This window comes from Achroia grisella, unplaced genomic scaffold (assembly GCF_030625045.1).
Source record: "Achroia grisella isolate CSIRO2021 unplaced genomic scaffold, CSIRO_AGI_Agris_v1 utg780, whole genome shotgun sequence".
NCBI lineage: Eukaryota > Metazoa > Arthropoda > Insecta > Lepidoptera > Pyralidae > Achroia > Achroia grisella.
The window spans coordinates 7,535,119-7,607,207 of record NW_026713020.1 but is presented as its reverse complement, the minus strand read 5'-3'; the positions used below and the strand labels follow the sequence as shown (position 1 = coordinate 7,607,207).

Below are 72,089 nucleotides of genomic sequence, written 5' to 3'. Positions count from 1 at the left end.
TTTTTAATTTAAACCCAAGTAAATATTCATCGTGCATACCTTCGTTCGAATAAACGAATAAGTGAAACTTTGAAATATTATTACTGCATACACAAAATCAAATACCAAACTACCAACAAACAGCACTCGGTGAATATTTAAACGAGCTCGATATTTGTTTAACGAAACCTGATTTATTGACATATTTGTGAAGAAATATGAAGTAAAAAACAGTTTAATAATGTAGATATACTGGACTGTACTCTTATACATCCACTTACAATCATCCCAACATTATATAACTACAAATAGAATAGAATAGAAAATCCTTTATTCAAATAAACATAATTTAAGCACTTTCGAATAGTCATAACAAATTTTTTAATCTACCGCTCATTCGGAAAGCTGACTCATCACAAGAAGAACAAGCAAGAAACTTGTGTGTTGCTCTTTTAAATAATCGTTGTAAGTTTACATTTTTCAACTTGAAACGTGTGAATACAAACTTACCAGCACTAATTTACTAGGGTCAAATATAAATACACAATAAGATTAAATTAGTCATAGTGATTAGAGCAGACCAGTCCCTGCAAGCAGCACTCGTTCACGAGTATGACATATAAGTCAGCCTTCATTGGGCTCGACCATATTTTAGGGAGACAATTGACCCGGCCCACCACGCCGCTACATGTCTGGACATTTTAGTGAGCAGGACTACTTATTCCATTCGACCACGTCATAGCTACTTAAAAATATGTTGGCTATATACAAGTAGATTATAGAATAGAATAGATCCTTTATTGAAATAAACTTAATTTAAGCACTTTTAAATAGTTTGTAATACTTAAAAGTTGAACTCAAAATTTACTCGTTTGTTAATCTAGATTCAATAATTGATACAATATTCATAGAAAACACCCACAAACAATCATACTCATGAATATAAATGTTTGCACCGTGCGAGGAATCGAACCCGCGACTATCGGAAGTAAACCGGTGTGCTAAACCGCTAGACCACCGAGGCCGACTAGGGACTAAGATATCATGTAATAAACGCTACTCCAAAAGCGGTCAAATAGCAGATATATTCTCATATATGAGCAGTGGCGTAGTTAGGTAACAAAGGGCCCTGGGTCAAATAAAAAAATGGGGCCCCTATGCTCAGCAGTGCGGCGCTACATTACAGTTTTATTAAAACGCACATATTGCTATCCGTCAAATTGAAAATACTGCCAATCCACAGAAAGAATTTAGGGGAATTTCGAAGGTATAACTGTCGAATTTCTCTCAACTGATGAACTGCCATGATTACAGTTACAAACTGTCATATTTATTTTTAAAATGGGAGAAATTTTGGAAAGTTCGGTTCGATCGAGATTTTCTAGTAAGAATTCGAGGGCCCCCGAGCTTGAGGGCCCCGGCGCACTGCCCCGCCTAGTCCCTATGGAGCTACGGCACTGTATATGAGTAGATATATAATGCTTTTGTGTGAATTAGGTGTGAAGCATATTGGTAATCATTTTCCGACTCAATGAGCCGTGTCAATAAAGCTTTCAGAGTCGTAAATGTAGCCTTATATAATCCGTACATAACAATAATGGATGTGAGGACAGATTCCCTAGTTACTGGTAGCTTGACCAGTTAATTTTTCTGAACTATTCTTGTTAGGATATTTGCATACGTAATTTTAGTTTATTTCGTCGTTCGCACAACTACATTGTGAAATCACCTTCCAGCAATGTTATTTCCGAACCGATACGATATTGAAACCTTCAAGAAAAGAGCTTATTCCTTTTTAAAAGGCCGACAACGTACTTGCAATTCCCCTGGTATTGCGGGTGCTCATGGGCGGAGGTAATCACTTACCATCAGGTAAGCCGCAAGCTAGTTTGTCCCCTGTGCTGTAAAAAAAAATCATCAACATCGGATCAATGGGCTCCCTAAAATATAGTCCAACGCAGTGATGGCTGGCTCATATGTCATACTAGTGAACGAGTGCTGCTTGTAGGAACTGGTCTGCTCTTATCACTACGACTTATTTAATCTTATGTGTATTTATATTTGACCCTAATAAATTTGTGCTGGTTGGTAGTTTGTATTCACACGTTTCAACAAGGATTATTTAAAAGAGCAACACACAATTTTCTTGCTCGTTCTTCTTGTTATGAGACAGCTTTCCGAATGAGCGGTAAATTAAAAAAAAGATAACTGTAACTATTCAAAAATGCTTAAATTTAAGTTTATTTGAATACATGATTTCTATCTTATTCAAATGAAGTTAATATAAGCACTTTTAGACGGCCACTTTTTTTATTATAGCACTCGTTTCACACAGACTCATCACAAAAAGATTGAGCACGAAACTTGAGTTTTGCTCTTATGAAATTAAATGTGTATTTATTTAAAAAATAAATATTGTTTTAAATAAATATACATTAGCAAGCAGGAAGCATATGTCTCATGACAAAAAGATCGAGCCAGAGACTTGCGTGTTGTTTTTTGAATAATCGTTTTTCAAAAAACAACACGCAAAAAAATCTTTACTTTTTTAATTAGAAATGTGTGAATACAAACTACCAACTAGCACTAATTCATTACAGTGAAAATATTAAGTACACAGTCTGTTGAATACATATTATTTCGATTTCTTTTTCCAATATTGTGAATATTAAGTAAAAAACTTTTATTTGATTTTTCGTAAACAACTATACTCAACTGAAATAAACACCCGTATATAACTTTTCACCCTCAAAACTTTACACGTAGTAGGTGGCTATTGTTATAGTTTAGGGAGGGCTCAACTTTCAAGGAGTTTATCTACAGCCGGTTTCCCATTTGGAGGTCAATCCGAATGAAAACATCCTGTATATTCTTCGGTAGAGGATAGATTTTTTTTCATTCAAATAAACTTCAATTTAAGAACTATTGAATAGTTGTATTTAGTTTTTTGGATCTACCGATCTACCTGCACAATTTAAAGTTTGTACCTTGTTTAACATAGGTACGGTAGGTAGGTCCATATTTCATTTATGTCACATATTTGTAGAGAGGAATGAGATCAACAGTGGAGAGGAGTGAGACATCGTGTTTAGTTAATTTTAAACTTTCGTGTTTAATATACATTATTTAAATTATTAACCGGGTTTTAATACGAATAATTTTATGGCAAATAAAGGTATTTACCTCTCTCGACGTTTCGACTAGGTTGCACTAGCCGTGGTCACGAGCTGACTGGAGTAACAGCGATGTCAATGTAGATAGGTGACAGCAGTTTCTTCATCTACCGTCACTAGATTGTTTAACGAAAGTTCGCAACACACAGCACTCACGGTAGTAAAAGTACCTTTATCTATACATATAAATAAAATTGGAGTGTCTGTTTGTAATATTGTATAGAAATGGGCATAATGTAATAATTATGGTACTTAAAATGTTTTTGTTAGCAACCAAATACATTCTATTAATAGTTAATTTAAACTTTCGTGTTTAATATACATTATTTATATAATTAACCGGGTCTTAACACGAATAATTTTATGGCAAATAAAGGTATTTACCTCTCTCGACGTTTCGACTAGGTTGCACTAGCCGTGGTCACGAGCTGACTGGAGTAACAGCGATGTCAATGTAGATAGGTGACAGCAGTTTCTTCATCTACCGTCACTAGATTGTTTAACGAAAGTTCGCGACACACAGCACTCACGGTATCCGTTCATACCTTTATTTGCCATAAAATTATTCGTGTTAGGACCCAGTTAATAATTATAAATAATTGTAAATATTGAGACATCGTGTGTCTAAAAGAGGAGTGGTGAATGAGACATGTGAAGAATATGGTGACAATGTAAGAAGCTCACATCTCATTAATATTATAAACGCGAAAGTTTATGAGTGTGGACGGCAATCTGTCCTACAAGCTATGTGCCCTGCCCATTGCCACTTCAGTTTTGCAATTCTTCGGGCTATGTCCGTCACTCTGGTTCTTCTGCGGATCTCCTCATTTCTGATTCGATCACGCAGAGTAACTCCGAGCATAGTCCTCTCCATCGCCCTCTGAATGACTTTGAGCTTATTCATGAGGCCCATAGTTGGCGACCACGTCTCTGTGTCGTAAGTCATCACTGGCAGCACATCTTGGTCGTAAACCTTCGTCTTGAGACTGCGGTAATCTGGACGAAAAGTTATATCGGAGCTATAGGGACACAATATCAACAAATATTTACAAATTGGACTGTAAATTACGTTCTGACGGTCAATGATGGGTTTTTTAAAAGCAAAGAAAGTTCATTTAATTAATTAATTTAATTCTAACTTACAATTAAGGAATCGCGATTGATTTGTCTTATACTAAAATTAACCTATTCGTGTTCGCGACTAAAACTTGAGTGACCGTCCACCTGCCTTCCTTTTGTTTTTATATTTGAGCCTAAATAAATTAGTGCTGGTTGGTAGTTTGTATTCACACGTTTCGACTTGTAAAATGTGAACTTACAAGGATTGTTTAAAAGAGCAACACACAAGTTTCTTGCTTATTCTTCTTGTGACTCATCACAAGAAGAATAAGCAAGAAACGTGTGAAAAATAGTCAACATTTTTTTAAATCTACCGCTTATTCGGAAAGCTGTCTCAAGCTTTCCGAATAAGCGGTAGATTTAAAAAAATGTTGACTATTAAAGAAGTAACATAAATATTAAATAAATTAAACTACATTATTACTCGGTATCGTTAAACTAGTTGTGTATAACCTCCACTCATATCTTCTCTGTATAAAAAGAGGGTTTTTGGAAGCCACGGCACCCCTCCGATCGAAACACGAGTTTCTCTTGTGATGAGACAGCTTTCCGAACGAGCGGTAGATAAAAAAAAATATTATGACTATTCAACAGTGCTTAAATTAAGTTTATTTGAATAAATGATTTTCTATTCTATTCTATTCTATTCTTTGTTCTCGTACTTGTTGGATGCCGCTCATGTGAGACAGCAACTGTTAGTAAGTATTGGGACATACTTTCCAAGAACAATCGCTGTATCGATGCTGATTGTGTAACTACAGGTAGATAGTTATATGGACTTAGGAGGTTTGTACTCGTAACATGTAACTAAACAAAAATACTCGTACCCATGTAACCGTATTGGAAGAAAGGTCCATCTGACGATCTTCTTGTTAAAAAACCCAATTTCAAGGACTATTGTATCCACTAATCAGATAAATTAAGGAAAACCCGATGGATAAATAAGTCTAGTAGATACTAGATGTAATTCGCTAAGAAGTTATGCAGTACTACATTTGTTTTAAATGAAATAGTTTTGTTATTTTTTTCAGTTTCCATATGTATGCTTAAATCTTTAAAACTACGCAACGGATTTTGAAGCGGTTTTTTTAAATAGATAGAGTGATTCTAGAGGAAGGTTCATATATATAGTACATGTACACCTGTGCGATGCCGGGGCGAGTAGATAGTTGCAAATAAATGAGAGGTTATATTAAGTTTACTCAAAACTTAGATCTATAACTGCTGTGCTTTTGGTCATTTTGATAACTAAAACATTTTGCAGGTGTTTTCTATGTGTAATACACATAGAAAACTGTATGTATTTACAAAAAATATAATCTATACCTACATATAAATAAAATTGGAGTGTCTGTTTCTAATATTGAAATAATCGTTTTTTACTACATGCATATGAATATAAATACGGTACATACACAAAAATAACATTATTCACAGTTTTTCTCCGTCTGTTTGTTCCGGCTAATCTCTGAAACGACTGGACTGATTTTGATGGGACTTTTATTGGCAGGTACTGATAGGCTACTTTTATTTTACAAAAGGATCTTTTATTTTAGAAAAATAAAGTTATATATATGTATAGCGCTGTGTGAATTGTCTTGAGATTATTATTATTGTAATCTACCCATTCGATATTGCTATGCGGCAATCACGTTCCAGTCGTAACACCCTTATTACCACACTAATTGAGTTAAGGAGTACGCAATGTGATGGCCCAGATCCTAATCGCATAATAAAGTAAGTGGGAAGGAATAACAAACAATCATGGCAAGATTATTTCTATTTCTATTACAGTTATCCGTAATAGAAATAGAAATAATCTTCATTCAAAATAATAATAAATCAATCTAAATATATATAACTCAAAGGTGACTGACGAAGTGGTCTATCAACGCATAGCCCAAACCAAACGGTACGGCCTGAAATTTGGCATGCAGGTAGATGTTATGACTTTGGCATCCGTTAAGGATTTTGATTAATTCTACCCCCAAGGGGATGAAACTTTGCCAATTTTGAACCGATCGGGCTGAGACTTTACATGCATATAGCTACTATAACATAGGCATCTCCTAAAAAAGGATTTTGATAAATTCCACCACAAAGGGGTTAATTAACGCGAGCAAAACCGCGGGCAAAAGCTGGTAGATAGCTATAATGCTTGCAGGGACTGGTCTGCTCTTATCTCTACGACTTTTAATCCTATTGAGTAGTACCTGAAGCATTGGTGCTAGTTGGTGGTTTGTATTCGTATGTTCAATTGGAAATGTAAAATTACAATGAAATAGAAATAGAAATAATCTTTATTCAAATAAACTCATTACAAGCACTTTTGAATAGTCATATTTTGATTCTACCACTCATTCGGAATGCAGATTCATCACAAGATGAATGAGCAAGAAACTTGTATGTTGCTCTTTTTAATAGATGTTTTTTATATAAATAATTACAGTATAACAAGTAAGAGGCATGCGATATATATAACATAGAAATCGCTACGCACTAATTATTAGTGTAATCAGATAATATTGTCAGTGCTATGGATTTAAAGTTTTTCTATAAAAACATTATTATCGTTAACGAATTCTTCAATTTTATAGTAAGCTTTTTTGCAAAGGGACTGTTTTATTTGACATTTAAATATTTTTCTGGCAGATTAATAATACACTCTGGTATTTTATTTAAAAGAGCAACACGCAAGTTTTTTGTTCGTTCTTCTTGTGATGAGACAGCTTTCCGAATGAGCGGTAGATTAAAAGAAATAAAAACTATGACTATTCAAGAGTGCTTAAATTAAGTTTATTTGAATAAATGATTTTGACCAATATCATACTAATGAACACAAAATTTTATGCCACCGAGGAACCGAACTTGCGACTAACGGAAGTAAAGCGGCGTGGGAATTCGCTAGACCACCGAGGCTGACATTGCTAGTAATGGAACACATACTTTTATCTTTCGTCTCGCCTCTCAACCCCTTACAACCCTTTTTCTTCCCCTTTTTTTTTAAACTTAAAACGTATACTTTGGACTGTTAATTAATAACAAATAAATATGACAACATAAATATAACAAAGTTTGTAAAATAAGTTAAAATAAACTGTGGATGGAAGTTTGTATAGAAAGTCGTTATTTTTTAAGCTAGAAATATGAAACTTTTTTCATCGGTTATTTGGGTTAGATTATTGAATATTTCTTCTTAATTTGGTCAAAGTACAAAATGCGGACAAAGTCGCGCGGTCACAGCTAGTGGTAAATATCGTGAATTAGTTATTTTCGCATATCACTAGCTACTCGCCCCGGCTTCGCACGGGTGTACATGTATTATACATATAAAACTTCCTATTGAATCATTCTATCAATTAAAAAAACCGCTTCAAAATCCACTGCGTAGTTTTAAAGATTTAAGCATACATAGGGACATGTAATGATAATGAAGTAAGGTTAAGTAACTGCCAAAGGTCACCACACACAAATCACAACCCTTCTCACGTTTTAACATTACTATTCGATAGACACTACAAGTATTGATCAGTCATGAATTTCAATTAGGTCGCTGCTACAGACGGTCATTCAATTCAAGTAAATTAGGATAGATTTTAGCCTTTAGATTAAGGTTTTCTTATCGTGTTTATTCGCTCAAATGAACTGCGCAATTCGAGGTTACATACACTTGTTTTAATGAGTATTACTGTTTTGTCTGGTTGTATGACTGCCTCGGTGATCTAGGGGTTTAGTAGATTTTAATTGTGATTCTTTTAGTCGCGGGTTTGGTTCCTCGCACGGCGTAAACATTTGTATTCATGAGTATCATAGCTTGTAGTGATCTTTGTGTTTTATTATCAATTTATCATATATTGCAACATTTTAATTTTTACCTATTTGTCGCTGGAAGAAGGTAGTATCTATGATACAGGCTCGGCCTAGTATAGATGCTACTGGTAAATTATATGTATGATGTGTATTTAACAAAAATGTAATAGTTTATAAGGAGAATAAAAAAAAAATATCAGCTGTCTAATATCCATAACGAAAGCTCTGCTTACCTTGGAAATGAATGCTGTCTATAGCTAGAGTTATTATAGTTATTATGTGTATTATTTATATACAATATATTTACAAATATAAAAATTGTATATTTGTATTAATTGTTAAATTTAGCAAAATTTAGCAGCAGTTAGCACACTAAAAGTTACCGACAGCCTTCATAAGAAGGATTTGACTAAATGTAACCTATAGACATTTTTTACTAACGCTGATGTACAGCTTGCAGTGATAGTGTATGCTGACAGGATTTAGCCCAAAATACGTAATAGATAGTTGATTTCATATTCACACACGACACTGTTCTCATCGGTGAGGACATTAACCTGAACCACACTGTCCAGCGCACTATACATGATGCTTAACGTAACTATGTAGTATTATCTTATCTGTGGCTTAACCAAGGCATTCTATTGGAGGATTCCTCGTTTCATTTCAATAAGAAACAAAATCTAGTTTGGGCAGAGTTTTGCACCCCTTGTTGAAGGCACTTTATACTAAAGTAATAATTGACCTGTAACTTTTTCCCGTGGATTTGAAGTCCCCTCTGTACTCATTTCTATTTTCGTTCGGTTAAGCTATAAAAAAACTGATAATTCACTGCCCTCACTTACCGTTCAAACAAGAAAATGGCAAAGCAAATAAATTCACGGCGCATGTTGGCTATAACATCAGAAGTTTTATATCCGGGGACAATTCACGCGGGTGGATCGGGTATCTGAAACCTGTCAAACACATTCTCTCTGCAATGGCTGCTGAAAACATGGGATAATTCGATTTCATTGTATTGACAAATTTCATTATCTTCGGATTTGCAACGGTTGACCTAACATTTTGTGGTGCTCTCCAATAGCTTGTTGAATGTTGCTCTCGTGTTTTTAAAAAATAGGCCTGTTTTTCGGACATACTGCATATATACGAATATATTTGCAGTTAGTGAATCTCGTTGCCTAATTGGGTATCGATTTTCTACCCTAATTTAGGCCCAGTAATGCCTTTAACTAAATTTCGAGTCGGTGTTCCGTGATAAAATTTTATTGAAGTGCCTTATGGACTAGTATTTTTGCTTAACGCCTTAACCACAAAGATCGGGAGTTCGATTCTTAGTCAGATCAAAAAACTGTATATCTGATTCTCCAGTAGTGGAAACTTAAAAATAAATATAAATGAGTCTGAGACAATAATGGACGCTTGCATCACTTCTACCGAACATGTTAAGTGCTGCGTTGGAACTATTTGCAAGATGGGGTGGGATGGGATTTTCAAGAAGGGTATATTAAGGTTTCTTAAGGGTCGGCAACGCGCACGTGATACCCCTGGTATTTTAGGCGTTCATAGGCTACGGTAACCATTTACCGTCAGATGGGCCGTATGCTAAATTGAAAAAAAAAACGACAATAATTGTGATAGCCCCATTTGGAATATTAGACGTGAAGGTATATTATAATAATGATTAAACAGTTAAAGAGTTGACAAAAACAACAATGCAAGTGATATTTTAGATACCAATAAAGCTTTTCGGCATTCGAAGATAAAAGACATTATTTGGAATTTGATTGTGAAACGACAATAAATTTTTGCTTATTTTCTAAAATTAGAACATACTTTGATCAAGTTGAAAGTGACTCCCACTCACCATGAATACTGTCTCAAGCTGTAATTCAGCACTGATTTTCAGTCCTCCCGATTTGATTATCGCTAATCTTTCGCCGTTAAGACTACCCAACTTTGGACTGAAATACCTCTTGACATCAAGACCGCTACGACAAATTTCTTTAAAATATTACGGAAGTATTTTCTACCTAATTGTATCATTTTTTTTAAATTTTCTCTTCTTTCATAGTATTTGATTACATTCATACATATATTTGAAATAGATTATTACATCCTTTGTACCTATATAATTTGCGTTCTGTTTATATTTTGTTGTATTATCTTCCATTTCATAAATATTTATTTTCAACAAATATTCTGTGCACACTTGTATCAAGTCCGCCAAATGTACTACCTACCTTATGGATTTGTTTGCAATAAAGTTAAGTTAATAAAAAAATGTGACGTTCGTGTCAATGGGAGTCACTTCTCATCCGAATGGTAGCCGGATGTGAAGTGGCTCTTAGTACTGCCTTTCTCTCTTGGGAGAAGATGTCTTACCACACACAGTTCTGAGAAGACTTTCTAATTGGACTATAGGCGCTCTGCCTAATGTCGGAGGTTCACTAAGGAGGTTGATATACGTTAAACTCCCTAGTTCAGCGCCCCGACAACGCCGATTGTTATTAGGTGAGGCAGCATTCTCCCGATCCTCAATCGTCTTCTTAAACTGCATAACACACTCGCTAAAATTAAGTACCCTAGATCATAAGAAACCTAACTAAAATAATTCAAGCGAGCTTGAAAATTCCACTTTAATAAGAACAAATTGTAATTTTTTCATCCTAAGTTAGTAGTTTGTAGAATCGACAATTTTTTCAACAAATGCGATGAACCTTTTATTTGTTATGCTGGACCTTTTCTAGCGTAATCCTTCCAAATACAATAAGATTGAATACGCCAACTGAAAAGGTCCTGGACTCATTGCTTTGCACGTTTTGATTTCGTGGGAAGAATGAAGTTCATAGGGGATTGCCAAAAAGGTCTGCTCGATAAATTGAGATTTGATCCTAATAATATTTACATATACTATATTGGATCTTTATGTATCTACGTTACTTTATCAGCGGTTTCGATTTGTTTTCATTGTTAGGTTAGTGTTTTGTTTTGATGATTTCTATGTTATATACCTATTATATTATTTTACCATTTTTCATCTCAAAAATATGTATATGCAGTAGTTTCGTAATTAGTCTTATTTCCATGTAAAATATTCAATAATAAAATGAATATTTAGATTTATTTCATCACGATGGTGCAAACCGGTCCATCTGATGCCAAATGGTTACCGTATCCTGAAACACCAGGGGAGTCACGGGTGCGTTGCGGACCCTTAAGGAAGCTTAATATACCCTTCTTGAAAAACCTTATGCTGTAGTCCCTAGAGAAAACTCGGCAGGTAGTTCATTCCACAAACTAAACGTACTCGGGAGTAAGCTCTTCTAAAACCACGTATGTTCCAACGTGTGGGGATGAAGTCCCTATCGATGATGAACGGTGCGATGGTGAGAGGTAATATCAATATGTTATAAATTTACCATGATGGCATTACGATCCTTAATACTCCTTGTAACATATTCTTACATATCGAGCCGAGCCTCTACTCGCCCCTTTTATGGATGACAAAGTTAATAAGATATCAAACAGCTTCTATTACAGATAAGAACCTATAATACATGTCACAGATATAGCTGAACAGCATACCCACGTAAACGACTTTATCACAAAGTCTCCACTTAATAAAGATATCTCAAGTAGAATTATTTGCAAGCACTTGAATAACGTAACCCAATTCAATTGAGCCTGAGATAATCCCGTTCATTGTTATTTTAGGGAAGCTGCATTTCGACTAGGAATGTTCGTAATTGCATTCAGGTGTTGGTCCAGACAGGCTGCTACGATGTGATAAGCAGTTGATCTAAATCCACTACTATTACTAACGTTATCCACAGTAATACTGCAAATATAATCAGTGTCTGTTTATTACTTTTTCATGATTAAAAGGCTGAATCTATTTGAAATTGTATATGAAAATGGAGTACGATGACAATGGATCGCTATTTTTTAATCTATATGTATGTAACTCAAAGGTGACTGACGTAATGATCTATCAACGCACAGCCCAAACCACTGGACGGATCGGGCTGAAATTTGGCTTGCAGGTAGATGTTATGACGTAGGCCTCATCTAAGAAAGAATTTTGATTAATTCTACCCCCAAAGGGGATAAAATAGGGGTGAAAGTTTGTATGTAACTTAAATTTTAAACCGATCGGGCTGAGACTTTTCATGCATAAAGTTACTATGACGGAAACATCCTTAAGAAAGGATTTTGATAAATTCCACCCCTAAGGGGATAAATTAACGCGAAAAACCGCGGGCAAAAGCTGGTTGTAGTAATAAAAATAAGGCATATCCACACCACATCCCATTTGCAGGAAAAGCTGTGAAGGTATTATTATCAATGTAAAATAGTAAAGTTTTTTTTTTAATGTATAATAAAAAAACTACATTAATCTTTAAAAAAACATTACACACACTACCATGTATTTGACACATACACGCATAAAAGATAGTCGGGTTCAACACAAATAACTTTATGGCAAATAAAAATATTTACCTCTCTCGACGCTTCGACTATGATTCACTAACAGTAAACACGTGTTGTGTATTAAACGCAAAAGTTTTAAAATAACTAACTATATACAAAACCATATTGAATATCAGATCGAAATTAAACCGTCGATTTAAACCGCTACATGTACAACTGTTAAAAAATTACAATGCGCACCGGAACTTAATAATAATTTCTCAAGTGAATGAACAAACGGCTAATAGCCCGAACGTTTGGATCATTTGCTAAATTATTCAATGTTTGCGAGCTCGGGCAACTTTTGACTAATGACCAGGACTTAGTACAACTCCCAAATTGAATTTATGGCGGTAACTTATTACAATGAATGAAAATCGAGTCTCCGATGTTCAAGTTTGCAACGATGGGTCGAGAGGTGATGCGAAAGGTAAGGTGATGAGATCGTTATCTTTTATTTCAACATTTATATAATTTGGATCGCATTCAAACGAAATCAAGTCATATCAAAAGAAAAGATCTTTTGATTCAGGTAGGTTTATTACAGACTCCGAACTGACGATAGATTTGATATATCATTCAAATTTATCATCAGTTCGGGAGTTCTTTCGAGCTTAGACTGACAAGGAACTTAAGTCTTATTCTTTTTATACGAGCTTGTACATAATTACAAATTTATAATTTAATTTTTAAATTCAATTACAGAATACCGAAGTTAAGTATTATCGTGTTTCGAATGGTGAATCAAGATTCAGTCTCCAATTCTCCTTTCTTAATTCCTTCTTCTTCACACTGGCAAGTCAACTAAAATTTCCTTGGCTTCGTTGGTGCTCCTAGACAGTAGTAATCATTACCATCAGGAGAGTCACAAATCGTTTGATTTGAAAAAAAATTCTAGCAATTCTTCTTAGTTCTTATAATTTATGTAATTACTTTCCGAACAGACGGTAGATTTCATTTTTATTGCTCTAATAAAATTGTATAATTGGCGAGCTAATGCCATTTTCTACCAGCTAAAAATGATGTAAGAACAGAAAGGTTATTGGATAGTGGTGGAAAAGTACAAACCTAAAATTTTGCCTTATATAGGTAAATACGTCTTCAGGAAAACTTGGTTTTATTATAATAATGCCTGTATTAAACCTTATTGTATCTAGGTAAATTAATTAATTAGTTAACCGAAAATGTGGATTATTAATTTGTATTTAAATTTATAGTTCCTTTATGTTTCAATTCTGTCTTCTTAATCGTTTCCCCAATATATATCTCCGTTTCTACGCATTAATCATCATCGCAGCCCGGAAGACGTCCACTGCTGGACATAGGCCTCCCCCAAAGATCTCCACGACGATCGGTCCTGCGCTGCTCGCATCCAATACCTTCCAGCGATCTTGACCAGATCGTCGGTCCACCTTGCTGGAGGCCTTCCCACGCTGCGTCTTCCGGTCCGTGGTCGCCACGCATTAATCAATCGAACGTTAATTAATCGGCCAATCGCGGGTAACTTGCGAATGAGCAAGAGGCGGATGGATGGGTGACCGTTGAGTCATTCCAATTAAACAAACAGATTCGACGTCACGTAGCCTGTTGTTTTCATAATTTAAAATATCAATGTCATACTTCTATTCGCATAATAAATTATTTTTTTATAATCTTTAAAATACAAAATTCATTGAAGAGCACATAAAATTCCTGTGGAACCTGACCAGAGCAAACATTACAAACACTCCATATACTAAGTTTTTTCTATAGTTTTCCTTTTACACATATAAAATAAACTACCAGAAAGCTACATTTAACATTAACATTATAAATGCGAAATTTTCTAAGTATGGATGTTTATTACTCTTTCACGCAGAAACTACTGAACGGATTTTGAAGAAACTTTACAGTAATATAGCTTATACATCTGAATACCACAGTGTTCAGCGCGGTTGTACTATATGGGGCCCAAAATAGTGTTTTTATATAGCAACACTGCATCGTCGGGTTTCAGTGGGCCAGAGACAAAATTACGACGGTTACAGTTTAACATTTGATATCTATCCACGATGGCATACGCAACAACTGTAAACCATTTCAAGTAAATTAAAAACTAGCTTAAAATTTTTAAGAGCTCGGTAAATCCCATTACTTCTCCACTTAAACTTTCCTGTATTCTTTCTTGCTATGTGTCTTGTTCCTTTCCATATGACATTAGTGTTTTGTACTTTCACTTTTGTGTATTTATATATTTATATATGTATGTATGTGTATATTTTATATTGTAGGGACTGGTCTGCTCTAATCACTATGATTGATTTCCTCTTATTAATTATTTAACCAGTTGGTTATATATTCAGTAATTTTTCTATTTGAGTATTTAATTGAATTAGTGCTAATTGGTGGTTTGTATTCACACACTTAAACTTAAAATGTAAAGTAATAATAAAATTATTTAAAAGAGCAACACGCAAGTTTCTTGCTCGTTCTTCTTGTGATGAGAAAGGTTTCCGAAAGAGCGGTACATTAAAAAAATGTGATGACTATTCAAAACTGCTTCAATGTAAGATTATTTCAATAAATGATTTTCTATTCTATTCTAATTGTGTTATTTTCTAATATTTATTGGTATTATTATCCTATCCCTATTATTACCTTTATATATATATTCTTCCATGCTATTCATGCGCCACCTACCACTTTTGTTGAATTTTCTCTACCTAAAGGTTGTCTGGAAGAGTTTACTTCTTGCGATAACACCGTATTTTGTACATCTATATCTCTTTTCTGTATAATTATTATATATTAATCTATTGGTGCAATAAAGAGTTTATAAATAAATAAATAACATCTCCGGCTTCAATTACACCATCAGAATCTCTTTTCACTAAAACGCGCTAACATATATGTTATCGTTAAATTTATATTGAAATTTAACGCCGTTGAAACTGCGGCCACAGCAATTTGATTTGTAATACTCAGTCATTTATTTCTATTTTCCAACCAAAGCTGCGAAGCGAACGCATAGTATGGGGCAGAGATTGAAACTCCATTGAATTTCAAATGCGGGTCGTTATTGGTTGTGTGCCAACGCCGATCTCTGGTTGTATGTCGCCAAATACGATAATTGGACTCGATTATTCACAATCGTTTCTCGATTCTCAATCCCTTTTATGCGTGTAAACGATTTTTGAATCGAGTGCTCATTTTTTTCAACGACTTCCACAAAAAATTGATTTGCTGCTTGATTGCATTATTCTGTTTAAATATAGCTTATCTACTTTTTCTTAGAAGCCTTATATTGAAAATAGAAGACTTTGTTAATAATAAATCTCAAATTATAATAATAATAATAATAATCTCAGGACAATTCACACAGCGCCGTCTAGACCCAAGGTAAGTTAGCTAAAACTTGAGTTATGGAGACTAGATAACTGATACAAATACATAGATATTTTTTTTGTAAATACATACATATTATATATAGAAAACAGCCAGACCGATACAAACAATCATACTCATGAATACAAATGTTTGTGCCGTGCGAGGAATCGAACCCGCGACCATCGGTCGTAAAGCGGTGTGCTTGACCGCTAGACCACCGAGGTCGTCAAAAAAAAATTGTTAATTGATTATTATTGTTTGCCTTTATTTGTCTAAAATCATATCTTAATTTTAATAATATTACAAATGCGGAAGTCTGTAAGTGTGGATGTTTTGTTACTTTTTCACTTAAAAACTACTGAACGGATTTTGATGAAACTTTACAGTAATATAGCTTCATCAGAGTAACATATAGGCTATATTTTTTATTGAAATTTAACGCGAGTTAAACCACGCACCTAGTGTAATAATAATAATAACTTTATTCAGATATTGTGTCAGTTTTTACATTTATATTTTATACTATCTTACTATATGTATATATATATATGTATTTAAATCTGATTGCTAATGAACATAGACCTGCTGCTCCTCTGCTCTGAACTGTATTTGTTAGTTTTTTGACCAAATACCTATGTCTATAGTCAGATTAAAAGATAAATTAATTATGATCGAATTTCGATCATTGGGGGTGCCCAAAAATTTAATTCGATCAGACTGATACACAATAATTATAGTAGTTTTAACTAACCAATTAATTATATTCGAATTTCGATCATTGAGCACCCCCAATGATCGAAATTCGATCATAATTAATTGGTTAGTTAAAACTGTTGTAGTAATAAAAAAAAAAGACTTGGTAAAGCGGAGAAAATATATTAATATAGACTACTGACAATTAGAAATAGAAAGAAGGAATTGAAGTATCAAAAACAAGAATGTAATATAAAAGAACTATAAAATCGAATACAAATTTAGAATATAAAATACATATCTGATTAGCCAGTTACAACAAAAACTACTATAATTATATGGCGGAAAGGAATTGTTAGCAATGTGAACCAACTATACCATTGCTAGCAATGTACCAGTCAGGTTGTCCTCCACACAATTCAGGGTTCCTTGGAAACCATCGTGATAAATTCCATTGAATTTGTTACGATGGTGCAACTGATCTGACTTTATGCTCAACTTATGCTCCACCACTAGTGCCCCGCCAGCGTAAACCGTTAGCGGGTGCACCATCACATTATCATAGCTAAAAAAACTACTATTATTTATCAGACTACAGTTGCAATTGAGAAGAACAATAACCGATAGAATAACAGTATTCTATCGGTTACGTCAAAACGCTATCATTATTGGAATAGACCATTATTTGTACTGGTCCGCAATCTAGATCAATGGTGCCTGCAGATATTGGGATATGTCATCTGCAAGCTTACATTTGACTGCGTCTGTGGAGGCTCTATTGTTCCTAAATGTATTGGCATCGACCCGGCTTTAGATCTTAATTATATAGTGGGTTCCATCCAAAGGCTGGATCCACCAAAGATACTGATCGCGTTTAGTTCGAACTGAACGCGATTAAAACGTTTAAACGTGTTTAAAGCTTCATTTTGAATTTCACAATTACAATCTGAACGAGTTTTCGCTAAATTCAACAACGTTTACATATTCTGTACGCCCGATTTCCTACGGTTAACTCCTTAAACGTGTTTAAAGTAGCTGTCACTTTTCAAATAGTTACCAATAAAATTTATATAACGGAAATAAAAAAGAAATTGCCAGTAGTGTAAAAAAATCCTCAATAGAATAATGTCTTACCTTATTTATAGTTAAAGGTTGTTATATATTCTTACAGTACAGTACAGTAACAGTACTTATTAAATTAAAAACTAAAAAACTTATCCTAATTATCACATCCCCTAGGGCTCCCTAAAATATGGTCGAGCGCAGTGATGGTTGGCTCATCCGTCATACTCGTGAACGAGTGCTGCTTGTAGGGACTGGTCTGCACTTATCACTACGGCTGATTTAATCTTATTGTGTTTTTATATTTAAGCCTAAAACAATAGTGCTGGTTGGTAGTTTATATTCACACATTTCGACTTGTAAAATGTGAACTTACAAGGATTGTTTAAAAGAGCAACACACAAGTTTCTTGCTTATTCTTCTTGTGATGAGACAGCTTTCCGAATAAACGGTATATTTAAAAAAAATGTTGTCTAATCAAAAGAGCTTAAATTAAGTTTATTTGAATAAATGATTTTCTATTCTATTATATTCTATACTACATGATTGAATTACAAATATTTCTTAAAATTATTTTAGTTAAATTACCCATTGCATGAAATATCATTTTGTGAGCGTGTAACTCTGAACGAATGAAAATCTAAACTACATTTTGGTAAACGCGATCTGTATAATGTTGGTAAATTTCATTTAAAGTAAAACGAGATCAACGTCGATCTTTTTTTCGAGTTTACGCAAAACTCCGTTTCCTTGTACTTGTTTGTAATGCGATTGGTGAAATCCAGTCTAAGTAATGTTTGGCTGTAAAGGAATTTCTAATAACGATGTCAAATTTTTATTTATCTCTGGACAACGTATCGTACGTATCGTACGTCGTTTAGTTATTAACTTAGCAGAGCTTGTGTTATAGGTTTAGCACACGGCCTTGCTTTTGACGGTCGGGGGTTTGATTTCTCGAACGTTACAAATATTTGTATTCATGAGTATGATTGTATCAGTCAGGGTGTTTTCTATGTATATTATATAGATATATATATTTTTCTTAGCTTGGGATTAGATGGTACTGTGTGAATTGTCCTGAAATATTAATTATTTCTTTATATAGTTTTGCAAGCAATATCAAAAATCCATTTATATATATATATATACAATAAAATGTATGTGTGTATTTATATGAGTTGTCTAGTACCCATAATACAAGCTCTGCTAGATGGGTCTAAAAACCTCTATGTGAATTGTGCTGAAATATTTATGATTTCTTTGTATAGTTTCGCAAGCTGTTTCAAAAAACCCTTTGTATATATATAAAAAAAAGGTATGTATGTATTTATATCAGTTGTCTAGTACCCATAACACGAGCTCCGCTAGTTTGGGACAAAAAAGTGAATATTGCTGAAATATTTTGTATAGTTTCGGAATCTGTTTAAAAAAAACCATTCATTCATTTCAATTCGTTCCATTCAACGTAATACTCTTTAAATACCATCAATATAAATAACTATTAGATGAGGAGGCTGTAACAAAGATGAATGCTGGATCAGTCTGGGATCCATTCTTAATTCAGTGACGGGAACACGGGAATGCTTTCTCGTAGCAAAAACTGATACACAATAGTTGGTACGGAACGATCCGAGCGGCTCCGGGAAGAATTGGGTAGAATATAGTTCTCTTGCAGAATAATTTGACTAGTTCTAGGTTGTCTAGCGGTTTAGCACATTGCTTTACTTCGGATAGTCGCGGGTTCAATATACACATATATCAGTAATTGCTTTATATGTTGCATTATATACATATATATTATTGTTATGTAAGCATATTCATATTAGCGCATTCTTTCTTTTATTAATTTTATTTATTTCTCTATCGTTTTTATTATCACATTTTTTGGATTATGATATTAACTAGTACTCCAGCCGCGATTTGATACGGCCAAAGTTTTAATTGTTTAATGTGTTCCTCTGGAGGGTTAAATTACGAAATAAATACATATATATTTATTATATTATACTAGCTTCTGCCCGCGGCTTCGCTCGCGTTAATTTATCCCCTTAGGGGTGGAATTTATCAAAATCCTTTCTTAGGGGATGCCTACGGCATAGTAGCTTTATACATGCAAAGTCTCAGCCCAATCGGTTCAAAATTGACAAAGTCTCATACAAACTTTCATCCCCTATTTTATCCCCTTGGGGATAGAACTAATTAAAATCCTTTCTTAGCGGATGCCTACGTCATAACATCTACCTGCATGCCAAATTTCAGCCCGATCCGTCCAGTGGTTTGGGCTGTGCGTTGATAGATCACTATGTCAGACATCTTTGAGTTATATATATTTATATTTTACATATACATTAGTTAGTAGTTAAATATTGACACATTCACCTAAGTTAGGTAAATACCAAATGTATGCCTTCCATTACTGCCCCTCAGCCGCTACATTTATTTTAGTGTAATAAAGGATAAATAACAATATACATAGAAAACACCCAGACCGATACAAACAATCATACTCATGATTTTTTTTATACTACTATGGTGGCAAACAGGCATACGGCCCATCTGATGGTAAAAGGTTACTATAGCCTATAGCCAGACACACCAGCGGTATCACGTGCGCGTTACGCTATGAAATGTGGATATATAAAGTGTTACGTTGACAGTTTACAATGTTTCTAATTACCCCATTTCCACTAAACGTCGTTGTTAAATTTACTCTCTGCTAAAAATGTTAAAAAGTACTATGTATATATATAGGGAGAAATATGTGTGGAAACGTCTGTCACATACCTGTATGGTTCTGCGGATTTCTTGGGCTTCAGGGTCTCGAAGATATCTTGTAAAACGCTAGCTTTCCAGTTACACAGTAGGTTTCACAGTAGGTTTAACACAGTTCTAATTTATTTCAATTCACAACACAATGCGCGCGCGCGTCATGGACGCTGTACAGTCCGTTTGTTACTAGTTAAGGGAGGGGAACGAAACGCGCGGGAACAGAAAACTAACGGACTCTAATATAATAATCTGTGCTTACGAGGTTACAGGGTAGATTGTGAACAGTCGTGATGCTAAATTTATTAAAAATAAATAGCTTTTACTTGATGAAAGTGCTCAAAAGGCATAGTCTAAAATTAGGGATGTACAAAATGTAAAACAAACTCATACTAGAAATGGAACTTTTGTTTTTCGAAAAATCGATTTGATTTGTGATTTCCACGTCAATTAGAGTACTAGTCAGGGCTGCCAACCTTCAAACATTTAGCGTCATACGAAGAATAGAATAGAATATAATAGAAAATGATTTATTCAAATAAACTTAATTTAAGCACTTTTGAAGTGATAAAAAATCTCATGGATTGGTTCAACTTTCCTTTAAAATTTCCGTAGATCAACAAAAAAAAAACCCTGAACAATTAACACAGCGCCATCTAGTCCCACTGTATACTAGACAACTGATATAAATACTTAGATATTTTTTTGTAAATACATTCATTTTTGTTTGTATAATACAAACAATCATACTCATGAATACAAATGTTTGTATTGTGCAAGGAATATAACCCGCGACCATCGGAAGTAAAGCGGTCTGCTAAACCGCTAGACCACCGAGGCCTCATTTTGTTTTATTTTCCGTGGATAAATATCTCGTACTAATTTGTACGAGGTTGAACATGTCTTAGTATCGTAGTTCGAAAACCTCGTACAAGGATTCTCGTACAGTTGGCATCCCTGATACTTATATAATTTTAAACAACTCTCAGCCGAAATGGCAATTAACAGCGTCGTTTGGATAAAAAGATTTCGTTGCGAAATCACTTCGGAAGTAGCTAGGCGACTTTGTCTCGTCCTTCCAATATTACTTGGAATTTTATTTCCTGCCTTGTTTAAGATAGTTATGGAGGTAATTTTAGTTCACTTCGTGCAGACTAGATGGCGCTACTGGAAAATGTAAACGGCGCTATTAAGATGTTTTTGGTTAGAATGACCTGTCTGACGTATTTTAAATTAATAAAACTTTATCATGTCCTATTCAACCTTATTTTTTATCGAAAACTTCAGTTTTTGACCTCACGCTACCTAGTTATTAAGGTATCCATGGGAATTATTAAAAACTGTACTACGGAATAATAACCACTGTTACGGAAAATACTCTCTGCTACCAAAATGTTAGGGAAAGTACTATGTATATATATAGGGAAAAACGTCTGTCACGTACCTGTATGGTTCTGCGGATTTCTTGGGCTTCAGGGTCTCGAAGATATCTTCGCTAGCTTTCCAGTTTCACAGTAGGTTTAACACAGTTCTAATTTATTTTAATTCACAACAAATGCGCGCGCGCGTCTAGGCCGCTGTACGGTCAGTTCAGTACTAGGTAAGGGAGGGGAAGTGAAAGCGCGGGAACAGAAAACTAACGGACTCTAATATAATAATCTGTGCTTACGATGGTACAGGGTAGATTTTGAACAACCACTTTATTAGCAATAATTATTATTAAAATCCATTTTGAGATTTTATTCGATTTTCTCACCATCATTACATAGTATAAAATAAAATCGCTGTCGCCGTCTGTCCCTATGTATGCTTAAATCTTTAAAACTACGTAACAGATTTTGAAGCGGTTTTTTTTTTAATAGTTATTCTAAAAGGAAGGTTTATATATAATACATGTACACCTGGACGAAGCCCGCGTTTATAATATTAGTAAGATATCTTGTTGCGGGTGCTCATGGGCGGCGGTAAACACTTACCATCAGGTGAGCCGCAAGCTCGTTATATTGTTAAAAAAGCGGGATGTGGACAGATGTAGTATCAGTGGTTAATATTCGTATAATATTGAGTGGAGGACGATTTATTCATATAATTTTGTTGGAAGTGTTCAACAAGTAATATCCTTTTTGTCGCCCACAACCACGTCAGTTGGCAGCCCCCACACAATAAGGAATAAGGGATGAATATTATTAATATTAGAAGCAGATATTGCTCGGCTTGTTTGATTTATACACGATATTATGACAATGTTGGGAGCTGGCGCTGTACATGCGCAGTTATTCATGATAATTTACTTCTATGAAATGTATAATGTGACTAGCTGTTCCCGTGGCTTCGTCCGCGTGGAATTTAACTATATTTTTCTAAAATAATAGTAGTCTAAAGAACTAAAAATAATTTGGTTGTCTTAATTTATTCGCATCCTGCATCATCCCTTATTTTATCCCCATGGAGGTTGAATTTATCAAAATCCTATATAAAGGAACGTCTTCATCATAGTAACTCCAATCTTTAATTTCAGTTCAATCAGTCGAAAATCTAAGAAGATTTATATAAATTTTCATCCCCTATTTTATCCCCTTGGGGGTGGAATTTATCAAAATCCTTTCTTAGGGCATGCCTACGTCATAGTAGCTTTATGCATGCAAAGTCTCAGCTCGATCGGTTTAAAATTGACAAAGTTTCATATAAACTTTCATCCCTTATTTTATCCCTTTGGGGGTATAATTAATCAAAATTCTTTCTTAGCGGATGCCTACGTCATAACATCTACCTGCATGCCAAATTTCAGCCCGATCCGTCCAGTGGTTTGGGCTGTGCGTTGATAGATCACAATATCAGTCAGTCACCTTGAGTTATATATATTTAGATTACTTTTAACGTATTCATTGGATGAGATGATGGCAGGTTTTGATGGGACCGTATCATTAGTACTTAATAACAGATATTATTCTTTTGTTTATATCAAATAAACAAAAAAGTTAGATATTTACATTATTATTAATATACATTATTTAAATTATTAACTAATTTTATGGCAAATAAAGTTTATATCGAAACGTCGAGAGATAAACAAAAAATTATTCGTTAGGGTATGTACATTAACTTTATTAATATAATAAGTAAGTGTATAAAATACATATAAATACGAATCAAGTAAGTGTGGATATTTGTTACTCCTTCACGCAATAACTAAATTTTGATGGAACTTTACAGTAATATAGCTTATACATCACAATAATATATAGGCTATAAATTTGACGCGGCTAGAACCACGGGCTCAGCTAGTATAGAATATTTTTGTTTTTATTTTGTTATTCTGAACAGGAATGTAATCTAAAATTGTGTAATTGTAAGATAGAAGGCATTAGTGTATATATATATATATATATATATATATATATATAGCCCACGTTTACCGGTCATCATAATATTTTTTGTAAGATGATCTTCTTATCATTCCTTGGATTCATCATCATCATCATCATCGCAGCCCGGAAGACGTCCACTGCTGGACATAGGCCTCCCCCAAAGATCTCCACGACGATCGGTCCTGCGCTGCTCGCATCCAATGCCTTCCAGCGGTCTTGAACAAATCGTCGGTCCTTGGATTCACCACTAAGAAAACATGTGATTTTACCATTATGGTATCTCATTCTTCAAATAAGATTCGAACACAGATGTCAAAGCAAGGTGTTTATCGTCAGAATTGTTTGTCAAAGGTACTGACAAAACAAATTATAACCTATCTATGTGAGCAGAAATAGCTCAGAATAGAATAGTGAAATTCTGATCTGGTTTATTCATTACTTATTTAAATAATAGCTAGCTTATAACAATAGCACGGGTCTTCTATTATATAAAATTGTGACACGAAAACTGTGAAAATTTTATATATATCTTATATATAAAATTCTCGTGTCACAGTTTTCGTTCCCATACTCCTCCGAAACGGCTTGGCCGATTCTCATGAAATTTTGTGAGCGTATTGAGTAGGTCTGAGAATCGGCCAACATCTATTTTTCATCCTCCTAAATGTTAGGGGTAGTCCACCCCTAAATTTTTTTTTTATTTTTTAGACAAAATTTTTAGTTTTTATTTTTTTATGATACAACATACAAAAATACATACAATCCTAAATTTTCACCCTTCTATAATCAACCCCTATTTTTTTATAGCGTTACTAATTTATATAGCAAAACAACGTTTGCCGGGACAGTTAGTGTATTATATAAACCTTCCTCTAGAATCATCATCTATTAAAAAAACCGCTTCAAAATCCGTTGCTTAGTTTTAAAGATTTAAGCATGTATAGGGACGGACAGACGGCGACAGCGACTTTGTTTTATACTATGTAATTATATCCTTATAAATAGTACTTGGTTGTTGTTTCATTTCAGTCTAAATTTACGTTCTATTCAAGTGAAATACTTTGAAAGTTAACCATTAATATAATAATAATTTGTTTACGTATAATTTGCTATTTTATAATCACCTTGACTTTATGATGTTCTTTTGGTTTCTCCAGAAACACTACAATAATACATTTTAGGTATTCGCTTGTATTCACCATGTACTATTGTTCTTCTTCTTCTTTATTTTAAATGGCCGCCACCAATTTTGATCGATAATTTTGCCAATGTCATGGTTTGAGAGACACAATGTAGTTCGTAGCTGTGACTTTATTTTAGTTTGCTCGGTAAAGTTTGACAGTTTTGTTCGGGTTCTGTATATTATAATTAAGGCTAGCACAACACATAAGGGACAACATACAATTATTAGTAGAGTTTTTATTATTAGGTGGACAATACTAGTTAGTAGTACAATACAAACATAGACACTTAAATGTACTATTGTTATTACCCTTTATTTAGCTAACTTGGCATTTCAACTAGCTCTGGCCGTGGTTACAAGTCGACTGCCGTAAAGCGATGTCAGTATTGATATATATAATTAGTGCTTTTTCAACACAAAAAGATTGCAACACAGCACTCGCGATTTCCGTACTCTGATTTCACCTCCGTCCAAATGAAACGGGGATCAAAATTACGACGTCCTGCACCGAGATCGATCCCCCAGCGGTGCTCTCATACTAAAGTCGTATCAAGAATATGTTTAATCTTTAAGATTATAGCTATGGGTCTTAGTTGGAACTGAGTGATCTCTTTTCTTAGGGATCGGGTTTACCAAAGCCGTCTTCCAAAGTTTCTGGACTATACCCTTAGAGTAGCAATACCAGAAAAGTCGCGTTAAAGTACTTCTTAGTGCGTGCTAAACATAAAATAATCGTTTATCTATGTATATCGGTTGTCTGTATTGTCACAGTCGTAAAATCCCCTCCGCTCGCCGAGTTTCGAACCCCCAACGGTGGCCTCATACTTAAGTCGTATCCGTCAGGCGGGAGTTGGCCTTCAGTCGCTCCATTAGTTCTTCCGCGGGTTTAGAGTGCCATCTGCACTCGCCTGCTATCGTCCGGTGAAGGTGTAAAGGCCAGCTGCGGCCTGCATTAGAGTAGTCTGAAGAAAAAAAAGTCGTAAAATGTGAAATCTTGTAACTTATCTTCCAAAGAGCTAAATTTACGTCTGACTTATATTATTGAACTTATAATAATAATTCAAAATAATACTGAAAGCTTGGTTTTTATAAAAAAAGAAATTTAGTTGAGTTTATTGGCAATTCTTCTCAATTGAATCTGTATACTAAACTGGACGGTGCGGAAAAACATTAATATAAAAAACTTGACGTTGATAAGCGGCTAAAATGTCAAATTATTTTTGATTTGATTTTAGTTATACAAAAAGTTACCTCAATTTATATTTTGTTCATAATAATTACCTAAATGCCTTGAAAACAACTTCTCAATTCATGGCTTTAAACATAAAATACATTTACTTCATTATTAACGTAACGTCTGAACTATATTTCAGTTTAAAGTCAATGTTACAGAATATAGTAGCAGACCTTAATAAATTAGATAAGATTACCTAACTGAGTACACTTAATGAGTTACTAAATATTATATATTGATCGTAAACAAACCGCCTAATTTGAGCGGTTTATGAATTACATTATATTAAAACTGTTATGTTTATTACTCCATTAGTTACCGCCCTTTATTGAATTTCATCTCATGGGATTCCATCATCTTATCGATTCGTTATCTCACGACTAGGGATGGTTCTTTCGTAAGGTGAGGAATTATCATCATTACCAAGTCGATCGAGATCCTTTTTAGAATTACAATGATAAACAAGCGGGGTGAAGCAGATTGTTCGTAATGGGAAGTAATGACCTCCATTGCTGGCAATGTACCATGTTATGTAGGTCGACCTCCATAAATTATATATGCCTAGTGAATTTGTCACGATGGGCCAACTGACCTGACCTCATGGTCATCTTATCATCCTCTACTGGTGCCCCGCCAGCGTGAACCGTTAGCGCAGGCGGCACCATTCTATTATGATCCATGAAAAAAATATGGTAAACAAGCTAATGGACTATCAGATGAAACTTATTATATTATTCGCGAACAGTTTCATGTAGCTCTAATGCAATTTCCAAGGACTAAATTGTACCTCTCTGCAATTTTGCAACTGACCACACCCTTCTTATAAAAACCTTTCGTAGAAAGTTGTGCAGCGGCAGTAATGAGTGATTAATTTTAATTGTTTGCATTGTACTGAGATGTGTATATGATTTTCTTCAGTAGTATTCTCATGACATTCTGAACTTCATAAGAAATTCTTATTTTATAACCAGAAGTAACATGGGATTTAATAATTCTTATATTCACAAAATTTATTTTTAAGAGAACACACAAAAGTCTCTAAAGATATTTTGTTCACAAACAATGTTAAATCAATCATTTTGCTTTTATGTAGAATGAATAATATTATATGTAAAAAGTTTTATTTTCTTTGTTTCAGATTCCATAGGGAAAAGAAACCAAACATCGGATAGGCTTCCATTATTTGCAGTGATGTAATAATTTAACAAAATGTTACATAGAACATCCTCGTCGAGGCGTCGTCGAGCTTCCAGAAGTGCAGCTACCTCACCTCAGGCCAGATCTCCGAGAGCTTCAGCTCAACCTTCAAGAAGAGCATCACTAGCTACTACGGAAACAGATGAAGAAATGGACACTCCGCCACCACCAAGAAGTCCACGTGCCAGTCTTGCACCTGATGCAGCTTTAGACTTATATCACCGTAGTCCAAGAAATTCTCTAGTTCCTGAAGTGAGGTCAGCTAGGAATTCCATTACTCCCGACAGCGCTATGTCAAATAGAAATAGTCTGGCGCCAAATAGAAACAACTTAGCCGTCGATTTATCATACGGATCACGGTTAAGTTTAAATCCTCAAGACTTTAACAGAAGTCCCAGAAACAGTATTACTCCAGACGTAACAGCTAGAAGTCCTAGACGAAGTCTAGTACCGGAAGGCACATCATGGAATCAGCCTAGAAATTCGCTAGTTCCAGACGTGGGTAGAAGTCCAAGGCATTCTGTAGCAAGTATACAGTTAGATCCAGGAAGAACTCAAAAGGATTTAGGGCCCAGTCCAAGAACGAGTCCTAGAGGAAGTATAGCTACCGATGTGCCATTCAAGACCAAAGATCTGCCGGAGATAAATAGAAGTCCAAGAGGTTCTTTAATTCCTGACTCCCAAAGAAGCCCACGGGGTAGTATTGCACCTTCAGAGAGGAGCGCAAGAGGAAGCTTGGTCACAGGTGAAGTTGATACCGCAAGGGTCAGTCCTAGGGGTAGTTTGACGCTTACATTTCAAGAGCCTTTAGTGTCTAGAGAAAGGCGGGCGAGCGAAGATAGTCAAGCTACAGGTAATGTAAATTTTATTAGAAATCAAATTCATTCTTTCAGTTACAAAATTTTCCTTCATCATCTAACCCCAAAATATCTCTAAAATTTAAACTACAATAAATAGTGTCCGTAAAATCGACACACACGACATAGATTCTTGCGTTTAAAGTATTATAATATTTTCTTAGCGCCTCAGGTGATTGTTACTGAGATTTTTCTATATTCTTAAGTTGCCCAGTAGATATTTCATCATAACTTCATTGCTTTATTGCTAATTTTTTAGACTTAGATGCAATTATATGTCTATGCATATCTACAATTATATAATTGTTGCTTCTTTCTCAAACAGGAACAAAAGGCAGAAGTGTGTCACCGTACAGAGCATCAGTAGGTGGACGACACAGTGCTACCGGTGCTTTATCAGACACTGGCTCTAGGCGAGCCTCTAGCTCTGTTAGTCAGGTTTGTATTGAGATGATTACTTCTTGTCAGTTCTTCTCATCTCGAAATCATTTTGAACTGATGGTAGATTTGATATATCATAAGTCTGTAATAGACCTACATGAATAAAGATATTTTGAATTTGAATTTGAATTACTTGACACATATTACTAACTTTTATCTTATACAGAAGACGGCCGTAGATCACAATTGCATGATTGTAATCTATACAACTCATGTTACAACATTTTTATACTTAATTTCTTTATGATGTATAAAAAGAAAACATTTCAGTTACATGTTTATTACTTCAGTTTTATATTCGCTGTGAATAAATTATCGCCCCAACACATTTAATTAATTCGTTTCCTTTGTTATAGAATAAGCGGTTAGAATCACGCTTTTAATAAACTAGATCCAACCACGGAAAGTCACGCAAGTTGAAAATGAATAAAATATTATTGAATACAATACTATTCGCCTTATCTTGGAACTAGCATCACAATAGCTTTTACCGAATATCTACTGGCTTTACGCAATATTCTAAACATATCCATCGCAACATTTCATATTAAATTCTCTCTTCTATACATATAAAAATAAATACGGTACTTAAAATAAAATATCATTTTTTACAATTTTTGTCTGTCTGTTTGTTCCGGCTAATCTCTGAAATGGCTGGACCGATTTTGACGGGACTTTTATTGGCAGATAGCTGATGTAATAAGGAGTAACTTAGGCCAATTTTATTTCAGAAAAAATCTTTTAGAATAGCTCATAAATGCTGATGCATGATAACTTAAATAATGCTTGTAATAAGCTTCTTTGTAGTTTAATATAGCAACACTAGTTGTCTCGACAATCGTTGTTTTGCCTTAAAAAAAAAGAATAGGGGTGGACTACCCCTAACATTTAGGGGGATGAAAAATAGATGTTGGCCTATTCTCAGACCTAATCAATGCGCTCACAAAATTTCATGAGAATCGGTCAAGCCGTTTCGGAGGAGTATGGGAACGAAAACTGTGACACGAGAATTTTATATATAAGATTAAACTACAAAGAATAAAAAACTTAATATAAGCACTTTTAAAGAACAATTTCATATTCCTAATGCAAATGGAGATGAGAACAATGCCCAAGAAACAGATATGTGTTTTTTAAACAAATGTAGAATTTACTAGTTGCAAATTTGGTGCTCAGAACAACGCTTAATGATATGTGAATGATATATGTTTGTCTGACCGTGTTGTTTAAACATATTTTACAAATTTCAAATTTTGTGTAAGTAAAACGAATTACCACATAGCAATATACCAATTATTCTTTTTTCTTTTTTTTACCTAAATGTCGTTTAACTAAAGTTAGTCATTCGTTTTGTGGTAATTGCTTATGGTTTTACAACAAAATAATAGAGTCTATTATAAATCTGCCTGAAAAAAGATATAAATGTCATATAAAACACTTCCTTTGTAAAAAAGCTTACTATAAAATTTAAGAATTCGTTAACGATAATAATGTTTTTATAGAAAAACTTAAAATCCATAGCACTGACAATATTATCTGATTACACTAATAATGAGTGCGTAGCGATTTGTATGTTGATTGTCGCATGCCTCTCACTTATTATACTGTAATTATTTATATAAACATCTATTAAAAAGAGCAACACACAAGTTTCTTGCTCATTCTTCTTGTGATGAATCTGCATTCCGAATGAGTGGTAGAATCAAAATATGACTGTTCAAAAGTGCTTGTAATGAGTTTATTTGAATAAAGATTATTTCTATTTCTATTTTTATGTATCTGAACCGTTATTTATATGAACACGCGGATTATTATCACGCTATCATAATTATAACGCCTAACGTACTAACACGTTGTCGTTCTTGACTAAAATGTAATTTAGATAGATAGATAAATTCTCAGGACAATTCACAGACCGCCATTTAGTCCCAAACTAAGCAGAGCATATGTTATTGGTACTAAACAACTGATATAAATACTTAAAATAGATATATATTTTTGTAAATACATACATATTATACATATGAAACACTCAGACGGATACAAACAATCGTACTCATGGATACAAATGTTTGAACCGTGTGAGGATTCGAAACAGCTACCGTTGGAAGTAAAGCAGTATGAATGAATGAGTGAATGAATGAATGAATGAGTGAATGAATGAGTGAATAAATGAGTGAATGAATGAATGAATGAGTGAATGAATGAGTGAATAAATGAGTGAATGAATGAATGAACCAATGAATGAATGAATGAATAAATGAATTAATAAATGAATGAATGAATGAATGAATGAATGAATAAATGAATGAATGAAACTTTTTATGTTCCTCGCACAGAAAATACCGTTTCATACACAATTATGTATAATGATAAAAAATATGTAATGACAAAATTATAATAAAAAAAAAACAATAATAAACAAGAGATATACTAAACCGTAAAACCACCAACGCCGTCATAAATAGATTTCACATCTGAAGTATTACCAATACAGGTATCTGGTGATGAACAACGCCGATTGTGTGGTGAACAGGCCAAGTACAATGATAGAAGCGGCCTGGGTCTGGGCGTAGGACTGACCACCTACGGATCTGTGGCGTACCAGCTGAAAGATGCCAATATGGAGGCATCAGGGACTGTGGACTTTGTTTGCCGAGCTGCTAAAATTATGAATAGGACTAGTAAGTATTATGTTATATTATATATTTTTATTTAAATTAACAGATTTTAGTTATTGTCTTATTATTTTTAAAGTTTTTAGTTATCAGTTTATTAAAAAAAAACCGCTTCAAAATCCGTTGCGTAGTTTTAAAGATTTAAGCATATATTATATAAGGACGGACAGACAGCGACATCGACATCGACTTTTTATACTATGTAACACAGTTTTATATGTAATATCATTTAATATATTTCACATTATTCATTTATTCTTTTAGATAGTTCGCAATTGCAACTCAATATATTATACTACTCGCCTCGGCTTCGTAGGGGTATACATGTATTATATAATCTTGAATCACTCTATCTATTTAAAAAACCGCTTCAAAATCCGTTGCGTAGATTTAAAGATTTAAGCTACATAGGGACGGACAGCGACAGCGACTTTGTTTTATAATATGTAATGATAAGAGTATATTTCCACTTCCTAAGGTTGGCTGGTATGACAATGATAATAGCTTTAAACCCATCTATTGTACAATTCAATAAGGTTTAAATAAATAAATCTTCGTAAACAAAAAACTAAACATTAATTGGTTTTTGAATTGTTTTAAGTATTATACAGAATAAAGTACAGAATAAATTGTGCTAAATATTTTGTAGTAAAGTATTAGGATATATGTAAATATTAGGATATATGAAGTAGTAGTACAACGATTATTTATAAGATCAACATGCAAGTTTCTTGCTCGTTCTTCTCATAAAGAGAGCATTCTGAATGGGTAAAATAAAAAAAAATACTATGAATTTGAATATAGGATTTTCTATTCTATTCTAAACAAATCGAAGGAAGCTATTGGCAATATCACCGATCAAAACTGGTGGCAGCCATTTAAGATAAAGAAGAACAGGGAAGTAATACTCAACATATTTTTAAGTGGGTTTTGAAAATTTTAATCAATTAAATTAATACAACAGAGAAAATGATTTAGTAATTAACTTATAACTTCACTAATAGAAACATTAACTTATAAAGTGTAATAAGAAATGTACTTAAAACAAATAAAAAAACGATCTTTACTTTTAATATTTAGTTTAACAATTAATTATCAGACTTTTTGTTAAAGTTTTAAAGAAAAGAAAGAAAGAAAATTGTTTATTTCGTACACTGAAAATAATTTTATAATTTTAATTTACATTTTTTCGGTATCAAATAGGTCTCCGCTCAGCATATGTCGTGACGGGGTGCCACGACGCTGGTTTTCTGCGGATACCTTCATATATAATAAATATAATAAAATAATAATAATAATACACATACATACATAGATCTAGGCGGATAACACAGAGTAAACATTTACGACATACTACCATATATAGTGCCAATTAGACTGAATTATAGACTATTCTATTTAATACACGATCCTACAACATTTTCTAGGTTTGCTGGAAGAAATCTCTTTTTAGAGATAAGCTCGCCCCTTGTACATTACATTTATTCTGTATATTTTTTTTATTATGTGTGTGTGTGTACAATAAAGAATAAAGAATATATATAAATAAATATCAAACATAACTACACACTGAAACATAAAATAAACATAAAGTTCTGGTGACACTAGCAGGTTGACACCCAGCATTTGGAGTGCAGACTTTAGACACTTTAGACAATTTTGTAAGGTTCTTTTCTTTTTCTCCCCTTCAAAATCTGTATTAGTTTTAAGATTAATAATAATTGTTGATAAATATAATAACTACACGGGTTAAATGTATAAAAATGATTTTAAAGTACTTGGTGAATATAATATTAACAGATACATATTTTGTTTCAGTTTTAATGACAGTGTTTCTGGCCTGTCTCTCAACATTACCTGTGATTATGCTAATAATGGGTAAGTTATGTATATATTACATTATATATCACGAATTCCTTGTATATAACATTTATTATTTTACATTTTTTCTCTCTGTTTTTTTGTACATTTAATGACATGGGTGTTAAATTTTTGGCATTAAATTAAGTACATTTACATTCACATAAATATACATATATATATATAGATTACTAGCTGTCCCGGCAAACGTTGTTATGCCTAAAATAAAATAAAAATTTAGGGGTGGGCTACCCCTAACATCTTCACGCTGAAAAATAGATGTTGGCTGATTCTCAGACCTACTCAATACGAGAATCGAGAATCAAGCCGTTTCGGAGTATGGGAACGAAAACTGTGACACGAGAATTTTATATATAAGATATTATAAAGTATTATTTTTATGTTTTGTGTATATTTTAAATATATATATAACATGTACAAGCAAAAACTTCAGACGAAATTCTTTAAAATCTATTTCTGAACAACACTTATTAAAACGAGCGACACGCAAGATTCTTGCTCATTCTTCCTGTGATGAGTCTGTATTCCGAATGAGTAGAAGAATATAAAAAAATTATAACAAAATAAAACTATTTAAAAGTGCTTACATTACGTTTATTTGAATAAGGATTATTTATAAATCTTCTACTAATAAATAAAAACACAATTTGATCAAATGACTGGATGTATGTACGTATATTGAATCTCTCTTTCTATATGTGAGTTATGTGAAATACTATCGATTTATTAATTGTAGGCTTGAATTTCACTTAATATCTCTCCCAATAAGTTATTGTTTAATAGTGCCACCCAGGCCGAGCGTAGTCCATGAATATTCATAATTGTTATCACAATTGGGTTTGATTAAATTGTTTCACGCCATTCGTACAGAGCATCAGGAGCTGTAAATTAATATAAATTAAATAAAATATCTATAATTAAAATACACACATTTTCAGCTGCGCCCGTGACTTCATTCGCGTAAAATGACGATACTTCCATGTAACCTTTTATTTCCCCTTTCAACCCTTACACCGTTTTCACATTAAAAAGTAGTCTATGTACTTTGTCAGGTTCTAGACCATATGTGTACCAATGCGCATGTTGGTGAAACAGCAGGCACAGCTCGTTAATGCTATGTAACAAATATTGCTAGTGAAAAGCTAGAATTGTATGATATTGTCCTTCAAATTAAAGTAAGTTTTAAACAATATGCCAGCTATCAAAACAGCCAGTCGCAATATAAACTTTGTATACCAAGATAATATTAAAGACTATATTTAGAAGCTGAATAGAGAGCTATTTGCTAATTCCACTACTGTGGGGAGTCATTTAATTGTTTGCGTAGAAAACAACCGCAGCTCCAGAGAAGACAATTTGACTTATATAATGACGCAGAGACTCAACGTTTAGTTGTTTCTTTCCATTATTTTATTCATTCTTGATTTCTACGTTTTTCATATTCTGTTTTCTATTTTCTGTACCAGTCAGTTCATCTTCATTACAAGATTTTTTATTAAGCACTTTGTTTATTCCCGTTATAAATTCTTCATTTTTATTATTATTCTTTTCATCAGAAGCAATTTTATTATTATCTGTATCAATTACTTCAACTTCATTACAAGTTTCTTTACTAAGAACTTTGTTAATTTCCATTACAATTTCTTCGTTTGTATTATAATTATTTTCATTAGAAGCTATTTTATTATTATCTGTACCAATTGCTTCAACTTCATTACAAGTTTCTTTAGTTAGCACTTTATTAAGTTTCATTACAAATTCTTCATTTTTATTAATACTATTTTCATTAGAAGCAATTTTATTATCTTTTTCAATTCGAGTGGAATGAGTAGTCATGCTCACTAAAATGTCCAGACATGTGGCGGTGTGGTGGGCCGGGTCATTGGGCTCGCTAAAATATGGTCGAGTGCAGTGATGGCTGGCTCATCCGTCATACTCGTGAACGAGTGCTGCTTGTAGGGACTGGTCTGCTCTTATCACTACGACTGATTTAATCTTATTGTATATTTATATTTGACCCAAAAAATTAGTGCTGGTTGGTAGTTTGTATTCACACGTTTCGACTTGTAAATGTAAACTTACAAGGATTATTTAAATGAGCAACACGCAAGTTTCTTGCTCGTTCTTCTTGTGATGAGACAGCTTTCCGAACGAGTGGTAAATAAAAAAGCGCTTAAATTAAGTTTATTTGAATAAATGGTTTTCTATTCTATTCTATTTTCATTATCTATTTCATTTCTATCATTATCTATCTATTTCCATATAACAGAGTCATTTTGTCTATCACTTACCACTGTTAGTAGTGAGTTGTGTTACAATTTCTTCTTAACATTTGATTGTTAACATTTGATTTATCTTCTTCAACTATGATATTAAATATGCATGTAGTATAAAAAACGGTTATTTCAATATTACAAACAGATACTCCAATTTTATATATATGTATAGATGTATAGATCATTATATACAAAAAGAGACTAATTTTCTCAGGTCAGTCAGTAACAAAATCCGCTCTCTTTCTCCATAATTTTAGTACTTGTCGTAGAATTTACGACTAGATACAGATGTCATTCGTTTTGTATCTTAAAGCACATATTATTATAATCATTACTCTCTAAAAAAATAATGACAGCTATCTCTGAAAAGGAAGGAATATAATTGTATATAATCTATTCGACGATGACTATGGACGGTAGGGAAAAAAATTATAATGTAAAAACTTGACGTTCATAAGCATCTAAAATGTCCTACATGAATAAATGATTTTTTAATTTGAATTGAATTATATTGAACCAATGAATTTTTATGTACACGATACAAACATGAAGATCCAATTCGTTTGTATGAATTCAACACCGCATTTGTATGTTTGTATCCGGTTAACCAGACCCGTGTGATTATAATCCGGGACGTATTATATTCGAATACCGATATCAGTATTTACCCACGCAATCTCAATTGTAATATCCAATCTGTAATAGATCGGTGGACTGTACGGGTGTCTAAATAATGTAAATTAAATATTGTAATGGGTGAAAACTGTGATTGGTACAGTTTATGTTGTAAATAATATAAATGACGTAGTGGAGTAACTTGAAACAGTCATGCTCGCTATAAAGTTCAAACTTGTGGCGGCGTGGTGGGCCGGGTCGATGTGATCTAATATGGTCGAGTGCAATGATGGCTGGCTCATCCGTCATACTCGTGAACGGGTGCTGCTTGTGGGGACTGGTCTGTTCAGGTTGCGAATACTGATTAGATTTTTTGATTTTTTTTTATATAGAATATGCTGGTGGTCACCCTATTCTTATATAGTATTATTGTAAATATGTACATATATACGCTGATGGTCATCTTGAAATCATTCTATTCTATCCTGTAATAGACAAAATTTGAATTTAAATGAAATAGTATTATTGTAAATAATATAATATATTACTATGTGTACAATATTAAAAAAAATATATATGAGCTGAGTTTATATATCTTGTCAGTTTTCTCATCTCGAAATCATTCCGAACTGACGATTTTGAGATTTGACATATCATGAGAGTCTGTAATAGAAAAATGAAGTTAATTTCCTACATAAATAAAGATATTTTTTAATTTTCATTTTGATTTTGATTGTGATGAAAACATACGTATTTTCATGTACTAAAGGTCGTTGTTTGTCAAACCAAAATATTACTAGCTGGGGGAAGGCGTTTGTTAGTAATGTGGACTAACAATCCCATTGCTAGCAACGTGTAATATCAGGTTTACCTCCACATGGTCCCCCCTATAAATCCTGATAAATTCATGATAAATTTGCCACAATGGACTGACTTCATACTCATTTTATCATCCTCCACTGGTGCTCCACCAGCATATACCGTTAGCGCAGGCGGGTGCATTCTATTAGGTCCTAACATATGAAACTGGCGATTTCTCGTACTGCCCACTTTGCTCTCAAATATATCCTCTTTAGTTAGGAATTCCAATTTCAAATTTATACAGCTATTTACTCATGCATTTGTTTTTCGAAAACCGTAATCCACATGTTTTTTCCATTTTGCTTTTTACTTTGCGTCACTCAGTTTACAAAATGGAAAAAAATATCGCGTTTACGAGCACGAGTTCCGCCGTGGCACCAGTGCCGCAGACACGGCTCGTTGGATTATTGTTATGCATAAGAAAAAGTAATACTAACTAAACAATAGTAATAGAATAGTGTGGATGGGGTGTGTGTACGTGTGAGAGTAGGGTGTCTTTGAATGTAGATGTGTGAATAAGGTTGGTGTTATAAAATAATTAAAATACAATAATTGAAATACCTTATAATAGGGAGGGGACGCCCTAAGAAAAGATGGATAGATTGTGTGAAAGATGATATGAATAAAAGAAGAGTATGTTTAGATATGACGACCGATAGAGAGCAGTGGAAGAGAATTACATACTTTGCCGACCCCAATAATGGGATAAAGGCAAGGCAATGATGATGATGAATTGAAATACCTTATAATAACCATCCGAAGCGAAGTTCAGAAGGTACACATTTTTTTTTAATTAAGAGTTTTGGGCTATTATCCGATACTAAGACCTGTAGCACAGAGATCTGCATAACTACTATGCTCGCTCTTTTTCAAAGTTCGGTACCTAGACCCATCAGGGACAAAAATTTAAGGATATTCTTAGGAGCGATGGTTTTTACCTCCTCAGGATAGATATACTTTCCAAAGGAGATATTATAATTATGCATGAGTGGGGTACAACAACATAGTGGCGTTTTCTCTTCAGCTTGTCAAAATCTACAGATGGTATTACAAAATAGAGGTTGATGGTAGAAAGGTGAATATTTGAGATTGTGCTCGCCCTTTTTCAAATTCGCTGCCTAGACCCGTCAGGGACAAGTATTGAAGGATATTCTTAGGAGCGATGGTTTTTATCTCTTAAGGATAGAGTGTATATTTTCAAAAGGAGATATTTTAATTAAGCGTGAGTGGGGTACAACAACATAGTAGAGTTTCCTCTTCAGCTTGCCAAAATCTACAGATGCTATTTAAAAAATAGGGATTGAGTGACTTTTCCATTTCAGCCTGACAAAATCTGCAGATGCTATTAAAATGATGATGGTAGAAGTGTGAAAATTTGGGATTGTGCTCGACCTTTATCAAAGCTCGCTACCTAGACCCGTCAGGGATAAGTATTGAAGGATATTCTTAGGAGCGATAGTTTTTATCTCCTCAGGAAGGAGTGTGAACATTCCAAAGGAGATATTTTAATTAGGCATAAGTCCCTACTTAAGAATTTTCATTTTCCCCAAATTTTCATCCTTGTTGTACCCCTACAACAAGGATGAAAATTTGGGATTGTGCTCACCCTTTTTCAAATTCGCTGCCTAGACCTATCAGGGACAGGATTTGAAGGTTATTCTTAGGAGCGATGGTTTTTATCTCATCAGGAAAGAGTGTAATCTTTCCAAAGGAGATTTCGTTAATACATGAGTGGACTACAGCCACATAGCACGTATAATGGTGTTTCCCCTTCAGCTTGGTATAATCTGCAGATAATCGCCATAAGTTCGCGTTACACAACTTGAGGTACATAATACAAACAGATATACATTGAGTATTTCCCTTCAGGTGTTCAATACATCAGAGATTGTCCAGCCGAGCCTCGTATACCGGTATATATGGTGGTCGGAGGAGCCGCCGGGGGAGCAGGCATCTGCTGGCTGCTATGGGCTCAACTGGCCAGCAGGAGCTCCAACTCCTCAGCCAGCGTGCCTGAAAGAGTCCTGGCTTATACTCTCACCGTGTTTCTGATGGGATGGTAAGTGGTATTATTTCATAATACTAGATTCTATTGTGTATTGATGTCCTCAGTAGTTTAGCGGTTTAGCGCACCGCCTCACTTCCGATGGTCGCGGGTTCGATTCCTCGCACGGCATAAACTTTTCTTTTGTATTCATGAGTATGATTGTTTGTATCGATCTGGATGTTTTATATGTATAAATGTATGTATTTACGAAAAAAATCTATGCATTTGTATCAGTTGTCTAGGCACAACACAGGCTCTAGCTAGCTTAACTTGGGCCTAGATGGCGCTGTCTGAATTGTCCTGAGATTATTGTTATATCCTTTACGCATAGTCTAGCGGTTTAGCACACCGTTTTAAATCAGATCGTGGGTTCGAATCCAAGCAAGTGCATTTGCATCTCATGCACCACTGCTGTATGTGAAATGTTTGATGACGAATAAATAGTCACAAAACATTTCACATGCGGCATATGATCACGATGTTAATGATGTCCAGTTTTGTTCATGTATTTGGTTGGTAACCGACGGTTACCGTTTACCGTCAGTTTGTTAAACGTGTACATAAAAATGTGTAGGTACTATATTGTAAAAAGAATATAATAATAATCATAATATAATAATATAATTATAATAATAATAACCCAATGGATAATCCACTCAGCGACATCCAGCTCATCCATCCAAAAATATAAGATGAATTATAATAAATCATAATATTTCAGGACAATTCGCATACGCCATCTAGTCTAAAGCTAAACTGAACTTGTGTTATGGGTACTAGACAACTGATATAAATACTTGAATACATTTTTTATTATATCTAACGACTTACATCAGTTGCCAGTACCCATAATACAAGTTTAGCTTAGCTCTGGACTAGATGGCGTTGTGCGAATTGTCCTGAAATATTATGATTTATTATAATTCGTCTTATATTTTTGATGTTGAATATCATATTTGTATTGTATTGTATTTTGTTGACTGACCCATGTAATTGTGTTTCTACTTTTTTTTTTGTTGTTTTTTTTATTACAGTGCCAAAATAAAAATTGTATCTATCTATCTATTTATATTTATAAAAAAATGCTTCAAACATATCATCATCATTACATAGTATGAAACAAAGTCGCTGTCGCTGGCTGTCCGTCCCTATGTATTCTTAAATCTTTAAAACTACGCAACGGATTTCGAAGCGGTTTTTTTAATAGACAATGATTCAAGAGGAAGGTTTATATGTATAATACATGTACACCCGGGCGAAGCAGGAGTAGCTAGTTCAAGATCGAAATACTTCTTTAACTTCAACACGACATCTATCTATCTAATCTATATTTATTAAAAGTAAAATGCTTCAAATGTGTAGGTACCTATCATATTCAAGAGGGGAAAAAATTGTCATAAAAATACTTGTATAACTGACACGGCGAAGAAAATACCGAAGTTTTAAACTTAATACCAAACAAAATAACTTTGTTAAATAATTTTGTCAGATGCTTACCCACTTTGAAGGAAGTATTATCTTTTCAAAGTATAATAATCGATTGTTTCTTTTGTAGATAAAAAAAAGTTTTACATCAAAGTTCAGGATATCAAATATTTTGTGAAATAATTTATTGATTTATGTAATGTTCATGAATAATTTTAGAGTTTTCCAAAGACTTTGTGCTGGTCGCTTTGTCTCAGATCACTCGGAGATTTTACGGAATCTTTTGCATAAAAAACAGACATTATTGAGTTACTTTACATAGTATAAACAAAGTCGCTGTCGCTGTCTGTTCGATTATATCTTTTAAACTACGCAACGGATTTTAATGCAGTTTTCAGCAGTAGATAGAGTTAAAATAGGTTTATATGTACAATACATGCGTGTTATAGTACAGAACTGTTAGACCTACAATGAGAGTCACTGGCAGTTTTTATATTTGTTCTCTATATTTAAAATATGTGAGTTCTTTTTAGACAATTTGTGTTAAAACAATTCTGTCACTGCGCTCTGCTATGATTACGTCTATACAAGCATCTATATTATTTTCATTCATTTTTACTGGTTATGGGCAAAAATGATTCACCCATTCTATGGAATCTCAAAGTGGATCAGCCACCACTGTATCGGGAAACCCATTTTCTGCAAGTGGAAGTTTAATCCCAAGTAGAGTCCCGCCGATCCCCAAGTTGGAAGGACGTAGCAATTTCGCATCATGGAGCTTCAAAATGTTCCTAATCGACTGTGGATGGTGGATGGATCCTAGTAATGTGGATTGATAACTCCCATTGCTAGCAATGTACCATCTCAGGTCGACATCCACGCGGTTCCCCCTGGAAATCATCGTGGTAAATTCCTGGTGAATTAGTCACGATGGGCTATCTGACCTGACCTCATACTCATCTTATCATCCTCCACTGGTGCCCCGCCAGCGTAAACCGTTAGCGCAGGCGGGTGCAAAATTCCATTATCATCCAAAAAAAAAATCGTCTGTGGATTGTGGAACTGCAATAATAAACTTATTATTATATAATATTATATATATATTATATCTATATTATTTTCATTCATTTCTACTAGAACAAGTCGAGAAATTCAAAGATTTGTAATGCATGCGAAGCCGGGTAGAGTTGCTAGTACACAATATAAGAGGAAGTATGATTATTCTCTTATCCCATTTTGTCTTTAATAAATTGAATAACGTTGGAATGTTTTTAATATGTTTCATTGATGTAGTAATGAATGAAATTACTAAATATTGAATCAAATCAAAATATATTTATTCATGTAGATATATTAAAGACATTTATTATAAGTCCAATGTACCATAGAAAATGTTTTAAAAAGATATTGATATATTTTAATAATAGTTATATATCAATATCTTTTTAAAACATTTTTTTTTAGAAAAATAACGACTTAACGTTAAAACTGCATGTCCTCGACCCTTCTTTACGGAAAAGTTTCTATTGAATGCTATTCCGTAGAAACTTCTCGAAAATTCTCTACAATAACTAATTAAACTCGATGAAATTTTGTTCATAGCATAAGGCAACTAATATCAATGTTTCACACTATAAAGATTTTCTTGAACAATACTGTTTCAAAATTATACGCAACTGAAAAATCATCTCTATGAACAATTACAGCTCAACATCATGAACATTACAAGATAGTATAAAAAAATAAAATAATATGCAACACAATGGAATTATAATAAATTATCAGAATAATATAAAACAACACAATCTCACATGATGCAATTTTTTTTCTAAATATAATAGAAATTGAAATAGAAATAATCTTTATTAAAATAAACTTAATATAAGCACTTTTGAAATGTCAAGTTTTTGATTCTACCGCTCATTCAGAATGCAGATTCATCACAAGAAGAAAGAGCAATAAATTTGTGTGTTGCCCTTTTAAATAAATATTGATTTACTTATATTTAATTAACAACAAGGATTAGGCATGCGACAATCACCACAGAAACCGCTACGCACTATAAAAGAAATATTTCTAGACAACTACTATTCATAACACAAGTTCTGCTTAGTTCTAGAACGAGATGATGCTGTGTGATTATCCTGGGTTATTATTTATATTTTGATACTTTGAGTAAAATAAATGTAATAAATAGTTTTCACACCGAAAATAACCGGGTGCTCCAGGTCACCCCTACGATCGATCCACCATCCAATTCAAACAGGTTCGAAATTACGACGACCTGTGTCGAGTTCGAAACCCTAGAGGTGCCCTCAGACTAAAACTCGTATCCGTCAGGTCCCGCCGTTGGCCTTCAGCTGCTCCGTAAGTCCTTCCGCGGGTTTGGTCCATCTGCACTCGCCCCCTATCGTCCGGTGAAGCTGTAAAGGCCAGCTGCAGCATTGGAGTAGTCCGAAATAAAAAAAACAAAAATAGGACCATCTACGTCGACCGCTACAATCGAATTGATTCGAAACGGAAATGCGACACATACCAAACGACGTTAGAACGGAAGTGTTGCCATATATTACTACCATAACTTCCGCTTCATGATGACTGAAGTGTCGTGATTTATGCTCAGAATATGGAACAAACTAGATATGTACAACTTTGATTGTACGCAGCGCAGTGTGGCCAGAAATATGACGAATTTCCTGCATTTACCCTTTCCTTCGTCCGTATAATGTTGCCATTTTCTAATAATTATGTAATTATACTTGAATAGTACTAATATATATTGACTAACTGACTGCTTTTTATTCTGCACTGATTTAAATTTTTTTATGTAATTATAATGGTCAACAAGCTGACGGCCCACCTGATGGTAAGTGGTAGCCTATATACATGAATAGCACAACGGATATTGGTATCTAATTAGACCAAATAATACGAGCCGACTGCCAAGAATATTGCCGATCAGGCTCGCTGTATTTCTGTCTCTTTCTGATTCCTTGTGGACGTAAGGAAAATGTAAGGTATACAGGCGCAAACAGATATCTGAGGTCTGAGAACAGCTTGTTACTACTTTTTATATGCCTACGAGATAGGGGTGTCCCACCTCAAAAAAATCTTTGAGATTCGGGATTAAAAAATACATCCGTCTCTAAATTTTCACTCTTATACCATGAACCCTTAATTTTTAATAGCGTTTTTAATTTATATGGCAAACCAATGTTTGCCATTCTATTTATAGCATGGGTTCCAGGGAGTCTTTGCGAGAGTGCTTTAAGGAGTCAAATATCCTCACCGTTGCTTCTCCATATATTTATGAAAATATCATGTATGCCAGGAAGAATATAGACAGTTTCAAAAGAGTTAGTGATTGCACTAATAAAAGCTTACGTAACAATAACAAACTGATTTTACCTAAATGTCGTTTGGCTAAAGTTAGTAATTCATTTTATGGCAATTGCGTAAGGTTTTACAATAAAATACCAGAGTCTGTTATAAATCTGCCAGAAAAAAGATTTAAATGTCAAATAAAACACTTCCTTTGCAAAAAAGCTTACTATAAAATTGAAGAATTCGTTAACGATAATAATGTTTTTGTAGAAAATTTTTAAATACATAGCACTGACAATATTATCTGATTACACTAATAATGAGAGCGATTTCTATGTTGATTGTCGCATCTTTACTTGTTACGCTGTAATTATTTATATAAAAAAAACATCTATTAAAAGATTATTCTTCTTGTGATGAGTCTGCATTCCGAATGAGTGGTAGAATCAAAATATGACTATTCAAAAGTGCTTGTATATTATATACATATATAATATATATACATATATAATTTTGTACAGGTTTGCATTCGGCAACTATTGGACACTGGGCATCCTGTGGCCAGACTACGCTCCTACATTATTCGAGCCGAACCAATGGTGCCATAGAACGCTGTATGTGTTCGCATTGACGCAGCTGGGCGTTGTGTGGGGGGTCATAGCGTTATTGGTGCTGTTGTTACTAGCATTGGTGGTCTGTCAGGTGAGTTCTAAATTTAAATATATTTGTTGCTAGTATTAGTGGTTGGTCAGGTAAGTTCGTAAGTTCTAAATTTAAATATATTTGTTGCTAGTAGTTGGTCAGGTAAGTTCTATAAAGAGATTTGTTAGTAGTATTAGTGATCTCCAAGATGAGTTACAGCTGTTATCCTAGAATGGAATAGTAAATCGCGTTGCCAACATGTTATGGTGTATTCAAAATTTACTCTAAATGTATTTGTTACTATTATTAGTGCTCGATTAGTAAATTTTTAAAGATAAATATATTTGTTGCTAGGAGTAGTAGTTTGCCAGGTAAATTCTAAATATAAATATATATGTTATTAGTGATCTACGAGAAGAGTTGCAACTGTCAATCTGGATTAGGATAGTAAATAGCGTTGCTAACATGTCATGGTGAACTCATAACTTGACAATGATCATCTACCGTGTTAATTTGTTTTACTCGCACTTTCTTGCAACGTTCATTAAGCACTTGCTAAAAATGTATGTGTACCATTTTATTATACAATATTAAATTAGTGTTAAATATCTTATCTACAGTTCAATTCATGTTATTTGAAATATTTGTATAAATGTGCATAAGATTTAGTTTCCGACGCAACGTAACAGTTTTATGTAAAGGAAATAAATACTCATGCAAAGTACTTATTTCTGAATAGCTCGTATAAAAAAATTTAATCGTTTGAGAGCTTCGAAAAGCACGTCATGCGGACGCTTGTCTTTAATGTTATGAAAAAAATATATGTATACTGAAAATTAAAAATATAGCCCCGAAAATGAGAACCGCACTGAGAAGACGAATGGTTTTATTTAACTGGAATATTATTTAATGCGAAATTGTATTCTGTAACGCACATTAGAGCCTACACTTATTTCCAACATTATAAAGACAGGATATTTATCGATATGACAACAATGATAATTTCGACGGTTACAACCGTATCGAAATATCGGGAGAACATAAATATTGCTATCACGGTAAATACTAATGATATCCCGTTCATACATTAATTATTATTACAAATATATGTAATAATAATAATGACAATATCATTTCGATTATCCCGGGTTCTTCCGATTCTCTGAGTCATTGGTGTTCTAGAAATATACGGTCGAGATGTGTGTGTAACTCTTTGACAACCTTTGAAATAGTAATCGTGAATGTGTGTGTATATGTGTATATATGTTTATTCTTCCAACCAGGTATTCGGCTGCGGCTGGCTCGGCCCGCCAAGGTACAAGTAGCAACGGCGCAGCGTCGTGCTCGAGTTATGGCACAGAAACATCAACAATACCATGGACGTAGCCGGGGCCCTGTTGCCTTTCACCCACGTCGTCAGACCAGAGCTCACTATCCACGTCCAAGAAGTCCTCACCCAGGCCGATAAAGAAGTACTTGACACACAGAAACCCAAGAATCCAATACCAGAAATAAACGAACCTGATAAAGATGACGCTAAGCTACCAAAGAGTCCAAACAATGCAGTGAGAGATGTATCCACTATAAAGTACGGGAAAAGCAGTCCCGCTTGATGGTTGTTGGTTGTGCTTCCGACGCATGGCAAGAAACATGTGCATTTTGAATCTACAGATCAGATTCACTACTTTTGATTTGGTTTTTAGCCACGTTTTAATCAGAAATTTAGAACTAACATCTTAAACTTTCGAAATTTCGGATTGATATTTCTATAAGCGATCTCTTCTAACTAATTGGTAACTCCATAAGTCAGAATGTGATAAATATATAGTGTTTAGTTGCAGAATTATAATTATATATCAGTATCAGGATTCTATGTTAGTTCTTAGATACTGAGTTATACCATGTAGTGTTAACCTGAAAGATCCGGGCTCAAAGGTTGATTTTGGACTGTTGCTAATTCTCGATGTATGACGGAGTAGTTTTGGATGTGATAGTAGAATAAAACATTCCTATTAAAGTGTCTACACACGGTATTAAAATCGTAGACGATACTGGAACAGTTTTAGGGCGCATCCAGGATCGCTTCGTGTGTAGGCGCTTTTAATTTATTTTATGAACCCCTATATTATAATTAAATGTAGGTATTATCTGGCTAAGATAACAACGAATATTTATTAGTATTAGTGATTTGTAAAATGTAAATAGGTGGACACTTTCTAAAAGGTTACACCAACTGAATGGGTTCACGTACGTTCTGGAAATTTAATAAAAAATGTAAAAAATATAGTGTCATATACATATCGGATGCTTAATCTTATATTTGGGAAACTGTATACATTATAATGTATAATTTTGTATAAATTTTGTGTGCACCCTATTGTATTAAATGTCGTCAGTTTGGTATATGTAAAGCAGTGTTGCCAGATAATAGTCTTCTTTTCCCCCAATTTCTTCTTCAGAATCGATCCCCAAAATCGTCTTGGTTTGCAAAATCCTCTAAAATTTAGATTAGAAGAAATAGTACCAAAAATTTTCATTTTGTCCCCTCACATATTCCATGAAATTTCCCACTACTGCCACATATTACCTTTTAATTTGGTTGGAAAACCCCCGATCTGGCATCACAGAGTTGATGTGAGTTTGCTTTTCATGTCTTTGATATAACATAAGTCTTGTGAAATGATTTAAACTGGAAATATGAGTATTGTATACTTATGAGTGCTTTTTTAATTAATATTTTTATATGCGGATATTTTGAACTTATTTACAATGTATATGTACAAAAAAAGATTGTACAAAATATATACTCAAATATCATCGTCTCCACATTATTACCACAGTTATTATAATTGTACTACTGCTGTCATAAATCTGAATTATTTTTACATAATTTCCTTTCATGAATTCTTTGTAAGTATACTATATTTTTCATTATTTTTGATAGATGTATTACTTAAAAATCTCTTATACAGGATTAGTAGTAAAGAATATACTGACACGTAAACCAAAGATAGTTTTCATGAAACTTTCTACAAAGAATCAGAATAGATAAATAAAATTTATAACCAATATTTCCTACAAACTGAGGTCTCACGTGATCAAATTAGTATTTTGGGATTTTCACTTTATTTCCTCGTAACAGGGTTCAATTTCATGATCATTACTTTGGTTTATCCTTTCCGACTAATCTTGTACATTTGAAGATAAATTACTGTCAGTGTACTACCTTTGGTAGTCTATCACAGAACATACTTGGTGTAGTTATTAGTAATAATTAGTATATAGATGTAATGTCTCGAGTTTCAAGTCAAATAGCATCAAATTGCATGGGGCAGGCTTTAATAGGAATTTTGTGAAGTACATAATAATAATATTTTTATAGAATGAAAGTATTAGTGACGTATTTTGATGTGATTTTAGAGCAAGCATATATTATATTTATTATATAAAACATCATATCAGCATTCCTTGTACTAATTACATTTGTATTGTTCTAACAAATAATATTTTGTTTACAATTTTCAAATCGCTTCGTCCTAAATTAAATATTGTCCGATGAATAGACCAATTTTTGACCAAGCTATATACAAATAAATTTATAAATTACTTATCACTTTAAAAAGCTCAGTTATATATCGAATCGGAGTTTCATTTTATTTTAAACGGTGCTGTTTTAATTATTATTTTAGTATGATTATTAAGGAATGTAAAAACAGCAATGCGTATAGAATTGAACGTTATATTAGTGTATTAGTAAGTATTGAAAGAACCATAATTAATAGATTTGTCGGAGTAGTTAACAAGTATGGTAGATTAATTTTAGCATGCATTTTACAGCTATTAATAGTATTACAGGGCTATATGTATAACTTATTAAGTGCACACATTTCTGCATTTACCTCTCGCTAACTATTAGTGTTTTACTATCAAATAAACTGTAATAGGAAATAACAGGCAAATAAAGTAAAATTAATATTATTATGTATATAATTATAGTAAAATAAAATATACACTTTATGGGGCCCTTTTTAAAAGGATTTACATTAGCACGAGTTAATGACGTTGTGTTGGTTTTTTTAATTATAATAATTGTAGCGTCTATTTATACCACTTTCAGCATTGTCTCTAATTGTTGATTAGAGATTAGGAAGAAAGAAAAAAGATCTAATTAAGAAAGAGAGGTTTACCTGATGGTAAGTGATAGGAAGTCTCTACTCTTGTTAGTAGTTAGAGTGTATTGGCCTGTTAGCTATATGCACTTATGTTTGAGGTTTATAACCAACCCAACAATTGAGAGATTGATACCATCTTGTTCACTCTCTGTACCCTGTTCATCAACAGCAGTGGTTATCAACTATGAGGAAACAACTATACGAGTTGGTACATCATATTCTTTGACCATCTTGTGCAGAATGAATTTTGGCGGAGATTATGCTTAAAGCTAGAAAGTAAACAAAGCAGGAGAAATATCTAGGTACTTAACAATTTGGAGACAGTTAAAAATAACAAAACGTAGCTAATTAATTAAAATGTGGAATTTTTTAAAGGACCTCTAAATTAATCTTCATTAAGTCGGCATCAGATGTAGAATCAGATTTGAACAGATATTTCAAGAATTTCACACAATTAAAACTTAGTAAATATTCGTATATGTGCTCACAGTACTAGTGCAGAAGTAAAAGTGAACTATCAAAATTATTGTAATTTTGAAAGCGTCATCAAAAATCTGCGTTAGAAAACCGACCAAGAACCGCAAATAGCATGAACTGCGTTATAAAAACCGAAAAAGCGTTAATCTTTGTTAAAAAAAACCGACCAAGAACCGCCGTTAATCTTTATTAATAAACCGATCGAGAACCGCAAAAAGCGTACATCTTTATTAAGAAACCGATCGAGAACCGTAAAAAGCGTTCATCTTTATTAATAAACCGATCGAGAACCGTTAAAAGCGTTCATCTTTATTAATAAACCTATCGAGAACCGCAAAAAGCGTACATCTTTATTAAAAAACCGATCGGGAACCGCAAAAAGCGTACATCTTTATTAAGAAACCGATCGAGAACCGTAAAAAGCGTTCATCTTTATTAATAAACCGATCGAGAACCGTTAAAAGCGTTCATCTTTATTAATAAACCTATCGAGAACCGCAAAAAGCGTACATCTTTATTAAAAAACCGATCGGGAACCGTAAAAAGTGTTAAATCTCTATTAAGAAACCGATCGAGAACCATAAAAAGCATTAATTTGCATTAAAACACGGACCTTCAACGATAAACCGCAAATATTTGTTCAAATTTTGAACAGAAAGCTTATATGTATACATATTTGAAACTATTTCTGATGCCCGACTTTTAATATTAATTGTAGTAGAATATTTTCGTCAAAGACGAAATTATAATGAAATTCAGTTGAAGTTAATTTGATGGTGGTCAGAATATATTAACTGAATATATTGAAAGTTTAGATGATATAAAACTGGGTATGGGAACATATTATCCTTTAGATATTTTTATAGAAAAATGTCTGTAGTCTACCACTCAATACAATTCTATGAAATTGAATATTTACTGCATATCTATTCATATCTTTATTATAAATATTAGATATCTAGTACCAAGCTACCAGATGTTTTTTTTAACTTCAACATAGAAACAATTTTGTTGAAATTTATATCGGTTTTACGTTACCAATTGTTGCAATATTAATGAAATAATATGATTTTCTCATGTCGTATCGTATTACTCACTTACCGATATTTCGACAATCACCTTGATCAAGGAAATTATAACCCTGTCGAAATATCGGCGATCAAGGTTATCGATATATCGAAAACTGAATAATACAAATATATATGATTAGATCCTGTTATTTCTTTTATATAACGTGTATTTAATAAATGAGTCATGTTTAAAAGATATAATCGTAAAATGTAACCATTATTGAATTTTTTAACATTGTATATTAGTTAATGTTAGATATTGTATATGATTAGTGCCTAAAGCATATGCATGCTTAATATGACCACTATAGTATTAAATACATCCCTTTATGTTATCTGTCCATCCCACAGACTAAACACAAAAACTCATTTGACAAATCAATACACAAATTCATAAAAATAAAAAATAACCATAATTATAAACACATCAAACCATCTATATAAATGATGAGCTTGATGGTGTATTAGTTTAACGGTCTGCAATTTTAATAGTCGCAGGTTCTATTCCTGTGAAATACAAAAAAATGTATTAACTTCTTGGTTTGATCTAAATATTTTTTCATATGTTTATTTATAAAAAAGGATTGTGTTATTTCTGCAGTGTTATTTATTTATTAATTAAAGTATATTTTTACGTATAACCGGAAAATGATCTGAATGATGAAACTGAAACAAATGTCTTGAAAAACCCCATGCTGTAGTCTCGTGGGAAAACCTTGGCAGGAAGTTCATTCCACAATCAAAGTATACGCGAGAGGAATATCCTCTGAAACCGCACTGTCCGAGACCACTTAGGTTCTAGCGTGTGGGGATGAATTCCCTGTCGATGGCGAGCGGTGCGGTGGTAAAAGGTAGCCGTAGGCTTAATTTTTTTATACTATGATGGTGGCAATCAAGCATACGGCCCATCTGATGGTAAATGGTTACCCTAGCCTATGAACCCAGGAGTACCACGTGCGCGTTGCCGACCCTTAAGAAACCTTAATATACCCTTCTTGAAAAACCCCCATGATGTAGTCTCGTGAGAAAACCTCGGCAGGTAGTTCTTTCCACAATCTAAGTGTACGCGGGAGGATGCTCCTCTGAAACCGCACTGTTCGAGACCACTTAGGTTCTAGCGTGTAGGGATGAATTCACTGTCTATGGCGAGCGGTGCGATGGTAAAAGGTAGCCGTACGCATGTACAGTAAATAGTTCTTCAGAACACAGTCAGTCAGTCTGTTTTGTGATTAATATAAAATTATAATATTTTTGTTACGTGTATGATTTGGATTTTTTTTTATGTAAAAAAGGATTGTGTGTTATGCGTTATTTCTCCAGTGTAAATTACTTATTTTTTTTTTTTTACATTTTACCGGAAAATTATATATAATAATTACGCATACAATTAATAAAGACTAAGTTAAATGTATTTAGTAATTAAATATATATAATCAAAAGTATAACTTTTATTGGTTTATATAAAGTTATATAAATAAACAAAATATATAAAGAATGTACTTGCGTGTATTTATTGTGATGAAATGAGTAATAAATGTTTTTTTTTAATAGACATGTTTTTTATTTTTTCATCGTAAACCTGAAATAGCTCTCATATACAGAACAGAGAAGTCTGTGCTTTACATCGACGGATTAAGGTTGAAATTCATAAGGATTTCTTCTTAAAGTTATAGTAGGAGATAACTGAATCAGTGATCCATGGACATTATAAAAATTAAAAAATTATATTAATTTACCAAATAGTGGCAACATTTGTTTCGATTAACATAAATATTTAGTTTGTAAAATACTGACGGCCACCGTTGTCTAGCGGTTTAACATATCTCTTTACTTCCGATGGTCGCGGGTTCGATTCCTCGCACGGTACAAACATTTGTATTCATATTTACTAGTTGAACCAACACACGTTGTTTTGCTACATGAATTATTTCTGAAAATTATTAAAGTACTAATATCGCTATTAAAAATAGGGGTTGATAGGAGAAGGGTGAAAGTTTAGGAGTGTATATATTTTTAATGCTACATCACAAAATGTTTTGTCCAAAAAATAAGTAATTTATTTTTGGGGTGGGTCACCCTTATCACTTAGGGGTACAAAAAATAAATAGCAAACTATTCTCAGACCTACCAAATATACATATACAATTTCATCACAATACGTCGAGCCGTTTATCAGTATGGCAACTAACATGGATACATTGTTTCTCTTTCACGCATAAATTACTGAACAGATTTTGATGAAACTTTACTTTAATATCGATAATACATCAGAATGACACTATAAATTTCATGCGGATGTAACCGTCGGCAGAGCTAGTCTTACTTAAAACATAAAGAGAATAAATAAACCAATATATTTGTAATTTATAAACCAAACACACGAAATACCCAAAGCCGTAACAAACTAGAATAATATTATAATATGCTTTCTAACTTTGTACGATAGTTCATTAATCTTCGTCCGCAGTTATGGAGTGCAAATATAATAAACAGATAACCCCAACACGAACTGCCACTAACTTGATTGTACGGACGGTCTTTGGCACTATTTGAATATACAAACAAACAAACATACGAAGGGGATGTTGTTTGTATTTCAGTTGTGTCCAAACTTCTTCCACCCTTTCACTACCTAGAAACTAAAATATTATCCCTATCAACTGGATGAATGGCGGTCCTCCACCGTGCGTTTTTCCAGAAACTTTTTGCTACACACAGCCACAGTGTGGATTCACCGTCCAGCAATGGTATTTCCGAACCGATACGATATTGAAACCTTCCAGAAACCTGGTCATTCCTTCTTAAAATTATAGGTATAAAATTTTACAATAAGATACCAAAGGATATATTGGAATTACCCTTAAATAAATTCAAAACATCTGTTAAATCATATTTACTGAGCAAGGCCTATTACTCACTAAACGATTACTTGAATGACGAGCGTGCATGGCAATAGTTTTCATGTTCGGGATTTTCATTTAATGTTAGACATAGACACCTATATAAATACCTATGCATTGTAAATAAACTGGATTTAAAAAAAAAGTAATTCAATCGAGTTTCTTGCCAGTTCTTCTCAATTGGATCTATATACCGAACTGGACGGTAGGGAAAAAAAACTTGATGTTCATAGGCGGCTAAAATGTCCTACATGAATAAATGATTTATGAATTTGAATTTGGAAATTTAAAAGCAACACCGCCGCCCATGAGCACTCGCAATACCAGGGGAATTGCAAGTACGTTCTGGCAACGTACTTGCAATTCCCCTGGTGTTCTGGGTGCTCATGGGCGGTGGATTACCACCGTACTTAGCGTCACGTAATGAACACGAATTTTGTGCTTATTGTCATTTTTGCTATAAGCTTCCCTCAGAAGCCATATTAAAAGAAAAATAGTCTATAGTTATTTTGACTCTTGTAGTCTGTGTATAAGTCCATATAATATTAATAATAGCATCCCTGGACAATTCACAGAGCGCCATTTAGTCCCATCGCTAAGTAGAGCTTGTGTTATTAGTACTAGATGACTGACAGAAATACTTAATTATTATAAAATAGTTTAGAGATAAATTAGATGAAGAAGTAAAAGATAAATGTTGTGTCAAAAGTGTTTTGTATGTGATTACATGAATAAATGTATTGATTTGTTAATGGATCACTGAGAAATGAAAATAGACTTTATAACTGACAGAATCATCTCGAAGACAGAATAGAATAGAAAATCATTTATTCAAATAAACTTACATTGAAGCACTTTTGAATAGTCATTACATTTTTTTTAATCTACCGCTCATTCGGAATGCTGTCTCATCACAAGAAGAACAAGCAAGAAACTTGTGTGTTGCTCTTTTAAATAATTTATTCTTATTTACAATTTAAGTTTAAGTGTGTGAATACAAACTACCGATTAGCACTAATTCAATGAAATAATATACTTACGTGTTATATACTTACATATAAAGAGTAGAGCGTCTGGTATAGGCATTTGCCCATAATATATGCTTAGATTCTTCTAAGCATATGTTATGGATGGATGGATTCAATAACTACATAGATATAATTAAGGAAAAAATGTGTTACACAAATACTTAGACTTTACTATTTTAATATGGTATACGCCATATTGTCACGTCATGTCATTTTAGATTACAAATAGACGCAGTGTAAAATTTCATATCAAGATTTGGTATTTTTATTAAAGGTTGACCATACCACAGTAAAAATAAATGCAGTAGCTCAATTGCAGTTACTATTTTCATTTTCCTACTATAGTAAACAATGTTAATTCCCAATTTGAACTAAAACACGAACTTCTTAGCATTCCATGGATTGACCGTGCCCAGCCTCTGAGCCCATTGTGTGGCAGAGAGCGAAACTCCTAGCAGTTCCCAGGACTTGTGACCCGGGTGTAGATTGTAGACCGCCTATCGAAGGTCGTTGTTATTCACCTTTACCAATCGTGTTTTTTCGAAGAAAATTTCAACCCCAGAAAATTTTTACTACATATGCTATTATACTGTACTACTGTATTTTTTATACTGTGGCGTTCATAGAAATACAATCCGAAATACAGCTTATAGAGTAACCTGCTTGACGGCTGAAATAGGTGAGATTGAAATACCGGCCAGATAACTTTTTACTACCTATGCTACTATACTATGCTTACTATATTTTTATACTGTGGCGTTCATAGAAATACAACCGAAATACAGTTTACAAAGCGAGCTGCTTGGTGGCTGAAATAGGTGAGACTGAACCGGCAGACATTTTTTTTACTTTCGATGAACAATCTAGTGACGGTAGACGAAAAAATAGCTGTCACCTATCGACATTGACATCGCTGTAACTCCACTCAGCTTGTAACCACGGCTTGCAACCTAATAGAAACGTCGAGAGAGGACCTTTATCTATACATATGAAAAAATTGGAGAGTCTGTTTGTAATACTGAAGTAACCATTTTTTACTACATGCATATGAATATAAATACGGTACACACACCAAAATAATATTTTTTACAATTTTTGTCTGTCTCTCCGTCTATATGTTTGTTCCGGCTAATCTCTGAAATGGCTGAACCGATTTTGACGGGACTTTTATTGGCAGGTAGCGGATGTAACAAGGAGTAACTTAGGCTACCTTTAGAAAAATAAAGCTTAATTCCACGCGAACGAAATCGCTGGTACAACTAGTTTGTCATAAAGTTATTAGTGTTAAGAACCGGTTAATATAAACAACTTTTTACCTTTTTACTGTATTTTATATACTGTGGCGTTCTTAGAAAGATTTAGAAATTCCATCTGCACACAGGCTTCGAACATTGTATTGTGGAACTGGGGTAGCAATTTTCCAAACAATCAAACAGAGTGCTTCGCTTCGGGGAATGCAAAATGAAGGCGTTTAGACAAAGTTGAAAATTACTTATTTGTTAGTCTCGAGGTTGTATCGGTTACTTCTGATGATACCTGACACTTAATTCTATGTATTGAGTAAAACTTCATATGAAATATAAATACAGAACTAAATGTGAGTGTACCTATACTATATTTATATATATTTAATTTAGTTTGTTGGCCTCGGTAGTATAGCTTAGCACATCGCTTTACTCGGATTATCGCGGGTTAGATTACCACAAATGCACCATGCGGAATTATGATATCTGCAAGTGAAAGTCCTATCTAAATCGGTCCAGTCATTTTAGAGACTAGCAAAAACAAACAGATATACATACAGACAATTTTATGATGTTGGAACCGTACATATATACATGTGCATTTAATGAAACAATTTAATTTGAAATTACAAATTTTTCATTATATTTCATTATTAAAATCATATGGGTCATATAATAGTTAATGTTAGCGTAACTTGGACGCCTGAAACATCAGGGGTATCACATGCGTGTTGCCGAACCTTCATCATCATCATCTCAGCTCGGAAGACGTCCAGTGCTGAACAAAGGCCTCCCCCAAGGATGCTGCCGAACCTTAAGAAACCAGGGAAGCTTATGACCCCATTGCTAGCAATGTACAATGTCAGGTTGACCCCCACGCGGTCGCTCCTGGAAACCATCACGACAAATTCATTGAAGGAATTCAATTCAAAGGACTTCAACATTATTGAAGGAAAAATAGATGGAAAAGAGAAGAAGGAAGAATGGAAAAGAGAGGAAGACCAAGACACAGATATATATAGCAAGTTAGAGATAAAGTTGGAGTCGTGTCGTATCAACAGCTAAAAGGACTGATAGAGGATCGTGGAAGGTGGCAGGAGCTCCGCTGACAAGAGCACAGCTCTTAAATTATGAATGTATGAATTTTAATTTTTTCCTTACCGTCCAGGTCGGTATATAGATCCAATTGAGAAGAACTATTGACGAAGATGCAAAGAAAGAGAGAGAGAGAAAGAGAGAGACAGTGTGCTCTCACTTTCTGTATATGGAAATCAAAATCGCTTAATTTTTTAAAATGTAATAATAATGATAAAAAGCTAATAGGATGTAATAGACAAATACAGTGAGTTTTGTTTGTATATTATGTCAGAGCTTACTTTGAAAGTAGATATGATAATCCTTGAAGAGGAACCCTCGCTCGAGTCGCTCTCGTGTTGTTTGTTTCAGTATGCTGTAATGTAAACATACCCGTAACACGAGATATATATATATACGAACTATTCTCGCGACTTCGTCCACGTGGAATTTAACTTTATATTTCTAAAATAAATAAATTTTCTAAAATAAAAGTAACCTAAGTTACTCCTTATTACATCAGATACCTGCCAAAAAATGTCCCATCAAAATCGGTCCAGCCATTTCAGAGATTAACCGGAACAAACAGACAGACAGACAAAAATTGTAAAAAATGTTATTTTGGTGTATGTACCGTATTTATATTCATATGCATGTAGTAAAAAACGGTTATTTCAATATTACAAACAGACACTCCAATTTTATTTATATGTATAGATTAAAATTAGGATTTAATTTACTATTAAGTCTGTACCAGGGATGTTAAGGAGCTCCGTAACCGTAACCGAAGCTATCGGATATCCGATATAAAAAAATATTCGTAACCGTAACCGAATCCGAAATAAAAGTTTCGGATAATATCGGATAGGGACGAAGTCTAATTGAGACACGTTATGTAACCATTTTATTAGTTATTTCTATTTTACTTTCGAAATTCCTTAAAAAAATAATATCCGAAACAGAAATTATCCGAAATTAACGGATGATCCGAAATAATTTCATATCCGCATCCGTATCTGGTATAATAATTATACGGCCCATCTGATGGTAAATGTTTACCGTAGCCTATGGACGTCTGAAACACCAGGGGTGACATGTGCTCGTTGCCGACCCTTAAGAAAACTTAATATACCCTTCTTGAAAAACTCCATGCCGTAATCTCGTGAGAAAACCTCGGCAAGAAGTTTATTTCACAATATAAGTGTACGCGGGAGGAAGCTCCTCTGAAACCACACTGTCCAAGACCACTTATATTCCAGCGTGTGGGTATGAGCGAGCGGTGCGATGGTAAAAGATGGCCGTAGGCCGTATCATTCTTATATCCGAAACTTATCCGTATCCGAAATTTCATATCCATAACATCCCTAGTCTGTATCACATATTCTCATTTCACAATATTACTGGTACTTCTCAGAAACGACCTAACCGATTTTGATTTTGACGGTAAGGAAAAAATCTGAATATAAAAAACTTGACGTTCATAAGCGCCTAAAAAAGAATCAACGATTTTTTGTTTTTTATGTATTTTTTTATGTTTAGTTGGTAGGTTTGAGTATAGATTGTTATCTATCTTTTATACCCCTAACTGACATATATAAGGGTGGCCCACCCAAAAAAACAGTTGCTTTGGAATTTTTGTTTTATTCATTTAATTCAGATATGTATCCATATTATGTTAGGAAACAACTTATAAACTATGTCAGTAAATTACATTTTATATTCATTCAATTCATATATATAACTATATATGTCTATGACCACGTCCAGAAGTACTGGCTCCGCAGCAGTGCAGCGATGTCCAGTGTCTCTGTAGCGGACAATCCGACATACTTGCTAAGGTACATATATTATTGTATATGTTAGAAAAAATAGTATTTTTGGAAGCGTGAGGTAAAGGGTCAGTAAATACTAGAGTTGTCAGATTTTTTTCAGCCTATTTACCTACGTTAGGTAAAATTATAGGTTAGTTCTTTTTCACCACAGCCCATCAACCGCTTTCTGTTCTTACCTAATGTTTAGCTGGTAGAGAATACCATATGGCATTAAGCTTGCCAAATTATACATTTTTAAAGGTGCAATAAAGAATAAATAACATAAATAAGAGGCAAGTACCAACAAAGGAAACAACTTTATTTTATACTATGTAAAGATTAGTCAGATTAGTACGGATATGTTCCATTACTAACATATATTGTTTAAATGTTTAAATAGGCACAAAAATACGAGAATTCAGTTTTGTACCCGGGACAAATTAAAAATAAAATTATAAAGTGACATTTTTTATTTTGCATATATTATTCTGAGGAGCAAGTTAGTTGTAACATATTTTTGTTGCTTTTAACATATTTATAAAAATCAATACAATTGTAATCGTAATTAAAAAGGGTCATCAACTTGCTTTTTATTAAAATAGGGATACGAACGTTGCGTGCGTGAATATTTTTGTGTAGCGTAGATCGATCGATTTAATAATAAAAAACGGATCACGATTCGAATACGGGACAGAGTCAGTCCCGCCGGGACATTTTAAACTAAGCCTAAAACGAGACGTACGGAAATACGGGACGTCTGGCTACGCTAGTGAGTACCTCCTCCTATAGGGTGGCCCTTTATGTTTCTGCTAGGGCTCCCGGGATCCCCAACACGCACCGGCGGCGGCGTCTAGGCAATGTTTTTTTTTATTCAATTAATAACTTTGCAATTAAATTTTATTGTAGTTAGGGAATATGGACGCGTGTAACGAGGCGGTTCGTACAGTCATAGGTAAGTGGAGAAAGAGTGGATAAAAGACAGAAACTAACGGGCTCTGATATAGTAATCAGTGCTTATTTCAATGGACATAGGTTTGATTTTGAACAATGTAATAATAGGGGCTGATGTGAGACGCATATCATTTATATAGCTCTATAAATATTATTCTAACTGTGACACTCCTATTAAAATATTGACGTACATATATATATATATATTTTTTTTTCTCTTTTTGTTTCCTTGTGTGTTTATAATTGTGTGTATATGTATATTATCTTCTTAAGTGGGCATATTGGGAGACTGTAAAGCTCACTTAGTACGATGTAAATAAATAAATAAATAAATAAATAAATATATATATATATATAAATATATATATAGAGGTTGATGTTACACGCCTATCATTTATATCTTTATATATAAAAATTACGTGTCACGTTGTTTGTCCCTTATGATTTCTATACTACTGAACCGATTTTGTCACACAATGTGCAAATTTGATTTGCACATTGTGTGCAATCCAACTTGAAAGATAGGATAGCTTACATCTCAATTTATAGTCGCAATATTATTTTATTCAAGAACCTTAGCCACAGCAACGTGTGTAATGGCCGGGTCTGCTAGTAGCTCTATAAATATTATTCTAACAGTGTCGACACTCCTATAAAGATATTGACGTATATATATTTATAGCTAGCTGTCACGGCAAACGTTGTTTTGCCTTAAGATAAAAAAAAATTAGGGGTGGATTACCCCTAACATTTAGGGCAAATAGATGTTGGCCGCTTCTCAGATCTACTCAATACGCTCACAAAATTTCATGAGAAACGGTCAAGCCGTTTCGGAGGAGTATGGGAACGAAAACTGTGACACGTGAATTTTATATATAAGAAGATATATATGTCGATATAATACTATTATACATATATATAGGGCTTATGTTATGCGCATATCATTTACATAGATCTATAAATATTATTCTAACAGTGTCCACACTGCTATAAAGATATTGAGGGTCGTAAATATTTGAGATCCCCCGGGGTCGTCTTACGTCCCCGAAACTTTGCGCGTTAATCACAGTTTTTCGCAAAAAAACTTGTGTAACTTCGTTTCAGCGCGAGACTACTTCTCATACTTGTGTTATTAAGTTTTCAAACTGGACATGGATAATTGAATCAAATCCATCATTACATAGTATAAAACAAAGTCGCTGTCGCTGTCTGTCCGTCCATATGCATGATTATATTTGACCCAAAAAATTAGTGCTTGTTGGTAGTTTGTATTCACACGTTTCGACTTGTAAATGTAAACTTACAAGGATTATTTAAAAGAGCAACACACAAGTTTCTTGCTCGTTCTTCTTGTGATGAGACAGCTTTCCGAACGAGTGGTAGATAAAAAACAAATTGTTATGACTATTCAAAAGTGCTTAAATTAAGTTTATTTGAATAAATGATTTTCTATTCTATTCTATTCTATTCATATGTATGTTTAAATCTTTAAAACTACCTAACGCATTATGAAGAGGTTTTTTTAATAGATAGAGAGATAAAATAGGAAGGTTTATATTTATAAAATATGTACACCGGTGTGAAGCCGGGGCGAGTAGCGAATACGAGCTATTATATATTTTCACAAAAAAAAAATGGAATTGTCGGAACTTGAAAAATCTAATTTATTTGAAACTAGCTACTCGCCCTGGCTTCGCGCGGGTGCCATCTACCTGCATGCATCTAATTTCAGCCCGATCCGTTCAGCGGTTTGGGCTGTGCGTTGATAGATCACTATGTCAGTCAGTCACCTTTGAGTTATGTATTTTTAGATTGTAGATTGTGTAAGTAATTGTTGTAATCAATATTAATTTGTCTTATAAATCTCACGACGATTTCAATCATTAACAACAATGTAGGAGTGGTACGAAGTAATAATTAATTACTTTTGCCTTCCTACAAAGTGAGTGACAGTAAACAACATTTATTTATTTATAGCAGAGGTTCCCAAACTTTATTGTGTCGTATCTACGACTCAAAAAAAGAGAGGAGAGAGGGAGAGAGGCTATTACTTACATACATTAAAATAATAATTGTTATTTAGTATAAGATTAATATTTTTATGAATATACTAGCTGACCCGGAAAACGTTGTTTTGCCATATAAATTAAAATCGCTATTAAAAAATAGGGGCTGATGTTAGAAGGGTGAAAATTTAGGATTGTATGTATTTTTGTATCATAAAAATATAGAAACTAAAAATTTTGTCTAAAAATAAAAAAAAAATTAGGGGTGAACTACCCCTAACATTTAGGGGATGAAAAATAGATGTTGGCCGATTCTCAGACCTACTCAATACGCTCACAAAATTTCATGAGAATCGGTCAAGCCGTTTCGGAGGAGTATGGGAACGAAAACTGTGACACGAGAATTTTATATATAAGATGTATAACCTGAGGTTCTACCAGTATATAGTAAGTATAAGTCGTGACAACGCGGTGTTAAGGCCAAGGCCGCCCCTACAAGGTCGTATAGTTCAATTCCATTTGATGTCACACTGTTTATTTGCGGGGGTGGTTTTGGGTGAATAAAAATATATGACGCTCTCGCTGTCACAACATATCGTTGTTTAAGGCCTGATGGATACCATGTGGAGTTCATGATCGATTGTCTTTTGTTTATCAATATAATAAGTCTGTTTTGTACGTTCGACGGTCGCGAGTACGATTCCGCAGAGTACAAACGTTTGTATTCATGAGTACGATTGTTTGTATCGGTCTGGGTGTTTTCTATGTATAATGTGTATGTATTTGGCGCTATGTGAGTTGTCCTGAGATTATTATTATTATTATAAGTTTGTTTTGTGTGTACATTTGACGGCCTCGGTGGTCTAGCGGTTTAGGTACTTCCGATGATCGCGGGTTTGATTCCTCGCACGACGCAAATGTTTATATTCATGAATATGATTATTTGCATCTTTCTGAGTGTTTTCTATGTATAATATGAATGTATAGACGAAAAAAAATCTATCTATATATTTGTATCAGTCATCTAATACCCATAACACAAGCTTTATCTAGCTTAACTTGGATCTAGATGGCGCTGTGTGAATTGTCCTGAGATTATTATTAATATTATTATAGTAACTACTAATTTTGTTTTGTGTATACATACATATTATACATAGAAAACACCAAGCAATATTTGTACTGAGCGGAATCGAACCCGCGACCGTCGAATGTACACAAAAAACAGACTCATTATCTTAATAAACAAAAGACATGTGACATTCGACAAGTAACTTGTAGGTATACTGTTCTAGAATTTCTCTACTCCTATTATTTCCACTCAGACTTCCGGTTAAGGAATAGGATGCACCTAAATGAGGCTGTATGGAGTTGACAGCCGTGAAAGCAATTTCGCTTCAGCATCGGGAATATACACGAAACTTATAGCGCCATTTAAATGTTCGTGTTTCCTAATTGAAACTGTTTTGTATTTAACTAGATCACATTCAATTATAAGCTTGCTCGTTTGTCTTTGAATGAGTCTGCATTCTAAATGAGTTTCTTGTCAGTTCTTCTCATCTCGAAATCATTTCGAACTGACGGTAGATATAGAAAAATATTACTATTCAAAAGTGCTTATTTGAATACAGATTATTTTGAATGTATTTATGTAAGGTATAGAAAATAATAAATAATAGAAGCATCTATTAAAAAGAGCAACACACAAGTTTCTTGCTCATTCTTCTTGTGATGAATCTGTGTTCCAAATGAGTGGTAGAATCAAAATATGACTATTCAAAAGTGCTTGTAATGAGTTTATTTGAATAAAGATTATTTCTATTATTATATAGACATATGTATTTATGTAGAATAGTACACACGAAGACTTTATAAAAAGTCATGGATCTAAATTGATCAGAAATGTCTGCAGCAGCGCGGATTGATGGCTTTGAAGCCATAATGCGAACTAGATCTGCATCTCTGATGTGTAGAATTCGTGGGAGCGCAAACAGCCTCCTAAACACCATATCCAATATGTCGGATTGTCCATTCCAGAGACACGGGACATCGCTGCACTGCTGCGGAGCCAGTGCTTCTGGACATGGAAATAGGCATAAATATATGAATGGAATGAATAAAATTGTAATTTACTAACATAGTTTATAAGTTGTTTATTAACATAATATGGATATATATCCGAAATAAATAAATAAATAAATTATCTATTTTAACCACTTTTGAATACAAAAGAAATAAAATGTATTAATATGGCTCAGTAGATAAGTTACCCTCTAAATAGGGGTTGTCAGTGATAAGCCTCTAATCAGTGATAGCGTTACTTCGCGTGAACAAAGTCCCAAATTTTTAATATTTCAAACTAGCTGTAACCGTGCTTCGTTCGCGTGGAATTTAACTTTATTTTTTAAAATAAAAGTAGCCCAAGTTACTCCTTATTACATCAGCTACCTGCCAAAAAGAGTCCTGTCAAAATCGGTCCAGCCATTTCAGAGATTAGCCGGATTAAACAGACAAAAATTGTAAAAACTGTTATTTTGGTGTATGTACCGTATTTATATTCATATGCATGTAGAAAAAACAGTTATTTCAATATTACAAACAGACACTCCAATTTTATTTATTTGTATATATATATATATACAAAAAAATAAATAGGGATTATCTATATATATATATATATATATATAGATAATCCCTGATACTGTAAAAAATATGTAACTTTGACCTGAACTGCCATATCTTATTAATACTATAAACGCGAAAGTTCCTGAGTATGGATAGATGTTTGTTACTCTTTCACGCAAAAACTATTGAACGGATTTCGATGAAACTTTAAAATAATATAGTTTATACTTTAGAATAACACATAGGCTATAATTTAGAAACATATTATGTAAATTGGGCGAAATATAATGATAAATAACAGGTAAGATGTAAACAAACTTAAGAATAAAGTTTCTAAAATATTACTCTATAACAGACGAACGAACGTATCTTCTTTTTGGTTCATAGAATCAATATCAGTTGCGTTTAGAAATCCAATGCAAACAATATTGTTAGCACGCGCCCTGAAATTTGTTCAGTAACACAAAGTCTTGAAACGTTAGGACGCCTATACGACCCTTTATTTGAACGAAGACTATAAAACCCACCCCTAACTGTAAGGGTGAAAGTTCTATGATTTCATTTACTGCACATCTTTATGTTGATCTCGAGTTTGAAGGTAAAAAAAACTGGTCTTAGTTTAAAAGTTTCTTGACTTTAATAAAATTAGGTGTTGTAGCTGTGGCCGCGGTTATTTCAATAATATATATAGCCTGTGTTATTCTGATGCATAAGCTATATTACTGTAAAGTTTCATGAAAATCTGTTCTGTAGGTTTTGCGTGAAAGAGTAACAAACATCCATATTTACAAACTTTCGCATTTATAATAATAATAATGAAATTCATAGGTCCACGAGGTCTAGTACCGTCAAACTAAGACTAGAAAGTCTCTCCTATTTAAAATATTAGTTTCAATAATGATGACCTCGGTGGTCTAGCGGTCTAGCACACCGCTTTACGTCCGATGGTCGCGGGTTCGATTCCTCGCACGGCACAAACATTTGTATTCATGTGTATGATTGTTTGTATCGGTCTGGGTGTTTTCTATGTATAATATATAAGTATTTACGAAAAAAAAAATCTATGTATTTGTATCAATTGTCTAGTACCCATAACACAAGCTTTAGCTAGCTTAACTTGGGTCTTGATAGCGCTGTGTGATTTGTCCTGAGATTATTATTATTATAATGACAAACAAACCTATAACTAATCTGATGATAAAATACACAAGTACTAACCTTCTGACCTGACGTATGCGTATTTTATATAAAACACTGTTAGTTGTTGTCGCGACTTCATCCATGTGGAATTTAACTTTATTTTTCTAAAACGAAAGTAGCCTAAGTTACTCCTCATTACATCACTTACCTGCCAAAAGAAATCCCGTCAAAATCGGTCCAGCCATTTTAGAGATTATCCGGAACAAACAGACAGACTTTTTTTTAAAAAAAAATTATTTTGCTGAATGTACCGTATTTATATTCATATGCATGTAGTAAACGGTTACTCCAATTTTATTTATATGTATAGATGACAGTTCCTACTCCAGTTTACACGATTCTGTCTTGACACATTTTTATAGCTTCCAGTAACCTACTTTCGGTGTTTGATGAGAGGTCATCCATTGTGAACCCTAACATAAAACATATGTCCCGAGATTGCGGAGGAAAGTGTCCACTCTAGAGAGGTGTTATTTTGTTTTCTTTCTGACAGAATGTGAAATTGTTAGATTCCATCGGTACTATGGTACGGACGGCCTCGGTGGTCTAGCGGTTTAGCACAACGCCTTACTTCTGACCGCGGGTTCGACTCCTCTCACGGTGCAAACATTTGTATTTATATGTATGATTGTATCGGTCTGGCTGTTTTCTATGTATAATATGTATGTATTTATGAAAAATATATCTATGTATTTGTATCAGTTATCTAGTACCCATAACACAAGCTTTTGTGTCTTGATGGCGCTGTGTGAATTGTCCTGACATCATTATTATTATTATTATTATATCAATTAAAAAAAATATTAGGAATGTAAAATCGTCGAAATATAATGAAGTGTCAAGAAAGAATAACGCAGACGAAGTTGCATGTATCAGCTAGTATAGCATACATAGAAACACTTATGCACAGTGCGAGAAATCGAACCTGCGAACATTGCTATTATGACGGAGTCCTAAACCACTATACCACCGACACCATAATTTATTTATAAATAATTAATTATTAAGGAATAAAAAACATTGCAACTATTTAGGGGTCTATTACCAAGCGTGATGGTAACAATTTCTGTAAAACTTAATCATGCTCCAGCTTTGTGAGAGGAATTTTTATGGACACGAAATGGCTCTGTAATTAAGGTACGTTTTGTTGGAAACTGCTGACAATAAATTATAGAGGTACCGTTAGGTGTCGAGGGCGTCTTATATTGTGAAATCACTCGATACCCACCCCTAGGAAGCCCTTTAATTTTGTGGGCGCACAATCTTTGATGAATGATTTTCGATGGCGCGCTTTATAGACGACTATGTAAAGTGCGAATACTGTAACTACCATATAGTAATTTTTGTAGCTGTGACGTGGTCGTGTGGAATGAGTAGTCATGCTCACTAAAATGTCCAGACATGTGGCGGCGTGGTGGGCCGGGTCAATGGGCTCCCTAAAATATGGTCGAGCGCAGTGATGGCTGGCTCATCCGTCATACTCGTGAACGAGTGCTGCTTGTAGGGACTGGTCTGCTCTTATCACTACGACTGATTTAATCTTATTGCATGATTATATTTGACCAAAAAAATTAGTGCTTGTTGGTAGTTTGTATTCACACGTTTCGACTTGTAAATGTAAACTTACAAGGATTATTTAAAAGAGCAACACACAAGTTTCTTGCTCGTTCTTCTTGTGATGAGACAGCTTTCCGAACGAGTGGTAGATAAAAAACAAATTGTTATGACTATTCAAAAGTGCTTAAATTAAGTTTATTTGTATAAATGATTTTCTATTCTATTCTATTCTATTCTATTACTAGCTGAACCCGCGAATTCCTCCACGTGGAATAGTGACGTTAACCAAAAAAGAATATTCTACCTAATGATTAGCTGGTAGAGAATGCCATATGGCATTAAGCCCGCCAAATTGTACAATTTTTAAAAGTGCAATAAAGAATAAATAAATAAAAAAAAAATATTATAAATGTGAAAGTAGGTATGTTTACGCTTTCACCCAAAAACTACAGAACCGATCATCATGAAATTTTGTACCATGTGTACAAAATTTCAATTCTTGGAGGTATTAGAATGAATTGTATTAAAAAAACAAATATTTTTTAATGAAAAACAAAAAATAAAGTAGTAACATTTTGCTACTACTTTCTTTCACGTAAAAACTGAAGTTATAAATCAATTAAATTATAGATTCAACGCGAGCAAAGCTGCGGGTAAAGATTTAATAATGTAACCCAAAGAGTCAAAGAAAAAGTTACAACGTACAGCTTCAAAAATGACGAATTTCCATACAAACTTTCAACCCCCATTTTATCCCTTTAAGGGTAAAATTTGTACTTACTTCGAATTTCATATTTATTTATTTAATTAACAGCCTAAAATAAGTTTCAAGCTCCTAGCTTTAAAAATGACGATACTTCCATACAACCTTTCATCTCCTCTTTCAACCCCTTACAACACTTTTTTTGCATTAAAAAGTAGTCTATGTCCTTTCTCAGGGCCTAGAAACCCACCCCTAGGAAGCCCTTTAATTTTGTGGGCGCACAATCTTTGATGAATGATTTTCGATGGCGCGCTTTATAGACGACTAGCTGAACCCGCGAATTCATCCGCGTGGAATAGTGACGTTAACCAAAAAAGAATATCCTCACATCATAAATATGAAAGTAGGAATGTTTATTACGCTTTCACGCAAAAACTACTGAACCGATCATGATGAATTTTTTTATCATGTGTACAAAATTTCAATTTTTGGGGTATTAGAATGAATTGTATTAAAACAACAAATATTTTTTAATGAAAAACAAAAAATAAAATAGGGAGATCTAGCAGCCAGTAATGAAGTTATAAATCAATTAAATTATAGATTCAACGCGTAGTCTCTGTCCTTTCTCAATCTAGCTGCGGTTATATTTATGTTTATTTAATCTACAACCTAAAAAATAATTTCAAGGTTTAAAAATGATACTTCCATACAACCTTTCAACCCCTTACAACCCCTTTTTCGCATTAAATAGTAGTCTCTGTCCTTTCTCAGGATCTAGACTACCTGTGTAACTTTGAATGTTATATTTATGTTTATTTAATCTACAACCTAAAAAATAATTTCAAGCTTCTAACTTTAAAAATGATACTTCCATACAACCTTTCATCTCCCCTTTCCTTTAAAAATGATGTTATATTTATGTTTATTTAATCTACAACCTAAAAAATAATTTGAAGCTTCTAGATTTAAAAATGATGATACTTCCATACAACCTTTCATGTCCCCTTTCAACACCCTATAACCCTTTATTCGAATTAAAAAACAGCCTATGTTCTTTCTCTAACTATCCTTTCATTTAAATCCTTTTTTGCGACAGACAGACACAGTTACTTTCGCATTTATAATATAAATGCGAAAGTAACTGTAAGTAAGGATTTTTGTTCCAATTGAGAATATCTGTGTAACAAATTTAATTTACATGGGTTCAGTAATTTTTGCGTAAAAACACGACAGATAGACAGACAGATAGAGGTACTTTAGCATAAACAATATTAGTAAGGATTTCTGTTCCAATTGAGAATATCTGTGTACCAAATTTTATTTACATCGGTTCAGTAGTTTTGACGTATCTATGTACCAAATTTCATTTAAATCGGTTCAGTAATTTTTGCGTGAAAACACGACAGACAGACACAGTTACTTTATTAGTTATTATAAGCATTTTTAAGCTTAATATATCGTTAGCATTTTTGTTCCAATTGAGCCTTGTTAATGAAACAGTTCATTATTAATGCAAAATAATCATCTGTCTGCAACAAGAATAATTCTAATTCATTATTGTTTGAAACGTAATTATTATAATTAGGAATTGCTCGTTAAAATAAAATAATCCTGAACGAATAACCTATAGAAAACCACATTTCTTAACCTGTTTTTACCCTGAACAATTAACACAGCGCCATCTAGTCCCAGAAACTTAGAACTTGTGTTATGGGTTGTCCCCTGGAACTTGTGTTATGGGTTGGCCCCTAGAACTTGTGTTATGGGTTGCCCCTAGAACTTGTGTTATGGGTTGTCCCCTAGAACTTGTGTTATGGGTTGTCCCCTAGAACTTGTGTTATGGGTTGTCCCCTAGAACTTGTGTTATGGGTTGGCCCCTAGAACTTGTGTTATGGGTTGTCCCCTAGAACTTGTGTTATGGGTTGGCCCCTAGAACTTGTGTTATGGGTTGCCCCTAGAACTTGTGTTATGGGTTGTCCCCTAGAACTTGTGTTATGGGTTGTCCCCTAGAACTTGTGTTATGGGTTGTCCCCTAGAACTTGTGTTATGGGTTGTCCCCTAGAACTTGTGTTATGGGTTGTCCCCTAGAACTTGTGTTATGGGTTGTCCCCTAGAACTTGTGTTATGGGTAGGCCCCTAGAACTTGTCTTATGGATTGTCCCCTAGAGCTTGTGTTATGGGTTGTCCCCTAGAACTTGTGTTATGGGTTGTCCCCTAGAACTTGTGTTATGGGTTGTGCCCCAGAACTTGTGTTATGGGTTGTCCCCTAGAACTTGTGTTATGGGTTGTCCCCTAGAACTTGTGTTATGGGTTGTCCCCTAGAACTTGTGTTATGGGTTGTCCCCTAGAACTTGTGTTATTTGTGTTATGGGTTGTCCCCTAGAACTTGTGTTATGGGTTGTCCCCTAGAACTTGTGTTATGGGTTGTCCCCTAGAACTTGTGTTATGGGTTGGCCCCTAGAACTTGTGTTATGGGTTGTCCCCTAGAACTTGTGTTATGGGTTGGCCCCTAGAACTTGTCTTATGGATTGTCCCCTAGAGCTTGTGTTATGGGTTGTCCCCTAGAACTTGTGTTATGGATTGTCCCCTAGAGCTTGTGTTATGGGTTGTCCCCTAGAACTTGTGTTATGGGTTGTGCCCCAGAACTTGTGTTATGGGTTGTCCCCTAGAACTTGTGTTATGGGTTGTCCCCTAGAACTTGTGTTATGGGTTGTCCCCTAGAACTTGTGTTATGGGTTGTCCCCTAGAACTTGTGTTATGGGTTGTCCCCTAGAACTTGTGTTATGGGTACTGTCTTGCATTGTGAGGATAGCCGCTTGGGTTTTATTAAATAAATAAAGGCGGACGACAAAATTAGAAAAAAAATCTAAGCACAGAGTACAAAATAATAAAATAACTTTTTCTAAATATTAAGTATTTGGATACTCTAACAGGTACTAGACAACTAATATAAATACTTTTTTTTTATTCATCAGTACATATATAATGTTAGACATAGACACCTATATAAATACCTATATATTGTAAATAACTGGATTTAAAAAAAAACAGTAATTCAATTGAGTTTCTTGCCAGTTCTTCTCAATTGGATCTATATACCGAAATGGATGGTAGAGTAAAAAGAATATAATGTAGAAACTTGACGTTCATAAGTGGCTAAAATGTCCTACATGAATAAATGATTTTTTAATTTGAATTCGAATTTATCATTACATAGTATAAAACAAAGTCGCTGTCGCTGTCTGTCCGTCCCTATGTATGCTTAAATCTTTAAAACTACTCAATGGATTTTGAAGCGGTTTTTTTTAATAGATAGAGTGATTCAAGAGGAAGGTTTATATGTATAATACATGTACACACGGGCGAAGCCGGGGCGAGTACCTAGTAATATATATAGAAAACACACAGAGCAATACATACAATCATACTCATGAATACAAATGTTTGCACCATGAGAGGAAGCAAACCCGCGACCATAGCAAGTAACGCTGTGTGTTCAACCGCTAGACCACCGAGGTATTGTTTTTCTACTAAGTATAACTTAACTTTATTAATTACAAGTTAGTATTTATGAATATTATAAAGAGGTAAGACTTTTGCAATATTATTTTGGAAGTACTAATTTTCATGAAAATTTCAGACCCAAAGACAAATAATTATGTCGGCTATATGTAAATTTGGTATTTGTTTACATGTATGTCTTTGCGTAGATCTTTTGATCTTCTTTTGTTATATAATATGGTTGTTATTGTTAGTCTTGAATGTACTTAATTGAATGTTATTTTATATTAGCTGTACCCGCGACTTCGTCCGCGTGGAATTTAAGTTTGTTTTCCAAAAATAAAAATAAAAAACTAACATAATAGAAGGCTAAGTAAACCTATTGGCAGGTAGCTGATGTAATAAGGTTATTACATCAGCTATCTGCCAATAACCGATTTTGACGGGACTTTTATTAGCACGTAGCTGATGTAATAAGGATTTCAGAGATTAGGGACAAAAAGACCGACAGACAGACAAAAATTGTAAAAAATGTTATTTTGGTGTATGTACCGTATTTAAATTCATATGCTTGTATTGAAAAACGGTTGTATGTCCTTATATGAGTTGTATAGTATCCATAAGCTCTGCTTAACTTGGGAATAGATGGAGCTGTAAACTGTACTGAAATATGTATGTTATTATATGTATAAACATAAACACTAATAACATACACACTAGTCGTTTAACTAAAGTTAGTAATTCGTTTTATGGCAATTGCGTAAGGTTTTACAACAGAATACCAGAGTCTGTTATAAATCTGCCTGAAAAAAGATTTAAATGTCATATAAAATACTACCTTTGCAAAAAAGCTTATTATAAAATTAAAGAATTCGTTAACGACAATAATGTTTTTATAGAAAAATTAAAATCCAAAATATTATCTGATTACACTAATAATGAGTGCGTAGCGATTTCTATGTTGATTATCGCATACATCTTACTTGTTATACTGTAATTATTATACAAAAAAACATCTATTCAAAAGAGAACACACAAGTTTCTTGCTCATTCTTCTTGTAATGAATCTGCATTCCGAATGAGTGGTAGTATCAAAATGCTTGACTATTCATAAGTGCTTATATTAAGTTTATTGGAATAAAGATTATTTCTATTTCTATTTTAGTTTAATATTGTAACAATTATTCTTAATCTAAAAAAAGATCTATTCTAAAGAGCAACACACAAGTTTCTTGCTCATTCTTCTTTTAGTGAATCTGCATTCCGAATGAGTGGTAGTATCAAAATATGACTATTC

General features: G+C 33.7%; 1 protein-coding gene across 1 annotated transcript; it reads left to right on the top strand.

Annotated features, from left to right (window-relative positions):
* Positions 1-27,435: 27,435 nt before the first annotated feature.
* Positions 27,436-45,837, top strand: LOC131851101 (uncharacterized). The gene is made up of 7 exons (XM_059201531.1): positions 27,436-28,276; positions 28,606-28,718; positions 31,219-31,405; positions 33,218-33,277; positions 38,902-39,091; positions 44,350-44,530; positions 45,754-45,837. The coding sequence occupies exons 1-7, from the start codon at positions 27,436-27,438 to the stop codon at positions 45,793-45,795; spliced, it is 1,614 nt and encodes a 537-aa protein (XP_059057514.1). The 3' UTR covers positions 45,796-45,837.
* Positions 45,838-72,089: the final 26,252 nt, after the last annotated feature.

Coding starts and splice junctions, on each gene's coding strand:
- LOC131851101 (XM_059201531.1), top strand. CDS start 27,436: ATGTTACATAGAACATCCTCGTCGAGGCGTCGTCGAGCTTCCAGAAGT. Junction 39,092..44,349: donor ACCGTGTTTCTGATGGGATG/GTAAGTGGTATT, acceptor AATTTTGTACAG/GTTTGCATTCGGCAACTATT. Junction 44,531..45,753: donor TAGCATTGGTGGTCTGTCAG/GTGAGTTCTAAA, acceptor TCTTCCAACCAG/GTATTCGGCTGCGGCTGGCT.